The sequence below is a fragment of the Carassius gibelio genome, chromosome A3 (assembly GCF_023724105.1).
Source record: "Carassius gibelio isolate Cgi1373 ecotype wild population from Czech Republic chromosome A3, carGib1.2-hapl.c, whole genome shotgun sequence".
NCBI lineage: Eukaryota > Metazoa > Chordata > Actinopteri > Cypriniformes > Cyprinidae > Carassius > Carassius gibelio.
This window is the reverse complement of record NC_068373.1, coordinates 10306838-10378926: the sequence shown is the minus strand read 5'-3', so window position 1 is coordinate 10378926 and position 72089 is coordinate 10306838. Positions and strand designations below refer to the sequence as shown.

At 37.3% G+C, this 72089-nt stretch overlaps 4 protein-coding genes and 1 long non-coding RNA gene across 12 annotated transcripts in view; all 5 read left to right on the top strand.

The window, feature by feature from the left end:
* The window catches only part of LOC127946246 (uncharacterized), an 18151-nt gene extending 9462 nt beyond the window's left edge, over positions 1-8689 (top strand). Inside the window, exons 6-13 of one of the 8 annotated variants that reach the window (XR_008151043.1) lie at positions 725-1615; positions 2674-2795; positions 3147-3205; positions 3460-3565; positions 3830-4085; positions 5282-5468; positions 5606-5727; positions 7009-8689. This is a non-coding gene — a long non-coding RNA (uncharacterized LOC127946246). Of the gene's footprint in view, positions 1-724; positions 1616-2673; positions 2796-3146; positions 3206-3459; positions 3566-3829; positions 4092-4239; positions 4348-5281; positions 5506-5605; positions 6053-7008 lie in introns of those variants that run through there. The other 7 variants (XR_008151038.1, XR_008151037.1, XR_008151040.1 and 4 more) reach the window with 7 other exon arrangements.
* Positions 8690-29948: 21259 nt separating this feature from the next.
* LOC127946241 (proline-rich protein 15-like protein A) lies at positions 29949-35083 on the top strand. Its single transcript, XM_052542687.1, has 2 exons — positions 29949-30168; positions 33868-35083. Exon 2 carries the CDS (start codon positions 33894-33896, stop codon positions 34224-34226), a length of 333 nt encoding a protein of 110 aa, XP_052398647.1. The 5' UTR covers positions 29949-30168; positions 33868-33893; the 3' UTR covers positions 34227-35083.
* A 635-nt stretch (positions 35084-35718) lies between these two features.
* LOC127946235 (cyclic AMP-dependent transcription factor ATF-4) lies at positions 35719-38653 on the top strand. Its single transcript, XM_052542673.1, has 3 exons — positions 35719-35886; positions 36726-37124; positions 37205-38653. The coding sequence occupies exons 2-3, from the start codon at positions 36824-36826 to the stop codon at positions 38182-38184; spliced, it is 1281 nt and encodes a 426-aa protein (XP_052398633.1). The 5' UTR covers positions 35719-35886; positions 36726-36823; the 3' UTR covers positions 38185-38653.
* A 2921-nt stretch (positions 38654-41574) lies between these two features.
* On the top strand, positions 41575-49880 carry LOC127946227 (adenylosuccinate lyase-like). The gene is made up of 13 exons (XM_052542660.1): positions 41575-41816; positions 43230-43433; positions 43719-43763; positions 44225-44304; positions 44563-44734; positions 45373-45419; positions 45553-45643; positions 45731-45800; positions 45882-46029; positions 47095-47185; positions 49019-49108; positions 49412-49588; positions 49735-49880. The coding sequence occupies exons 1-13, from the start codon at positions 41670-41672 to the stop codon at positions 49819-49821; spliced, it is 1449 nt and encodes a 482-aa protein (XP_052398620.1). The 5' UTR covers positions 41575-41669; the 3' UTR covers positions 49822-49880.
* A 9331-nt stretch (positions 49881-59211) lies between these two features.
* LOC127946222 (modulator of macroautophagy TMEM150B) lies at positions 59212-66933 on the top strand. The gene is made up of 7 exons (XM_052542646.1): positions 59212-59291; positions 62921-63004; positions 63094-63153; positions 63530-63597; positions 63996-64123; positions 64213-64387; positions 64514-66933. Exons 2-7 carry the CDS (start codon positions 62940-62942, stop codon positions 64711-64713), a joined length of 696 nt encoding a protein of 231 aa, XP_052398606.1. The 5' UTR covers positions 59212-59291; positions 62921-62939; the 3' UTR covers positions 64714-66933.
* Positions 66934-72089: the final 5156 nt, after the last annotated feature.

Below are 72089 nucleotides of genomic sequence, written 5' to 3'. Positions count from 1 at the left end.
AAAAATATAAAGTATTTCATGCTCTGTTCTCTGTTCTTTTCTGGTTAAAAGGGGAATTATAATCCACAGTGTTCTTTATTAGTTAAATGATGCAGATTTGTGCACATTAAAGTGTACATATTAATTTATATATTAATATATACTTAATTAAACTTTTTTTTCATTTATTTAATTAACTTTGAGACATTTGCAACCATGTCATGTGGTGATTGTTTAGGGTGCAAATCTTTCCAATTTATATTGCAAAACTTTAAATAGCAGCAAACATTGCCAAATTATTATTTTTTTTTTTCTGGCTGGCGTCATGAACGGCATAATTTGGCTGCAGTATTTCTATTTTTTTTTTTGATCAGGTCCTTTAGAACAAATTCTCATGCAGAGGCAAGTCTGACAGTCACTGCTCTCAGATTAAATAGGGAATGGGAGCCTGTGACCCAGAAAAGAGGCTTTATGCGGTATGTGCAATTGATATGTTAGGAGTAATGTGAAAGGCCTTATGGGTAAAGTAAATAAAAGAATGCATATCAATATATCATCAATACTCCACTTTATGCTGGTTCAGAGCCTCTCAAGAGGCTGCAATGTGCAGGGCCGAGATCAATATTCGTTCTGTGTGAGTGAGAAATGGTGGCTCTGCTGTCACATTTGTAGTCTGGACTGTAATAGCATCTGCTGTGATGTTAGACGTCCTTTAGTCACAGATCTTCATGTTTGGTCCCTGCAGACCAGGAGCGTCACGGTGGATCGAGCAGGTTGAGTGAGTCACTCGGTTACAACAAAGTTCTCAGATGGTCTGAACTGAAATAACTCTGGCCACCAGGATCGTAGCTTTCATGCTTGTTTAATTACCGTCATAAGAGAAGGTGCAAGTTCTCTTTCATCCAGCATGTAAGTGCCTCTTTCTTAATGTCCGCAACAAAGTAATTCTTAAGTCAGTGCTATTTGTGTCTCCTAACACTGAGCCTCTTTGTGTGCATGTAGTCAAAACATCACATTATTGGTACTGAGATCCATTTCGTCAATCCATCCACTGGTGGACAGCACCGAATAGGTCTAAACAGGATCCTAACACTTTGTGAACCTATAAATCTTATTTTAAATGCATGTGATTAAACCACATTTGTAATATTAGCACTTTTTAATGCGCCCAGACTGCAGTGAAGCACCACCTACTCACCTGTCAATCATCATCCACTACTACACAGGTTTTAAAAGAAATTAACCTTAACCTTATTTAATACAGGTAAACTGAGACTAACTGAGATTTAAGCATTTTATTAGCAGGAGAGACATGATCTGTCTTGTCTGAGCACTTGTGATCGGGTCAAACAAGGGGTCATTTAAACTGACCCATATTCACAGTGCATATAACCAGAATACAGATGGTACTGGTGCACATGACACTATTTGATTGACCTTTTGTGATCTCCAGCCTGCTTTAATGAGTTACAGGATCCACTTTGTTCCAGCCCAGAGCCGTTTCCTCTCTTTCACAAGCTCAGGTGCTTCTGGATGCACTTAATGCTCACTGTACGTCACCTGGGAATGCTTGGGGTCAAACCCTGCCTGACCTCACTGGTATCTGTGCTCACACCGCCAAAAAAAGAAAGAACAAGTGGGTAAAAATAAAGAAGAAAGACTCTTTATAATGTAGGGGAAATCATTTGACATCTTCAGATTTTTATAGCATTGTATTTGTTTTATTTTAGACAACATATATTTTTTTAGACAAATGTAAATGTTATCTCTTCATGTATAGGGCTTGTAATTAAGATCCCCCCCCCACACTATTGTATAATAACAATTCCAATAAATTTATAAAATGCATTTGCTTTTTTTTTTGTTTTTCTTACAATAATTTGGTTACCACGGCTGAGCTTGACTTAATGCGGTAAACTCTCCAATATGTGTAAAAATTCAGAAAATAAAATATTTACCTACCCTCCGAATGTGTCCACAGGATTACATTTTGTCACAATTTTAATAATGTCATGTAAAGTTGTTTTTGATAAAAATTAGTTTATAATCAAAAAGGTGTTGCACTAAAACTAATTCAAAATATTTCATTAGATTGTGACAGTTTTGATTTTATTTAATGATGATGATTATGATGATTTTAACATTCAGACAAAATCCATATTTCCAAAGAGAATAAGATATTTTTTTTTAAAGCTAGATACATTTAATGCTTGGTTAATTTTATGTCAGATAATAGTTTATCTAACATGTGTCAACACTAAAAAATATGGTATTTTTATATCTCTAATGTTTTAAAAAGGTCGTGGGAGACTGAAGTGTGCTTAATGGGATGTGCCCTTAAACCAAGGCTGCTAAATAAAATAGTAAAATATACAAAATAGTAGATAGGGATCATTACAAATTGCTAGCTATTAGCTAGTCTATATTTAAACTCACTTTCATGTACAGAATAAACATCAGATGTGAGGTTTACATGATTAAAATGACCATATAGCTAGCTATTATGTCTTTATGACAGATGAGCCATTTATTATGTATTTTTTCGTCAAATTGTTTTAGGTTTAAGACTTCACTGTTAAAACTTTTAGGGTCCCCTTTCCACACATTTTCCTCGTTTTCAATTGTTTCAAGCCGCACTCGTCTTCAGTGTATATAAACTTCAAGCTTTTTTGCGTATGTGTCATTGTTTTGCAGTGCCTGGATTTAATTATGTGACTGTCTTTCAGCAAGAGACGGCGAAGAGGAGAAAATGGAGAGAACTAAATGAAGAGGACATCTCATCTTGCAATGCTGACTATGTTAAGTTCAAAACAAAGGTCTGTTCCATTTTATTACTGAATAAATACTGCAATCAGTTGTGTTTTTATCTGATAGGCATTGCTGAATAGATTAAAACCTCTGTTCCAATAACAAATCTTAACACTGATAGCTTTTATTTTAAGAAAGTTCCTTCAGGAATCCCATCATGAGGGAAAGGATTCGAGGCACTTAAATGATATATTGATCTAATAATATAACAGGATTTCAGATGCATCTTCAGGTGTCTGCTAATGTGAGGAACCTCAAAACGATCATTTTTTACATCGCTAGCCAATGTCATTTTGAAGTTGCAAGCCAAACCAGAGCCACTGGTTAGTTGTATTTTCATTCATATGTATTTTGGGCAGGCTTTTGAGGTTGACAAGCCCCTTGAGATGCAACAAGGGAAGCAGATTTTACTATGGAGGTAATAAGGCACTAAATTCCACTTTTTTAATAATCTAACATTTAACTCACTGCATAAATTAAATTACGCTTCTTACTTCTAAATGCCTTTTAAGAATTTAGAGCCCAAAAGCAATTGCACTTTAACTCATTCAGCTCCAAACACTTGTTTTCCATGCTTAAAATGATCACAGGCAGTTTTAGTAAACTACTGATACAAGTTTGAACCCATGTGTCCACTCAGTTTATAATGTGATGTGGATAATCTTCTTCCAGGTGCTTGGAAGCCTCCAATCACGTTCAAGGGCGGAGCTTATCGCCATGGTGTTGAGTATGCAGATGGAGATTGATTGCCTCCAAGAACAAATCAGAAGCCTTGCAGGTAAAGCAGTGGACTTCTGAAATGTGTTCATTCTGGGTTTGGTTTTTTTATTTCACAGCAATGCATTTCAGTTGCCAGGGAAAGATTTACACCAAGCTGAAAGCAGATCATATCATGTTTCAAGATCATTTCAATTTGAGGAAAAGTTCAGCAAGTTCATGAGGAAACTTCACGTCAAAGAAAGATTAGTGTGGTGTGCCATGGTACACAACCTCTTGTTGTGAGACAATTTCAGTCTGATTTCATACAGTTTTTTTTTAACAGCTTGTGGGAGGCTGGCTCAGACACTTGAAGAGCTGATCGAGAAGAGTGATAGATGGCTGTGTGGCATCCATGAAGCTGCAGCTCCCAGCTCTCTCCAAGGGAGCTCGAGAGAAGCAGGCCACCCAGTCACACTTCTCCTCCAAGGCTGCTTCCTGGAAGAACAGCTGAATGTGCAAGTTCAGAGCAGGAGGGGTGTGGTCAGAATGAGGTCACACAAACAATGCCTCAAAGGAATGGACCGCCTCCCAAACAAAAAGTAAGAGTTACATTTGTGATGCCTCTATAATCAGCTCTAGGATGTCTCATTTAGGTGAAATTGAATATACATTTTTATAAAAGTTATTCATATAATTTAATGTGTTTAGTTGTTTTGAAACAATGAAACAATTTGTGTTGCTTTGATTTGTCAGGTATTGGTAAGGAGGAACTCAAGTGCAGACAGGGAATCACAAAACAAAGGGTTTATTAAATACAAAAAGGGGAAAACAAAACCCACGAGGGGGAAAACACGGAGCAAGGTAAAGACTAAATAACTAAAACAGGACTGGACTAACAAGATAAACAAGGACTCTAAATACTAACTATAAACAAACACTCACGGTAATACAAACACTTCTTTAAGGAACAATCACAGAGTGGAACAATCACAATCACAGGTACAATCACAATGACAATGAACCGACGCAAGACAAAGCACACTAGGAGATCTAAATAGGGGTACTAATCAAGACACGACAGGTGTTACAGATAGGACAATCAAGACACGACTAGGTTAACAAGGGGGGCGGGGCAAGGGAACGAGACAACACAAGCACATGGCCCAAAGACAAGGCCATGCGCTTGTACACAAAACATGGGTCTGTCATGATCCTGCCTCAAGACTAGGAAAAATCAAGGACACGAGGGCAGAATCATGACATGATTAATCTGACTAAATATTATGCTCTCCCAATTGGAAAAGTGAAGTGATGTTAGCATTGGCTCCCAAAATATTTGACAATAGAGAATACAATATGCAATGGTTATAAATAAATAATAGTTTAAAATGTTTTTAAAATAAATAAATAAACACAACATAATAGAAAAAAATTCTTTACAGAATCCTGTATTCAAAAAGGTTTTGTTTTTTTTCCTGGGGCTGAAATTAATGACTATTTTATTAACTGACTGACCTGCTTGTTAAAAAATTGTTGTCTGTTGAAAGCAGCAAACAACCAAAGATAATACAATTATCAAACCAAACTTGAGTATGAACAGTTATCTGGATATATATGAATTATGCATGATTTAAAATCATATTTTTAGGTCGTAGTAATGCATTTTGAACCGTATGAAAGACCTGCCTATGAACATTTATCGTTGATTATTCAATTTTATAAATGTGTCATTCATTGGTTGTTGAATGCATTTTCTTAGCTTATCCACAAAAGCTTTTTTTGTTTCTCCCTCCAGGTTATCCCTGCTGATCTCCTGGAGCGCTGCAACACAGGGAGCACTGCTCAGAAACTCACAGATGAGCTGCTTCGCTGCCTCAATGACAGAGACCGTCTGGCCACTCACTCAATCACAGGCATCGTCAACAGCAAGCGAGGGATGCCTGAGCCAGCTCGTCCTGCACATGAGAGCCAGGCCGTTCTGAGTACGTATAAAGGATGGTTTGTAACAACTACTGCACGGTGGGTGGCTTTTAGTTAGTTTGAGAATGCATTCAGATCCATTTCATTACTTTCATTCTCAAGTTTGCAGTTTGGATTACCAGTGAAACATTCTCCACAGGGACAGTGCAGCAGTTCTTCCCTGGAAAGATCGATTCAGAAATAAAGGGCTACATATGACCGAAGCTTCAGAATGAGGCCAAGAGACTCCGGAAAAGGCCACATCCAGCTGATGATCCATTGGTGGGCTCGTTTGAGAAGTACAGAGCGATGCTTGAGCCATGAGTGTTGACTTCCAGTGAACATAGTTAACTGAAGAATTTAAAATCAAATTTAACGACACAAAATTGTGTTATTGACCTTAAAGGGATAGTTCAGAAAAAGTTCTGTTATCATTTACTTAATTTTCATTTATTGCGGTTCCAAACCCATAGGCATACAGGTTTGAAACTACATGAGGACGAGTAAATTATGACAGAATTTTCATTTTTGAGTAAGGCAGCACAATTAATCTAAATAACACCAAAAAGGCTGCAATTTAATCTAATAAACAGAATTTCAGAGTGAAGCACAGCACTGTGTTCTTTTGTTTCCAGTATCTCAGAGCCGCTCGATTTGCATTAAATCTCTGCTTGTGCTGTGCTTTGGGACTCTTATAACATACATTTGGGAACACAACCATTGTCATGAATTTGTAACGGGATGCCCTGTTAAACAGACTGTTGTCACCAAAAGAGAAGCTTTAAGTGCTCCCTTTGGTTGTCTGCCAAAATAAAAGCGTGGTGGTTTAACATCGTAAGAAGAGGAAAAACACGTTCTTAAATATAATTTAAATACTTTGCATAAAATAAGTAAAAATTGTGCAATTAAAAACGGCAATATTGAGTTATTATAATAGTTTGTTTGATAATAATAACAATAATAATATAATAAAAATTTGGGGCCAAATTGTGCCACCCAACAAACCTGCAACTCTTTTTGTATTTAAAAAAAAATTATATAAATTTTTCCCTCCACAAATCGTGCAGGCCTATTTTTGAGTGAACTATCTTTTTAAGATCATATTTGAAAGGTTTTGTCTAGAGTGCATGACAAACTATGTGTGTGTGATTTTTATCATATTCATTACACAAAACTGCGACGTCTTATTGATTTGAAATTGCAAAACGAACCCCAGAGTCACAGTTAGAAGTCGATTGAAAACAGTAGCTTCGACCTACCTCCAGCATCACTGCCAGACGTCGTCACACACTGTTTGTGGTGTGCTAAAACTTCGAACCAAGTAGACTAAAGCGGTAAACACAGTGGCAGATGGTTAAGCATCTCTCTCCTGTAAAATGACATGGATGTCACATGGTAGGGGGGTTACGTCGTGATTGATGTAGTTCAGACTTGTGGTATTTTAGTTGATCACATGTTGAAAGTGTGTCCCCCGGCTTGTAATGTGAATATATTTTCAGTGTGTAATATGAAACACACGTGCCTCTTTTGCACGAAAACACATACCTTTTTTCACCTTTCCAGACAGATGCGTGCAGGATCCCGAAGGCCAACGGCTGTGTGAGTAAATTAACCCCGCACTCACCAGCTGTATCACCCCTTTCTGGGGAAAAAAACACATCACTGAACACATGGCACAAAGGACGGCGTGGGAACTGCATATGATACATAATCAATAGGCCTTATCGCGCACGCACAACCAGAACTGCAGACACACCAGCATTGGGCTAGACCATTATCAGTGATACATGACCCTAATCCATTTATGTGTCAATGGTACAACAGATTGGGGTTCAGGAAGAACAGCAGCGTCGCACTAGGGACGATATCTTCACCGATCCAGCCATCTTACAGTCTCTGCCTGTACTTCCACTCATCAGATCAGCTAACAGCAAATCAATGGGCGTCTTTTTTTTCTGCAGGTTCAGACATCCTCATTGTGTGTATGTGTAAATCACTTTGACCTTGCCACCAGGATGGAGGTCTCTCCCAGAATGTTTTCTTTCATCCAATGTTTTAACGTTGTGAGGAAGCAAATATTTCAAACGGTGTTACGGCGCAGCCATTTGATCTCTGAAGGCTCCGGTTGATTTACGAATAAGAGAAGTGCTTCAGCTGTATTCGCCAATATTTTTCGCTGCGCAGTCAAAGAAAACTTCAAAGTTGAAAGTTGGAGCGTTAAAGAGTCCTCCGGGCTCGCATCCTTCTCTGAAGAGGCCAAGGCAAACACGGGCCTCGGCCCACCGCGGGGATCTCGCTGAACCTGGGTTAAAGCAGCAGGGAGGACAACCGAAATTAAACGTTTGCAGAACGCAGGAGAAGCGCCTCCTCCTTTAGGCCCATGCATTTCCCGCAGAGCTGTAATATGTCATCCGGGCAGCCACTTCGGTGGAGGACATATCCCACAATGCCCTGCAAGGCAGGGTGCCACGGTACCCGTTGCGGCTCACTAACATGCCTCTTTGTGCCATCTTAACTTTTCATTTGTCTTCCTCTACCTGTCAAGGGGAGAAAAAATTGTTTGGAGGAAACAATCCTCCCGACAGAATCATGATCTATCAGTTGTACCTCTGTGCCGTCACATCACATTGCACTTTTATTCAATGTTCCTCAAGCATTTTAGATGATTAAAAAAGTCAAATTCAGTCATCTTAATCCAGGTCATGAAATATTTATTTTTCTTTCAGAGATTAGACATCCACAAATACTTTAAATGTAGATTTTTTGCTTTGCTTTTTGTTTGGATGTATGTGTATAAGCCCAAACCACTTTTTTATTCTTTTGTTTTCTATGTATTATATAATATGCAGCAACTTTTTTTTTTTTTTGGATCAGATTTGATCAGATTTCGTGTATGTATAATAGCTCAAATTACTTTTTTTTCACATATTTTTTAAAAAAATGTTTTGAATGTATAAGCTCAACCCCCCCCCCCCCTCCCTCCCCCCTTTTTAGTTTCCTTTTGATTTTCTTTGTTTTGTTTGGATCTCTTATTATGTGTTATATAAGCCCAAACCGTTTTTTTTTTCTTACTTGTCTTTGCCAATTTTTTTTAATCTTGCATCTTTGTAATACAATATCAAACAATCATGCCCTTCTGTTTTGACTTTGTATATGTGCAATAAAAGTCTAAACAGACTTTTGTTTTGTTTTAGCTTTTTGTTGCATTGCTATAGTTTTTGTTCTGTTTGAATCTTTGTGTATATAATTTAAGTCCAAACCACTGTTTGTTTGTTTTGTTTTTTTCAGTTTGAACTTGCATTTGTGTAAAATAAAATAAAAAGACACATCCGTAATACTGTTATTTGTTTTGATCTTATATATATATATATATTATATAAGTTCAAACAGCTGTTTTGTTTTTGTTTTTGTTTTGTGTTGCTTTGCTAAACTTGGTTTTGTTTGGATGAATACGAACCCAAACAGCTGCGTTGCATTGTGTTTTGAACACGGACACATTCTCCAATAACCCTCAGTTCGGTTTTAATTTGAAGTCTTTGACTCATCTTGGGAATCTTGTTGTTCTGTCTGTTACAGCAGTAGGACAGGAAAAGACCAGCTGTCATGTTTCCAAATCAACAAAGGCTGTTTTTATATGCATTCTCTTGGGCTGAGTGTGATTTTCCACCAGCAAGACTCTGAGAAATCCACTGGTACAGACGCAATGGTCTGAGCACAGTTGACATTCACAGTCATGCGTGTAGGAAGAACATGTTTTTGTGGCTGTTCCTTTCTCTGCATGTTCTCCCGCTGAGAAGTGCTTGTTCAATTAAAGCGCAGGGGGTGACCATTGGTCCAAACCAAACAGAACACGCATGCAGCAGCCGCTAATGCACAAAGAGTCTCGGGATGGTCAGTAGTCAGGGCAACATGGCCCCTGGAGAGGGACGAGGGTGAAGCAAACACCAGCCCTGCTCTGATCTGTGGGGAATTCCTCCGACTGAGAGCAGATGAGGATCCTTAAAACCGAGAGAGCAAGCGTGAACGAGCCAGGAGGAGGAGGAAAAGCAGGGTGAAAATGTGAGCATCTGCCCAATGAGAAGAGTGGAATTTATTTATTATCAGGAGGAAGAGGTGGTTCCATGGGGTGGTTTGATTAATGTCCAACCCTCCATCTTGTCAGTCCGTTTTTGTCTGCTGAAAGGAAAACAAAGCACGGGAGGTTGAGAGAGAGCGAGAGAGAGAGGGGGGTGGGGGGGTGGGGGGAGTTCGGTTAATGGCTGCTACTGAGGTTTCTTTTCATGACGCTTGGGCATGTCAGCTTTGATTGATGGCTCAGAAAATGATTGGACAGACCCTTAGCTCCTGCTCACCAACCATGGGCATTATGGGAAAAAGAAGAGAAAGTGGGAGAGCGAGAAGGAGAGAGAAAATTCTCATCCAATCAGAGGGCTGAAAAGCAGCTCTGCGGCCAATCAGAGGAAGGGAGAAAACAGAGCAAGAAACCAAGCATATGAGAGACAGAGAGAGAGAGAAACAAAGTGAGAAAATAGTGACAGACAGAATGAATAAAAGAGGTGGAGATTTAGATGAGGCCTGTCTGATCTCACTCGATTATATATGTGGATATAACAGTCAGTATGAGTAACCACTCCATCCAAACCCGTTCACTCTTTATCTGTCTATTTCTCTCTCTGTGTGGTTTTTTTATTGTTGGCATCTCAAACCACATTTGTGTTCCTTGTGGTTGTAAGATATACTGTCAGCAAATCAGAGACTACTGGTCTGTTAACAAGCTGGCGTGGGGTCAGATCACGACATGTGTACCTCAGTGTTTTCTGTCATCTAAAAATAAAAACAATAGCCTAAAATCCCAGAATAATCACAGTTTGAAGCTGCTCAGGTCTGAACATGTCGCTTTGAGGCAGACCGAAACGGACAGAAATGGGAAGCGGCTTTTCTTTTGGGACAACCTCAAAATTGGGAGCTGTCTGTCATAATCTCCCCAGGCCCAAAGAACCACTGTAGCATGATTCTGTCAGCAAAAAGTCCCGCTGAAAATTGAAAACAGAATAAAAACCATAAAAAAGACAAGTCATTTTGAAGAGCATGTTACTCATACCAAGCCAAGATTTTTTTTTTTTTTTTTTGGGTTGCTTATTTAACTTTTAATTTTGCACATAATTTTATATTATTTTTACATAATATTTTAAAGATATGCCGTTATGTTATTTTTAATAATACATTTCTATAATTATTTTTTATAACAATAATTATAATAATAAAAACATTTGCACAACTCATTTGTTTATGAAATATCCATCCTTCTTGTTTGGGAGAGAGAAAAAACTGTTTTGAGTTGTGACTATACTACTCTCATTATTTATGCCATATAACATTTATATAATGTAGATTATATGTTTGTATAGAACAGAATTAGTATTATAAATATGGGCTTAAACACTGTGCCAAATATTGTGCAATGCTCTTCATTTGACTGAGAGAGAGCGAGAGACCATGGTGGTTAGAATGGCAAGCTCAAGAGTTTGATTCCCAGGGAATACATGAGTTAATAAATGCAATGTAAGCTGCTTTGGATAAAAGTGTCTGCCAAATTTCATGAAAGTATGCTGAAAAAAGAAAAAAGGTGTAGAAGCTATTTTTGCTCAGAGATTGCTATAGAAATATGACATTTGTTATGTTATGTATATGTATTTTTTTAACAGCATAAATGCAAGCAGTACACTAATATCCCAGTCATTAAGTAACAGTGTGGAAGACAATTGTATGGTGCAAAAAATATTAACAATGTGTTTGTAAAACAGAATGGAGATACCTGGCTCTGGTTGGAGTGGGTATTATTAGGTTTGGGAAGAGGAACATATGTAGAGGAGCCGCAGGGGCCTGGGGGGAGGTTGATCCCGTGGCGCCGCTTCTCTCTTCTGCCCCCAAATGGAAGCACAAATTGAGTTGGTAGAGCTGCGTAAATTGAATTCACAGAGATAGACCCCCCCTCCACCACCGCCACCACCATTACCAGCCCCACGCTGAGTTTAGGGTCATCTGTTTTAGTTGGCAAATTGATTTTTACATTTTGGCCCTTGTCCTCTGCCATCCTGTCCTGATCCTTCTCTCTCTCTCATTCTAGGGGATGTTTATAGTCATGTATGATGGGAACAGTTTGTATGAACATGGTGGTTTACATCAGTCATGTAGCATGTGTTCGGTCAGCTCATGTGGTTTATATATCTCGGATACATAATTAGTCAGTGTTTTGTTCATAAATTTGCAAATGATTCACAGATGTAAGGATCCGTGTTTATAAAAGCTTGTCTTCTCATCTGTATTGTGAACGAACATGTCCTCAACCTTTATGAGGTTACGGTGTATGACTGTGTGTGTGTGTGTGTGTGTGTGTGTGTTTTGCATACACAGTAGAAGTTGTGCTCTTCACTTGATGATAGCTGCATTGTAGCAATTAATTAAACAAAATTAATTACCCTCCTTATCATCAGAGTACACATTCACGCAAAGCACTCTCTCCATCTTACTCTAGCACACACACACACACGCACACACTTTTACATCGATACACTCATAGGCCTGTTGTTTCTCTCTTTTTCTTTTTCCCAAATACTTTGCGGTAAAATATCCAAAGGAAAATGGCATTGCTCAAAAGTTGCTCTTTCAAAGATCATGGCGTCTCATTTTTTTTTATTCAGGTATCAGATTAGTTCCAGGTGCCCCCCCCCCCCAAATTCCTTTTGAGAAATAGACACAGATGCAAAGAGTGTATAAACTGAACATGTATAGTATAGCTGAAATATTTAAGATGGAAGAGAATTAGATTTTTTTAAATATAATATTTCAGTTAATTTTTTGTGTCTATGTAGTTTATTTATATATATATATATATATATATATATATATATATATATATATATATATATATATATATATATATATATATATATATATATATATACATATATAATTTTTATCCCAGTTAATGTTTATTTTATTTCAAGTAATACGTTTTTATGATTGTAGTTTTTTTTTTTTTTTTTAAACAATAACCCTGTGTATAGCTCTTCTCATTGAGATCTCTTTCTCACTCTCTCTCCTTTTAATCTGGTTGCTGTCTGGGAGAAAGAATTGAAATATAAAAGAGATCCCATTTGCAAAGCTTTTCTCTCTCTCTCTCTCTCTCTCAATTTTTCGACACTCTTTATAATAAAGTTTCAAAAGATGAGCTTTCACCGTGATAAGAAACATTTTTGTTTTCCAAAGAACCTTTCGGTGAACAGTTTTTTCTTAGTGTGAAGAACAATATGATGTAAATAACCTTTTTCCACTATAAAGAACCTTTTGTGCAATGGAAATGTCCTATGGTTGTTTTTAGAGGTTCTTCATGGAACCATCAATGCCATCAGTTTTAAACGTGTCCAGCTTCACTGTTTAATTTCCCATCATTTTTAATCGTTTTAAACTATTTAGTCAAATAATGAAACGTAGTAAATGGTTGTGGCGTGTGGCGTGTCACACAGAAGACAGATTGGACTAGTTTGCTGACAGTAAGTGTCAGACGTGGGTGTGATCCAGTGAAGAGCGGGACGTCTCACTATTAAACTATCTTATTTTGACATCCCACGACAGGTTCTCCCTGTCTGAAGTCATTTCTCGTTCTCAAACTCACACTTAGATGGAGTATTCCCCTTGAAAGAGAACTTAGTTCAGTGTGTGTGTGTTATATCCTCCTGCTGTGTACAATAGTGGGGTCTTTTCCTCGCCCCCGTGTGTATGGTGAACAGGATGGGGGTTTCTGGCCTGCGGGGTTGGGCCCCTCTGGTGTCTTGAAGCGGGTTCTGAGTGAGATTGATGAGGGTCGAGACCCCCACCTCCCCCTCCTGCCCCACCAAGTCCCCCCCGAGGGCAGATAGTGCCTGTTCACCCCCGAACACTCTCGCTTGCCAGAACTCTCCGTGTGCACGGGGCAAACCCAGCTGCGCCCCTCCGGTCCTATTCTTCTTTCTCTCTATTTTTGCTTTAATTATTTTATTGCTTGTTCTATTCATCTGTTTTCTTGCATTTCGCTTTTCTCACTCAGGACTGAGTGTCCTTTGCAGTTCAAGAGCTCAGTGATGATGGGTGGCTTGTGCGTTTCTCCTTTACTCTTTTTCATTGTCTGAAAATAAGAGAGAGAAAGAAAAAGTAAGAGGGAGAAAAAACAAACATTCTCACCTAAATGCAGGTCCTGATTTATTTCGGGAGATCTGATGCAACCGAACAGCTGAAAGATGCAATGAGATGTTTCTGCAGGTACCGCAGTGATAGACATGCTGAGTCATACCTGTGATGGAAAACATGGAGAACATGCTTTCTTTCCTTTTTTTAATGTATCGGTTGACAGTATTTTCTTATTTGTGCAGTAATAAAAAGAGATATGTAGAAAAACCCTTTTGCAAAAACAATAAAATATAAATAAATAAATAAATCTGGCTTTATACAATTTTACGATTTATTTTCTGGGAATGTATGCAAATTTTATGCATATTTTATTAGATAATACCTCATTTGAATATTCAAACATAACATTTCAGAAAATTTGTAATACAAAAAAAACTCTTAATATTCTGTTATCAATCCTTTGGGGAAATATATTATGTATTTATTTAATGAATTTTTTATGTTTCTCCTTATATTTTATTGGAGAAATAGACAAATGAAAAGGTAAAGGTATGTAAAATGAGTGAATAAATATTGTAGCACAAAAATAATTCGTTATAAGAAAATTTGAATGAGAAATAGTTCATTTTGAGATATGCAACTTTTGGATGTGCTAATTTTGAAGTATATTTGAAGTACAGTATATTTTGCGAACTTCTGTGCCAATTCATAAATCTCAGGATGCCACACCATTCACACTAAATATGCAGTTACATATTTGAATAACATATTTTAATAATATTTTAATTTAAAATAAAATAAAACCAGGCGAAATGTTTATTTTTGCATTTTATTTTATAAAACAGTAAAAAAGTACAATATTTTTTACATTTTATGTATAAAATATTAACGTATATATATTTATATTTTATATATATATATATATATATATATATATATATATATATATATATATATATATATATATATGAATATATGATTTTTTTTTTTTTGATCAGATGAAGTGTAAGAAAAATAAAAACTCATTTAATTTAACAATCACTGTATGTATACACACACACACACACACACACACACACACACACACACACACACACATATATATATATATATATATATATATATATATATATATATATATATATATATATATATATATATATATATATATGCATATGAAAATGTTTGAGTTTTTTTCATTTTGTGATAATCTTACTTTTGAATATACTATGAGTGCTGATTCATACTTGCAGTGATTAGATATCAGATGTATGCAGCAGAGCAGAATCATGGGAGCAGTACGAGGTCTGGTTGGAAACGAAGTGAACTTTCCTCACATACTATTTTCAGAAACTCTTTGCCGATTCATAAATCTCAGGTTGTGATTATTTAAAGCATTCCACGGCGCACCATTCACACTAAATGGTGTGAGTTACATTCCTACGCTGCAGAAAAAAGCCCCCAGAAGGCTTCTTCCATTACTTCTCATTAACTACGGGCCCCCGTGGATGTTGATGTTACATTTGGGTTGATTAAACGTTTGTCATTTACACTTTCATCAAGCATCTCTGTCAGTGTGAAGATGTCAGGTGTCGGCGCTTCACGTCCAGTTGTGATGAATGACTTTTATCAAGTGACCGATCCAAACTCTCAGAGCAGCCGGAAGTCAGCCGTGACCATCTCGGTGAAGTGTTATGAGTTGTTGAGACAGTTATCGTGTTGTGGTTGTGATTTTATTGCACGGAGGCAATAAAAGTCAGTAAATATATATATATATATATATTTTTTTTTTTATTTTTTTTTTGATAATAAAATGTAAGAAAAACCGTCAGACTGACACCTAATTTTTTTTTACCTTAGAACTTCAAACAAGAAGCTTTTAATACAGACAGATCATCAGAGACATAAACTTTTCTGGGCTGTTTGAAAGTAAATGTGTGTGAGGCCTTTGTGTAAAGAACCACACATGATCTTTCCCTCCAAAACTTTGCTTTGCATTTCCAAACAAATCCTGATTAGCCAATCAGAGCCAGTTAATTGCCGCTGGATTAATGTCGTGTCTTGCTGCGGACAGTTTCCAGCTTTTCCTGGTGATTCCACACTGCTGGAGATGGAGCAGTCGTGCCTCATCCTAATTTTTCACTGTGTGTCAGCGAGCAAATGAAAGAGGTGCTTGTAATAACCCATAAAGAGGCTTTTTATCTGTCCACGACTCCCAAGTGCTCGCCTAACGTTCTTCCGATCCGTTTTATCTGCTTCTTTTTAGATTTCAGACAGTTTTGCACAGTTTGTCTTGTTGGATGCCATCATGCTCATAAGAACAGCTGTCCCGCCTGGTGATCCTGTTTTCTGACCCCTGTCTGCTTTGAGTGATGACACACACTTGCTCATTCACACTCATACATAACCCCCCCAATCAAAAAAAAAAAAAAAAAAAAAAAAAAAAAAAAAAAACTAAGTAAATTTGGCCACATTTTATGTAAAATTATAGACATTTTATTATACTATTTTCTGTAACTGTACTTTTTTTTCTAACTTATTATTACATTTCTTAAAATTATTCATTATTAAATATTTTAGTCTTGATATTATATTATATGCATTTATTTTAATTTCATATATTAATATATTTTATTTGTTCATTATATAATAATTTTGTCACAACAAATTTGTTTATGCAAAAGAAAAAGTTAATATACTAGTATTTTTGGACAAAGCTACTATTTCTCTCTGGAATACTTAACAATCATAAGATAAACTGAAAACTGCTTTAAAGCGTCTTCTGACTCCGCGAGAGTCGTGTGTGTTCAGCACGTCCTTGAACAATTTGTGCCTTAATTATCTACTTAATGAAACCCAAAGTCAATAGATTTTAAATATTTATCTGATTAAAATAACATGAAGAATTACAAACTCTGGTGAGACTGGAAAGCATCAATGAAGCATCCCTAATACATCAATGGTGGAAATCTTAATGCGATTAAAAAAACATCAATTTATAAAAATAAGGCCATCAATACCTTTTGCAAAATATCAATAGCTTAAAAACAGAGACAGATTACAGGACACCAAATTTTGCCATTGTTACCAGACATTCAAAATATCAATTCTTCAATATTACATTATATTCTGTATAATTATGGGGACGATGCAGAATTAAAAAGAGACACAAGAGTGTTTTTCTCTCATAAAATGAAGTTATCTCCACATAAACGAGTCGATTTTCAGATAATATATTGCTTTCTTTTCAACATGTGTTTGCTGAAGCCATTTAATATCTCTATTGGATAAATTTTGGATAAACAGACAAAATATCGCTCTTTTTTCCCTCTCCTTCACACACAGATAAATTCATGCAGACTCACTGACTCACACACACACGCTTCCCCTAATTCAGTGTTTTTGTGTGTCTCTGCAGGAGGAGAGCAGTGCTGTGTGCTGTAGAGGGGAGATAATGGCCTCTGGCTCCTCAATCTCTCGGCTGTAATGTGTTTCTGACGCCAGCGAGTGCCTGCAGCCCCCTGGGAGGTACAGGGACGACATCATGATGGAGTGTCAGGTGCTTCAGTGTGTGCGTGCGTGAGCATGTCAGCATGCATATCAAACAGCTCCATAATGATATCTGTTTTCCTGCCAGCCGGCCTAGACTGCAGGGACCACCATTGCTTTGGCAATTCCAATCACACACCCGTGTATATGTGCCCATATGTGCACGTACAGTCCGAGCATTTCAAATATGTTCGGCGCTCATATCTCGTCCCTCTTTATGTTACCGGTTCAGGCACCAGTCCAGGTGGCATGGTAATGGAAACCATGGTGTATCATGATGGAACTGACCAGCCATGCCACGACCAATAATCAGCAGCACACTTCCTGACACGAGCCGTATTAAAGGGTTAACGGACCTAGTGATGGTTTTCATGTGACTCTCAGTCGGACTCAGATCAGTGCATGTCGCTTGATGATTTGCCAATGTGGCAGTTTTTAAGTGTTTTTGGATTGGGTGTGTGTGTGTGTGTGTGTGTGTGTGTGTGTGTGTGTGTGTGTGTGTGTGTGTGTGTGTGTGTGTGTGTGTGTGCGTGTGTGTGTGTGTGGAGGGGTGTCATTTCTGGATAGTTGGATATAGAGAGGGATGATTATAGACAGTTAGAAAAGGAATATGATCATAACATTTGCAAGAAAGACATGAACCTGATGGAATTTTTAGCAGACAGCAATTTCAGCATAGAATAGATAATAATAATATATAGATAGATAGATAGATAGATAGGCAGATAGATAGATAGATAGATAGATAGATAGATAGATAGATAGATAGATAGATAGATAGATAGATAGATAGATAGATAGATAGATAGATAGATAGATAGATATTGATATAGATATAATATATATTTATATATAGAAATTAAAAAAACCTGCATCACCCATTATTATTATTATTATTTTATAAATGTAATAAACGTATACGCATTTACAGTACAGTATATATATATATATATATATATATATATATATATATATATATATATATATATATATATATATATATATATATATATATATATATATATAGTTTATTTACATAAAATAGATATTTTATATAGGCTATAAATATTTAAGAAAAAAAAATATATTCAAAATTATTGTTATTATTATTCTCATTATAAAATTGATTAATTATTATTAATTAGTATATTTAAAATTTTAAAGTAAACTGTATGTAATATAAATACATACATATACCTACATATATGTCTCCTATCTCCTATAACACACTTATTATATATTTATATTTAATATGTGTATATTATTTTTAATATATGAAAAAAATGCCATATACAACATGGTGTCTGCAATGTCACAATAAAAAACAACTAGATAGGCCTAGAATATTATATCATGAATAATAAAGTTTTACAAACGAAAACCCCCGAGAATTTCATTTTTCCCTTTTACCTGTAATATCCTGGTTATTTTGGTCACTTTTGACAGCTTTTTTGTCCCATTCCACATGAGTTTAAAGGCTCAATGTTTCAGCAGGCCTGTGCCACTGACACAATCCATGTTTTTAGGGTTTTGTGGATGTTGAAAACAGGAAGGAGTTGGCGTGATGGATACATATACGCAATGTACCATCCCTATGAGTGTGTGTGTGGAGAGAGAGAAAGAGAGTAGTTTGCGGCCACGGGGTCAATCTTTCTGAATAGCGAGGAGAAAGGGAACCCCTCACATACACTCTCACACACATAATTCACAAAGACAGATCATTCACAGAGAGATATTTCACTCTCCTCCTCGTCTGCCGGGCCTACGGCGTCTCGGCGAGGCCGTAACTCAGCGGCGTGATGGACGGCTCTGATGGAGGGCTGAGAAGCAGGCTGGACGCGGCGGATCATCTGACATGTTGGAATGCCAGAGCGTCTCACTATTGTCTGATGTGGACAGTGTCGGCTGTGTGTGCATGTGTCTGAGAGACATTACTGAGACAGACAGATCAGAGAAAGCTAGTGTGAGTGTGTGAGCGTGTGTTATCTGATCGGTCCAGGGCAGGAGCGCTGTTTGTGTAACGCTAGGGTTACAGCAATTACAGGTCGCTGAGTCACATGTAGACCCCCGCACACATACACACACTTTACACCCACACAGGCCTGTCAGATATACATCACTGACAACCCCCTTCCTGAATTTACAACATGGACATCAAACACCCCTTCAGACAGCTGTCTGCCACCCTCACCTTACCTGTCACTTGATATCACACACACACACACACACAATTTAAAATAAAAAATACAGTACAATTGTGAAATATTATCACAATTTGAAATAACTGTTTTTTATTTAAATAAATTTTTAAATGTAATTTATTACTGTGATGCAAAGCTCAATTTTCTCCATTATTACTCCAGTCTTCAGTGTCACATGATCCTTCAGAAATCAGTCTGATATGATGATTTGCTGCTCAAGAAATATTTATTATTGTTATCAATGGTGAAAACAGTTGTGCAACTTAATATATTGTGGAAAATGTGCTATTTTTTTCCCCAGGATACTTCAATGAATAGAACAACAATTATTTGAATATTTTGTCACTTTTGAACAGTTTGATCTTGCATAATTATATATATATATATATATATATATATATATATATATATATATATATGTGTGTGTGTGTGTGTGTGTGTGTGTGTGTGTGTGTACACATAACATTCTATATAATCTGTTTTTTTTGTCATAGCTTATTAGGTACAAACATTTCTCCTAAACTATATTAAATAAATAATATAAGAATAAATAAAAAGTATTGTTATTTGATATGCTAACAAATTTGCATACAGTTCAAAGTCTCTCCCAAAGCACTAGAAGAGACACATCTGAGTAAGGTTGTTTTTTATTTTCATGAAAATTGTAAAAACCAGACGAATAAAGCAGAACTCACTCTTTGCTCTACATTTAATCTCATTCTAATCAAATTCTATCTTCTTTCCTAAGGGCTTGTTTGTTATATTAAGTTTATGTAAATGATCTTTTGCAAAAGATGATTCTGATCTCATTTTAATCAAGAATGTTCCCCAGTAGCAACAAAAACTGCACTAACTGTGGTATTTTGCCAGAAACTTTCATTACCATGGTACATTTTTGTAAAGAATGTTTAGGTCCGTTTGGTTTCCACACAGTTTGGAAGCAATTTATCATAATTCTCGCCTTGCGCTCATGAGAAACATCTCTCAAACTGTGTTTTTACATCGTGACTTTCAGCAGAATGAAACGGGAGAAGCCACCCAGAAAGCGATGACCCCTGACCTTGTCGTAATGCCAGCCTCCAGGCGTGCTGACTTCACAGAAGCAGATGCACACAGCTCATTCTGTTCTGCTCTTCAGCTGCCCAGGCTCTGGAGAAGAGCTCAAGGACAGGGAGAGAGGAGCCCGAGACCGAGACCGAAACCGAGCCCTCCAGGCCTGCTCTGGACTCCACTGTCAGCTGTTGCCAGGTAACAGGATGAGTGAGTTTATGAGATCATGTGGGTCTGGGTTGTGGTTATATGTGGACACCATACACCACAGTATATAATTAAGTACATAACCAACAATATTATAAACATATAATCAACACAACCTCGAAGACGAGTCCGCTACAATAAAAACACAGATCATAAACCTAATGAGCCATGTGTGTGTGTGTGTGTGTGTGGACGGTTTGACAAGCCGAGGAGATTCCTCTTTGCGGCAACTCTCCAGATGCCATCACCATGGATACACTACACTGGGAACCTGACCTTTGACCTCTCAGAGGGTCACTAAGTGACCCCTGCTGTTTGTACAGAGAAACTTTTAGTGACAAGTGAGAGGGAAAGACATCTGGCGATGTGTGTGTGTCTAGCGAATTACTGGGCATAATGGACGAATCTTAACTCCCCGGGAAAGGTTTTGGACTTTTACAATGATAGAGTGGGGTTTTGAATTTTTGATGCTGTGTGATGTTTATTTATATGTGAGTGTCTAAAATAAGACATATTAAAACAGCACTCGTCTTCATTTCTATACAATCTGACAAACCAGCATGTGTGGGAAAAAAAGTCAATCAACGTGCTATTTCTTTTATACTCTCACTTTTTTTTCTTTTCCATATTCATTTAATATGACATGCACTTGGTTTGTGCTCTCTTTCTCTCTGTCTCTCTCTTTATGTTTATGATACCCACATTTTACATGTATGTCTCTCCACCTCTATTATTCTCTCATGCTATTGGACATTTCTAGCCACGCCCAATTCTCTCTGTCTCTCTCTCTCTCTCTCTCTCTCTCTCTATCTCCGCTTGCGTCTCAATTCATATATATATATATAAGTAATAAATAGCATGCAAGATCATAATTAATGTTTCTCAGATAGAACACAGTTCAGTTTAAAAGGTTAGGGTCAGTTTGATTTTTATCTAATACATGCTGAACTTTATATTCGTCAATGAATCCTGGAAAAAAATAGATCACAGTTTCCACAAAAATATTAAGCAATACAAAATTTTTCAACACTGATAATAGTAAGAAATATTTCTTAAGCAGCAATTCAGCATTTTAGAATGACTGAAGGATCACTGAAGACTGGAGTAATGCTGAAAATACAGCTTTGCATCACAGGAATAAATTGTATTTTAAAGTATATTAAAATAGAAAACAGTAATTTTAAATTGCAAAAAATATATATTTTTTTCATATAAAATCAATGGAGCCTTGGTAAGTGTGACTTTAAAGACTTTAAATCATGTATGCTTTTACCTTCTAACATTGCCCACAATGCCTTGCATTATCGAGGAGTTAATGATAGTTACTTTCAAATCTTTGAGCTGAAAAAAGACATTAATATTTTAATAAAATAGTTCATCAAAATAAATGATTGAGTGATTAATTTTTTAACGTTGAATCTTGTTTTTTGAATATTTATTTTGCTGTTTGTCAGCATGTTTTCAGTGTTATAAATTACTTTTCTATTTGTATGAGTTATATCTATTGTTCAATTAAGTTCAATTTAATGCTGCCTCCCTATTTTATATGTTTTTGTTGCTAAATAAATTTTCTAGCTGTAGAATTAAACAGCTTCGGTGTCCTTAGATACTGTGCGTTTAGTTAATAAGCTTAATAAATAAATGCAAAATGAGTGCATTTAATTTTATCTTCCCCAAATCTGAAAAAAAAAAAAAAAAGTAATATCAACTGCATTTTTTTTAATGACAAGATTGTCCCAATACTCCATCATATAGTCTTACATACTATTGCAAATATTAAGTTTGCATATTAAAATGCAGCCTTTATTCTTAATAAAAACAAAATGAATAAATACAAACAAAAACAAAGGCTTTTAGTAATAATATAATTTTCTCTGAATTTCAGTGTAGTCTGCTGTTAAACTGGTGGAGTTTCAGTCTTGATTGACTGGCATGTTCAGAAGGAGTCCGGGGCCTAGCGGGCCACAGGGCAATAGTGCATGATAATATACAGAACAGAAACACACGGGAGTCAAGCAGAACCCAAACACACATCCTGTCTCCTTCAGGACTCCCAGGTGCTGCACGGTATCACATTTCCATGTTCAGTCCCCAGAACGCTGCCAGTCAACGTGCCGAGAAGTCGGAGCGAAAGAGCCTCTGTATGTTTGAGGGTGATACAGCACATATGGCCCAAATGATCTGGCAACTCTATTTATTACACACGAGAAGTTAAATTGAGCTTTATGAAGAGTGTGTGAACATACAGCTCTGGCAGCGGCCAAGCACCGTGATGTTTCGCAGGCCTGAACCAGTGTGTATGTGTGCCTGGAATTTCTATATAACGTAGTTATGGCCATTTCTCTTCCAAGCTCACTGAATCGAGCTCTGTCAACTGGTAAAAAAAAAATGAAGTTTTCCACATCTTGATTACTGCCATCTTCAATCACATCTCATTGGACAGCCATAAGGGAAGCCGCATTTTAATTAGTCATATTAATTAATACAGATGTTAGAGTCTCGGTCCAGTTCCCCTTACCGTCAAATCATTTCACATGCCCAAACTAGAGTTCACGCAACATTGAGTTGTACTTCTCATTTTAGATTTATTTTTGTTTGTTTTGATCTCACTTTCCAGGTGTAATTGATTCAAATTTGCTCCAAACTCACATGAGAATTGACTTAAATCTTATTATGGTTTGTAGCCAGATGAGTTTCATTAATATATAAGCATCTCTCTAGAGTTTTGGTCCCATGAGCTCTAATGCAATAAAGCATCTTTAACTACCATCTGCCCTGAATTATGCTCTAATTACCTAATAACCTCCAACGTAAATGAACAGAATGTAATTTTGTAATGTTTTAGTGTAGCACCTGCATGATAATGTCAGCTCTGATTGCTATCTAGATACGGACAGCTGTAAATGTCTGAATTTCTGCTAGAAAAAGCGCTGTTGCTTTAGTCGATGACGCCGGTTTGATTGTGAATGAATGATGCTGGGTTTTCATAACCTAGACAGATCTTCAGCATTTACCGCAGATAATTCAGAGCGTACGTTCACCCCGCCGTCACTTTATTACACACTTTATTAAAGCACTCTGACCAGAGACGAGAGGCTGCAAAATCCACACCATTATTTTCCTTAATGCCTGCAATCTATCTCTATGCATTAAAGCACCGCAGAGGATTCCACTGAGTTTGTGTATACAGTAATTGTGCAATGGTAAGCTTGATACATCCAAAAAATAAATACATTAAAATACGTGTGTGTGTGTGTGTGTGTGTGTGTGTGTGTGTGTGTGCCTGCGTGTGTGCGTGTGAGTACTTGTATATATATATATATATATATATATATATATATATATATATATATTAATTACTTTCTTGCTCCAGCTTATTGCACAGATGTTAAAACCATTATTTAATATTTTATTTTACATTTTTGCTGTCCATATTATAAATTTGCCATCACTGACTTGAATGCAAACATGTTACATTCTTTGTCTACTGAGATTTGTTTTTTAGATTGATACACGTCCAGAACATCATCTACATGTCCAGCTGTGCAGATCCGGACTGTGTGTGTGTATGTGTGTGTGTGTGTGTGTGTGTGTGTGTGTGCTAGCAGCTGAGCGAGGTGATGTGTGTAAATCGGCTTTGCTGATGTATGTTTGGCATTCTTATGGTAATGGTGTCAGATAGCATGTAATGAATTCATTATACTGCCTTATTGCACCCTCATCTGCAAACAGATAGCCCACTCAGGGACGTACTGTACGTGTGTGTGTGTGTGTGTGTGTGTGTGTGTGTGTGTGTGAGTGTGAGTGCACGAGGTTAGATGAAAAATATTATATGGCATTATCATTCCTAATAAGATAACTGGGAAATGTTTCAATTTATTTAACATCAGAGCATTTTAATACTTGACTGTGATATTTTTAGCCAGTTCATTCAGTTTGATGTTTCTATCACTTGGTGTAAAAGGTGATTGTGCATTGATTTTATGGTTGAAACATGACAACAACAGCATGGCTCCAGAAACGTTTAAAAAAAACATTTGATTTCAGAGGTTCAGTCTCAGGCCTTGAATGTGTTCTTTTATGTCTGTACAGATTAGTATCCTTCTAATCACTAGTAGTATATATTATTAATTAGATAATGATGATGAGGACAATGGAGGGAAAATAAATGAGTGGAGTATTTGGTATGTTTGGAATTGAATACAAGCACACTGCATAGTATTTAGCATATACTGCAGGGCAACAACCATCCAAAAACCACCAAATATTCACATAGTAGTCAATTTGGATGAGTTTTTATAAATTGTTACTTTTGGTCCACCTCAGACCTGAATATATGCATGGTTACATGCATGATACTGCCTGTTATTTTTTTAGATAACACACAAAATGAAGCTATTTCAAACAGCATATGCTTTTTTTTTTTATAAAATTTAATCAGCATGGAAACTTAGGACAAAGGTGGAAAAGGGAATAATGGATAAAATAGGGGGAAAAGGTCCATTAGATCTTTCAAATGTTTGTTACACTTAGAAAAAAGGTTCCTTTGAGAGCTGGTTAATGAAACGTTCTTTGGGGAACCCACAATCCCAGGTAACAAATTCAGATTATAAAAAGGGAACATTGTTTTGAAATGTTCCTAAAATGTTCAAAATGTCCAGCTTTCTTGTCACGGTTGTACTGTTATTTGAGGGTTAAAAAAAAATTTTCTTAGTGCATTCGATTAACTTTATTTTAACCCGAGGTGTTTATTTGAAATGTACTAAGAACATTTTCTTTCAATCAAATAAGAACTTTCATCATGAACAAATAACATCTTGAAGAAATTCCGAGAATTCTTTTCAAATAACGTTTTCTCTGAGAAAATCATGTTGAAAGAACGTTCCATTTTAGAACGTTTTGTTTGAACATTTCTATAGCTGACCGACCAGACTTGAAAAATCCAGCACTTCATGTTCAAATAGGCCTCTACACAAACTCTTGACTCACAAACACCCACTCTTATTCTCTCTTGCTTTGCTTCATATTTCTCCATTACGCAGGGTTTTAAACACCTCTTGTACTCCTATTAGAAAAAAAAAAAGAAGCCAAAGAAGAAGTTCTGCACTATTTATCCCGTCAGGCTATCAATCACTGTCCCTCTCGCTGCCCCGTCTTGGGCGCAAAGACAGCGCTACGCGGCCAGCCATTTGTCAAAGCGGTCCCGGAGGCTACGCATGGCTGTGTCCGGGGAGGACGGCCTGTCGTCGGGCGACGTGGATGAACGAAAGCGCTATGCAAATTAGCGGCTAATCTGTGGCGGAACACAGGCGCGCTCGGCTCGCAGGTTCCATTACTCCTCTTTAGCTCGGTTGATTATGATTAAACTGATGCCTGCCGATCGGTTTTAACCCTTCTGCCCGCCAAAAAAGCAGCCCGGTGCGGATGTTTAGCTTTGGCTGGAGGCGCGTGGAAGATGAACTGTCTGTTTATATAAATAAACACGCTAAGTTTGAGACTCGATGTTCTTCACAGAATCAGCAGTTTCGAGTGAAACTTCCCTCTTCCACACACAGGCAGGCCTATGTTAATGAAGCAACCTTATTAAAATGAGGAAAAGGGTGAAATGAAGGCTGGGGTTTTGTGTTGACCCACTTCACTACACCTGACAGAGCTGAGTAGTGTTTTATTGCCTCATCTTACAGGGGAAAACGTCTAAAAGATGCCATTTAAATGTTTTTCACTGCAAAGTCTGAACAGAGAATCTTATCTTTGATGCTTATTCTATCCAAGAGACATTATATGTGTCTTCAGCAGGAAGATACGGTGCATAAAAAAAGAGAGAGGTGTTTTGATTGATGGTTTCCATCATTCAGCACCCCGTCTCCATATAGTCAAAAACCAGTGTCTTTGTGTTTGTGGGTGTGAAGTTAAGACAAAGTCTGGTAACCGTGGACTAAGACCTCTGCGAGGCTCCAAGCAAGATTTTGGGAAATCACAAGAGCAAAAGCCTTGATCATGTTTGGTTATTTCTTTGTAGGCTAAATTTTAAATTTTACTTAAGACACTGGTTTTGTTTGCACTCCTGGTACATTTTCCAACCACATAATCTTGATCTGTTCTTCCTCCCTATACTTGTCTTAGGTTTTCTTTTATTCAGGAACAGTCTAATCTATATATGGATTACCATAGACTACTCAGCACAGTTTGCTCTGTTATTTTCCTAATGCATCCATTGTTTATGGCATAATATGGAACGGAAAACAGGGAACAAGGGAATGGAAATGTAAAAGAAAGGGAGGATTTCATTCAGTAGAATGAAACAAATAAAAACAACTGTCATCCTTTTGTTCTGCTCCTTTAAAACAGCTCAATCTGCACCCGTAGCCCATCTGTCCGTTCCTTTCCCCCTGTGGACTGTGATATGACATAACTTTATTCTCTCGATAGATTGACAGTAATTAAATTTCCAATGTGTTGTTGTTCAGGGCAGTAATGAAGTCTGGCGGGTGCTTCTGCCCCCTGGTGGACAAACACGCTTTAACCTCACGACTGCTCTTTCCACAGAAGACCCTGTTGTTCGTGAATCTCTCCACGAGGAGGCGCACTAACACAACACAGACCAATCGACACGAGCTAAATGAAAACTGTAATGCGTGTGATTGGTCTGAGAGTACTGATATGTCAAATTTAAATGGTATCTGAATAATTTAATGAAAAAAAAAAAAACCCTTTTTATGTTATTCAGAATTGAATTGAGACTAAGCAAATTCATTGAATTTCAACTGAGAAGGTAAAATATGTCGTATTTTAATTCTAGTTTGAGGAAGACGTTTTAAAAATACAATAGAAATAACTATAACTTATAATATCTATATAACACAGGTTTGTAGTTTATAGGGCACTTAATTTATCAGTTTGAAAACTCCATGATTTTTCATAGACAGCATGAGGAGTATTTGCAGAAAAAAATAGGCTAACCAATATGTAAAATGCAATCTATTGACATTTGCATTTATTTAAGTATGATGGGATGTAAAAAACGTAAAATATAAATAAAAAATAAATATATCAATAAATATATACATTTAAATGGCATCAAAATCGTTTAAAGTAAAAATACTTTTTTATGTTATTTAGAATTAAATGAAGATTTATTGAAATTTTTTCAACTGAGGTAGTAAAATATGTATTTTCATTCTTATTCGAAAAAGAAGCAGATTCATAAAACATCTGTTTGTAGTTTATAAAAGAACCCAACTGATCAGTTTGTCAGCCCTATGATTTTTCATAGACAGCATGTGGTGTTGTATTGTATTTATAACCAATTTGTAAAATGCAAGCTGTATATATTTGCATTTAAGTATGCCATTAAAATATAAATACAAAATTATTATATTTAATACAATATATATAATATGGTGGAAGAACACACTTCCAAACATGCTCTAATTTATTTACAAGTCATTTTGTCTATTTTGTTATTGAGTTGGCCTAGTGACATTTGTCTCTTTTTTTTTTTTTTGTGATTGTTTTGGATTTATTTCAATTGCAATTCAGTAACATCAGTAGCCATTTAAATTCACATTCTGCTGAATGTTCAAACCAAACGTCAGATATCAGAAAGAGGCCCAGTGCTTTACATGCACAAACTGTTTCTCTTAAAAATGACTCTTGTCGGGCCGAACAAAGTTTCCCATCAGAAGCTATAAGATAATGATTAATGGACTGTGTGTTCTGCAGACTGTGAAGCATCAGATCTTGGCTGCCATGAGCAAACTACCAGCTTCAAAGCCCAGCTGGTGTTGAACAGCCACATGCTTTTCGAGTGGGCCATGAAATGTGGCTTGTTCTTATTTAATCCCTGTGTGTATAAAGGCCATGCGCTGTCTGCCAGTGCACCACTTGAACCAAGCAGCCCCTAGACAGAGGGCAAGTCCTCCTTTACACACCCAGCTAGGACAGAAGTCAGCCATTAGTGTCCCTCGACCAGCCGAATCGCACCAGTGGACATCCTGGCACCAGTTCCTGTTCAAAGTGCTGCCAGAACCAGGACTGAGGAGTAGTACTTCTCAAATTAACACGACTGAGAGTCTGCCCTCTACTGGTAGGATGTGGAAGTTCTCTTTCTTTCTTTCTTTCTTTCTTTCTTTCTTTCTTTCTTTCTTGAGATTTTATTATATATAGCTTGGAGGTAAATACATATGTATAAAGGTAAATCTATATATAATTAAAATATAATTTCATAATTGTCTAGAATCTAGAGAATAGGTGATAAAAGTATTTGTTGAATTAAAGTGTTTGTCGAAATGTAAAAAATAAAAAAAGGGGGAAATGAACGATATTTGATATTTTCTTTTTGAGGTGTATGTATGATTTTGCGTGCTTTTGTTTGAAGAATGTAACTTTCAGGGGGGTTTGCTCTGCATTATTTTGCTAAAACATTCCCTGTCTGATAGCAGAATGTCACTAGGATGTTTTCTAGACGGTTTTATTTTCGTATGTGCATCTTGTGAAATTTCAAGGTCATTGAGGTGTGAATCTAAGTTCAGCAGTTTTTATTTAAATAAGTAATCTAAAAAGACTATTATGATGATGATAATAGGGGAAACCCCAGCAATAAAACAGCTTTGGCACAACAAAGGCAATAACTCACAATAAACCCCAAACATCAATAGCTGCCGTATACAAAGAATAAAGAACTAAACTAGAAACCGCTGAAGAACACAATCAGTGACAAATGAGAACATACGAGAAGCCAAGGGATCAGGAACTAAACACACGAAACAAGGGGACAACAGAACCGAACGAATATCAAAACAAGAGTTTACAACAGAAATAATAACTGGACTATGACGCTTTCCGAAATGTGTGCTCTCAAGATATGTACATGTTTATATATTGAATTAGTCTAAAATTATCAAAAAATGTTGTCACACCTCCAAGAATGTGGAACGGTTTAACATTAATGATTAAATCCGTTGAATCTCTTGATGTTTTTAAAAGCAGACTTAAGACTCCATTGGCATTTGAAAAAGTTTTTTAATTTTGGGAATGATTATTTAGGTTAGTTGCTTTTTTATGTAATGTTATGTAATTGTGAAAAAGTGGCAAAAAGCATTGAATGAATCATACATGACAGTATTGAAAAGAAAGAAAAAAAGTGAATCCCTGCTGATTACATTCCCAACGTCCTTTGTATAGCCTCTTAACCATTAACTACTGTAATATCAATAGCTGACCAACACCCAATCCAGCTATATATTAGCTATTGTCCTGTGATGCTGATGTCACATCACCCTGTTTATTCAGGCAGCCGAGGGAGGAGTGTGTGTGTGTCTGCGGGAGGGAGGAGTCACGCACCTGTGAATCCACACCTGAGAACCAGAAGGACAGCCAAGCCGGAGAAGAGGCAGAAAAGAAGAGATAGACAGAAACTCATTGAAATCGGGCCTGTAGGGCGATGACCTTACCTGCTGGACTCAACGGGACAGAGAACTGAACAGACAGGATAGTGACGGCTCTTACACAGATAACAGCTGTCCCAACAGACGCACATTCACCTGCACAGGTGAGAGCGGCTTTTTACTGGAAAACTCCAGTCACAGTTCGTTCATATTAATGAGCTGACAGATGCAATTACTGTGAAACATAGAGATCAAATGGGAATTAATATTGAGTTCTAGAGAATGAAATTAATTGATCAAATGGGAACTTTTAGTAGGTTCTAGAGAAAAAGCGTACTTAAAGCTATGAATTTTAATGACCTTTGGACACAGAGACACATTTGATTACACACTCATAGCAAACAGAGAACATATAACTGACTAATCTTTCACAATGAGGAGCCTGAGTGTGTGTGTGTGTGTGTGTTATTGCAATCAAGTGAACACTTTGAAATGCAAAAAATGTATTTCAGTTGTGTCAACAGTACAAGTTCAGCAGCAGGCACTATGAATGTCTTTTGAATTGACTTATCCTGACAAAAACATTACATTGGGAAGAAATGCAGTCAAGAAACTACTGAACTCACTGAATTACAGTAAATCGAAGAGATCCCAACCCTATAAAGAAGAGATAATTGCTTTTAAAAATGATTCTGTCAGTCCGAAATAAGTGGTATATTCATAGTATAATATTAGTGTTGTAATTCAAGTGAACGAGAAGAAACGAACATCGTTATAAGATTAAATGCAAACGTTATGGAGTCTAGTCTGCGTTATTTGTTTACCCTCTGCTTGAGTATTTGTATTCACACACAAAAGTTCCCTTTGACCCGTTAATAAAAAACTTTCAGTTTTGTTTCAGATAATCACACGTCTTTCTCTTCTGCAGTTTCAGAAGAGATTTTAGCAATGTCTCAAACTGTGCTTAAGTCTAAAACTGCAATCAAAAGTCATAGAATTCAATATGAATTCAAACATTTCTCATCCCATTCTCTCAAAAGCAAATTGTTTGTGCTATACTATCCACATTGAATTTATACAGTAGCTGTATACTGTTACTATCCCAGAGGGCAATTGGTGTTGAAAATATATCAGTTTGGCATAAAACAACAACAACAACAACAAAACTGGTCAAAAATGCTAAAGAAGATGATGTCAAAAACTTCTGATTAAGTTCCTACTTTCACTCAAACTGAATTTAAAATGATATTACAGCATCTTGAGCAAGTTTTGACTAATATTTGACATTAAAAATTGATATCAAGGCGCACACTGGGATAGATCAGCAACTGTATGAGTTTATGAGTATGTTTTTAAATTCTCGATTAATTTTTGAAGAAAGATCGGTGATCACTTTGATAATTAAAATCAACAAATGTTCTCCCAAACTTCTTAAAAGTGCAACTTCCGAGCAGCGAAATGTTCTTCTTGGGAAAATTGGGACCAATTTCCTCCTTTTTGTGTGTTGGTGGGTGCTTATTTCTAAAGAGTGTGAGTGTCAAACAACAGATCTGTAGGCACCAATGCCACAAGAAGAGTCAAACACGAGAAGATTCTTCCTGCAGTTCTTCTGATCACCACAGTTCCTCTCATTTGCTCATCTTTTACTCATTATGTAACTCTCACAGAGTGTTACTGTTCCCCGAGTGAAGCTCTCCGAGGACCTTAACACCTGATGCTTTTTCCAACCAACCGACAGGAATAATTAATTAAGCAAGATGTCTACAGAGATTTCGATTTCTTGTGGGAGCTTCTGTTGAAACTAAATGTACTTGTGGTTATTATTGTGATGCCTGTATTGAAACGCGTGACAAGACAAATCCTAAATTTGATTTTCCAAAGTAATTGTTTTCTCTATTATCATGATCTGTCAGTCTTATCAAATCCTCAGCACACAGAGCGTTCCCGATGAACACTGACATGTTCCCGGAAAGCACCGGCTTTTCTTTCTGAACAATGATGTCCTTAACCCTTATCATTATTTTTATCTTAATATGAAAAACGCATGCATAACAGCATGAAGTGCGTAAGACCATGTGCTTTGCCTAAAATTTCCCCTGGCAAAAGAAAATCTTCCTTATCCAATGCAAAGAGAAATCTTCCTTATCCAAATCCTGACCATAATATTCCCCACAGTAAATCTGGCCTGGTATTAGTGCATTGGGGTGAGTTTGTATTACAGAACGCCTCAAAATCTATGTTTGTATTATAAATCACAATTTAAACTACAGTTAAAAAAGAAAGACATCGCTTTTTTAACAATGAACAATGAAACCAAATAGTTTTACAAGCATGCATACTTGTAGTTTTCAAAAACAGATATTTTTTTCCAATTCTTTGTTACATTTATTAGCAATTTCTGACTGAGAATTGTTTCAAAGCCTATCCTAAACCATTTTTTCTTGTCCAGCCAGGGTAATGAAATATGATTGTTAAAACTCTTTGAATAAAAGGCCCTCCTTTTATAAAAGGAGCTGAGCAGCACCACCTGATCTTTGTTTGCTCTCGTAAACATAAAAGCACGAGCAAACAGTCAAAGCCCTGAGAGAGTGAACAGAAATTAGCATACTGTATGAAAATGACCACTGTGTTTCTAAGCAACAGAGCCAAGCCTTTCCCATGAATGGACATTGCCTCACGCTACAGCAGTTTTTAGTGAATCTGAGTGTGGGAGTTGATTTCCACATTTCACTGAAGCCTGTTTCTGTTCGAGATATGAAAATGAACAGGGAAGCAATAACTATTTTCCCAGGAAATCAAGAAGTTGCCCCATGTATTTTTTTTATTTTTTTATTATTGTGCATGTGTAAGTGAGTGGCAAACCTCAAAATATGATACAAAGTTTCATTTGGACAGTGTTCTGTCATGTGCACTGGATGCGTGCAATGGTTTATTTCAAAGCAGCCTTTCTAGCTGGTGTATGAACCTTAAACACACTCTGGACTGTGAACTCTTCACATCTGAATGGGCCGTGTAAAATCACGTGAATGAATCATGTAAAATCCATTTGTAGTGTGAGCAAAGCTACAACACTCTGGGCATCATGGCTAAAATCACACCAGCAGCAGCATCATTCACTCCTGAGAAGTGAAGTCCAAGAGGTCAGAGGTCATACTGAATTCAGTTTGTGGCCTGCATGGAGACTGTGGTCAAAAAAAGCTTTACAAATGTCTGTAGAATTAGGCTCATACACGTTTGTTTATGAAATATGTTGGCTAATACGAATGTTCTCACAGCTCAAATATATATATATATATATATATATATATATATATATATATATATATATATATATATATATATATATATATATATATATATATATATATATATATTTCCACAATTGATGTGTTTACTGTATTTCTGAGTGAGCATAAATACATTTACAACCCCAGACTTTTGAACCATGGTGTAAATCATCAATATTATCAACTCATAAACCAATACATGAAAATAAAATAAGCTATACATTCTTTCGTTTAACATTAGCATGGTCTACATTTAGCATTTCCATCCTCCTGAAATTTGAGGCTTGTAACCGAAGCTCCACAGATTAAAACTTTGCATAGCTCTACCATATGGTGCTTACTGGATTACACTAAAAAATTCATTAGCGGCTGTCCCTTATAATGTATGACACAGATCTTACCTTAGCGTTATCTCACACCCTCAGGGCTCAGCTTACACGTTATGACTATTCCTATTACTCGTGTTCAAATGTTTCAATAAAAAAAGAGTATGTTTAATGTTCATTTTCTAATTTAGGCCTACTGCTTGGTGTTCACTCATGAATGTAGCCCTTTCTCATTCTGTCCCCCTTGCAGAGCTACCCAAGTCTGTTTTCATCTAAATGGCGACCGCAGAACCAGCACCAGCCTGGTGGAAACTGACTTTCCTGCGTAAGAAGAAATCAGAGCCCAAAGTGTTGTACGAAATCCCTGGAGACCATGGCAGCAACGCTGGGGAGACGCCCGGGACGCCCGACACAGCTGTGGACAGCCAGTTTAACGCCCGCTTGGAACGCATCGTGGACAAAACGGCAACAAAGGGACGCCATGTGAAGGTCTCACATTCGGGCCGGTTTAAAGAGAAGAAGCGAATCCGCTCTACGCTGGCAGAAAACCCTGAGCTGTTCCCCGAGGCAGAAACAACGACTAGTGAGAATAATAAAAGTGGGAAATAGAGTCACTGTGTAAACATATAGAGTCACTGTGCGTGAAGCAGCTCAAGAGGGCCTTGGTCTATGCACTCTTTCATTGACGCAGTTTACAATCGCCTGCGGTTGAGCCTGAAGCTGGAAAAGGATCGCTGAATTAGAGACAGATCTATACTAATGTTTGAGAACAAAGACAGGCACAAACCCACAGATCAGGTTTCTTCTCAGATACCAGCTACACACAGCAGGACTGCATTGTGGTCGTCTGATGAAAGGCTGACAGTTAGCAAATGTTTAGCCAAGAGAAACCCACTGAGAGAGAATCAGATCAATCATATATCGGCACAAGATATCAATAATGTTTTGATTATTCTCGTTTCCTGTATTTTATATGGCGAAAACTACAATTGCAGCTACAGCACTTTCAATTCAATAGGAATATTACCAGCAATAATATGATAAAAGATCGTAGAGAGACGTTTACCCAATTCAAAATGTATAATATATTGTAGTTATATAAAAAATATTGTTGTTATCATTATTTTAAGAAAAGTAGTTCAGTGTTTGAATGTTACACCATAGCTTTCGACGACCGACTAGACCAAAATATCTGTTTTTAAATCGATGTGCCTGTGTTGTTTGTTTGATATTTATTGTTTATAAAATTTAATCTGAACATGGTGGGGCTTTTTCCATTTTAATAATTGTGTTTTGTTAAAATAAATTGTCAAATATTTGTACACTGCCTAATGTAATTGTTTGCTTAGCCGGGATTTGAAACAGAATTTTGTACAAAATTACATGCTGTTTTTAAATATAGGTTTTTAGAAAATAAATTAACGCATTCTAGATGGCAGCTGTAATTTATTGTCTTTCTCTGTTCCTCAAATGCATCAGTGAAACAGGATCACTAAACAAACTACACACTTAATGAATGGCTGTTTCAATTCTCTTTTGTTTCTACCCGAGCTTAATACAGCCTGTTTAGTCCTTTTATTCGGGTTTTTCACCAAGAGCAAATTAACAACAATTCCCGTGAACACAACTGAGACAAAACTAATTTAATTTTCGTCCAGCGGAGGGTGATAGAGACAACACTACATACGGGGACTGTGTACAACCTTTCCCTGAAATGACCTAAATGACTCATGCGTTCTTGTTTTTAATAAACGTTGTGCTCACGACACATTTGTATGTCGATCTATCGACCGATAGACAACTACAATGTTGATAACCATTTGATATCAGTCGGGCTCTGATTATATCTTTACAATACTCTGCTCAATGCCAATATCATTCTTTTTCCTCATTGGACATTATCATAAAGGCTCCTAAATAATCACAAAATATATCTGAATAGATATGAGAAGTTTTAATTGTTATTTATGACGCTCATCGTGATACAAATTGACTAAAACGATGGGTCTATATGCTGTCTGCGCCCAGTAACACAAAACAATGCGCTCTGGCGGAAGGATACGTCTAAGCTGTACTGAGGTCATATATAAACGTGAACTCGACGTCATCAACCGCAGTTCTGTTCTTCTTTCATCTCATATTTTGTTGATATCCGAGCGATTCTGCTCTTCGCCGAAATGGCCGTGTGATCTGCAGCCTGTAGAAAGCGCGCAAACTCCTCAGTGCATCAACATAGTGCACTGCCTCCGTTCATTTATTGCAAAATGGCGTAAGTATACTTTTAATTGTTTTTGTCTAATGTCGTTTATACGGCCGGCGAAGCGGAAGTATACTATTTAAGTTATCATCCTTATTACCATAAATGTTGTAGACTATTTTTTTGTGTTCCTTGGATATACATTGGGGATTTGTTATTTTTAATAGATTTAGGAAAATGTTTTCCGTGGCGAATAAGGTCATGACAACCGTCTCGAGCTTAGTGCGCGCCATGTGTCTGACGCCCGGAAGAGACAACATCAGTCTATGGATTTGTAGTCATACATGTTTTAAATTCTACCACAACGTCTCTATTTTCTATAGAGGTTCAATTTCCAATAAACCTGATAACGTTTTATTCAAATTTACACGAGTTGAGAGAGTTTATTATACTTTTCTTTGTCGTCTAGTCTTCTCTATAAAATGGCGCACGTTCCTGAAAAGGGAGCGGTGAGCCCTGAAATGGCGGTGTCTTTTTTTTTTGGCTTTTAGTAACGCTGCAACAGTAGTTGCATTACATTTGTCTTTTATCAAAAATGGAAATCTGAGCTAATTTTAATATTTATGAAAACCAGTGAGCTTTTGCCTGTGATAAATTGGCGTTGAGCATTTATAAATAGAGCCAAGTCTGTAAGTGATTAAAGAGTCACGTGGTAGAAGTCCATAGAAGGGTTGGGGTGTAGGGTGTGAGCAGATGATGTCATTGTGCGTCAGAAATAACTTGAGTTTTTTTTTGTTTCGTTTTTTTTTTTCCTTGCATAATAGCTTTCACATGTTATGGTTAACAATAATTATTTAAATGTGCTTTTATTGTTATAAAAGAGATTAACTACTTTTCATCTCTTTTTGCAGGTCCCTTGTGGCAACTCTGACCTTTGCTGTACCCGACAGCACGAAATTATTCGAATTCTCCTTAGAAGACTCTCTGATTCCACTTGAAATAGACAGCCATGTCTTTGATGAGCTCACGGTTTGGCCCGGACGATATGGAGGTCCTTCTTTGGGACCCTTCCTCACCGATGGCTGACCCTCTTGGGTCCTTCCTAGATAAAGATGAGGAGGTTCTTCCTCTCGGAGGCGCTAAATCGCCCCTTTCATCTTTCTCTTCCTCTCCACTTTCCTCTCTCTCCCCACCCTGCACTCCTCCCTTCCCTCAGAGAGGGGAGAAGGCTGGGCAAAATCAGATGTCCCTGTCGTGGTTCCCATCAGATGAGCTGTGCCTAGATAAAGTTGGCACAGACAGTGGTAATGGTAAGGTATAGCAATGCATTCAGAATATACCTGGAGTTCTCAAATTTATGCATTCAGTCGTTTAATGTTTTCTGTTTCAGATCATTCATTCAGTGAAATGGATTGGATGACAGAACGGATTGATTTGAGTGAGTTTGATCTGGAGTCTTTGATTGGCTCCTATGATTCTGAGGATCCGCCCAGTTCTCCTGAGGAACTCATTGCCTCTCTGGAGTCACAGATAGACCTGGAGTCCCAGCCTGTAGCTTCTGACCATACCCCTTCACCCTCTCCCCCAGTGACTGTCCCTGAAATTGATCAACTTTCCAGTCTTCCACTCACTTTGAATTCTCCAGTTTCTATTCCATTCGTTCCCTCAACACCCTGTGAAGTGTCAGATGCCTCTTCTGTAGTCCCTGAGCCCCAGGCCGAGCTTGATATCAAGTCCGAACCGGCCTCCCCAGTCCCATCACCTTCCATCCTTCCACCCGAGTCCCCTACAGACACTCTTGAGCTTGGTTGTGAGGTGGACATAGCTGAAGTGCAGAGTCCAACCCCCGTTGAGATGCGGGTGCCCAAAATTGTCCTGTCCCTTTCCCCAACCCGCATAGTTCTTGTCCTTGCTCCCAAAGAGGAGGCTAATGTGAGGGCGTCCCATCCAGGCAAGGTGGTTGTGAATAATTCTCCAAGCCCAGTCTCCCCCGACCAACAAACCCCAGCCTCTCCTCAGTCTCGATCTTACAGGGTGAAGCCATACCCTACACCTGAGTCTAAGCCCACCCAAAGTCAGCAGTCAGAGTCACCTCCCCTCACAGGTAGAGTGAAGTCAACCGGTGGCTCAAAGGTTGTGGTTGAGAAGAAAAAGCTAAAGAAAATGGAGCAGAACAAGACTGCGGCGACCCGGTACCGACAGAAGAAGCGTGCAGAGCAAGAATCCCTCCAGTCAGAGTGTGCGGTTCTAGAGGAGCGTAATCAAGAGCTGGCGGAGAAAGCAGAATCACTCACTAAAGAGATTAATTATCTGAAGGAGCTAATGGATGAAGTCAGGAGGGCAAGAGAGAGTAGGAGTATGAGGTCATAGAAAGAAATGGACAAAGAGGCTTAGAGCTGAGAGAAATGGACAGTTTTAGCATAGCCTGGAGTGCAGAAAACTAGGGATGTTGGTCCTAAAAGTATTTCTTGAAGGGTTGAATAAATAACCGTTTTGATTGTTCCCCGGTGTCTTAGTAGAAACAGTTTCCTTTTAGCATGACCGCTATTAGTAAAGCCTGATATACTTTTGCAAGTGTATTTTTTTTCTTTTAACCTTGTGTGTCTTTATTGTATGCACAATATTATATATAGCAGTGCATTGTGTAATGTTTTTGTCTGTCTTGACATTTCTTAATATAAATTGTGCTGTATAAATACAATTGAAAATTTCCTACTGTCTTTATTCATAGAAATGGTATGGTGTGCTCTTATTAGATTATGTATGGACCTTCTACGGGCATTTTGCCGCTTATCAACTATCTTGAACCTTATTTGTGTAATAAACATTTAAAAAGACATTTGTATGTGTTTCATGTGTCCTTTCATGATAAATCCGGAGCAAATATTAGCTATTTATAAGGCTGTTGTAGACAGCTATTAACCGTCTCTGTAGGTCATGTGAAATAGATTTTTTGGGAACGTAGGTATATTTAATCCCAGACTATTTCCACTATACTAATAGCATTAATCATAGCTACTCATAAATAACCTATTTGTTACATAATCAGCGCAGAGCGAGACGTTCAAACTAATATGTAATTTACGCTCTGTCTGATGATTGGTTGATATACCAGAAGGAAGGCTAGCCTCGCCTCTTTTAAGTAGTATTAAAATATTAAATGCAATAAAAATAATATTAATAAAATACCAAATAGATTTATATTTATTCTGAAGTTATATATGTTTTATGAGATACATATTTAACCATAATAATAAGACAACATTAAGTGTATATATATGCTTGGTGTGTGCTGGTCAGAGAACCAATCCCAGCCTGGTGTGTCAACTACCGTGATTTCCTGCAGAGCTCGTCTTCTCTTTCATTTTCAGTGTCTTCATCCCCAAATCCAAGGTTTGACCGCACCATTTCAAAGAACTGCCCTTGATTCTCATGTACCATCTCCTCCACTTTCTGCAACCGGAGCACTTTTGTCCAAGCTGGTGTTATCCAAGGCATGATACCTACAGCCGCACCTCTCCACCAGTCTCTGCAGTGCTGTCCCGGCATCCACAATAAATTCCTCCACACCCATGTCCTGTTTCAACTGGTCCGCACAGGTGAACAAAACCATTGTGTGCCTCCATATCCCTGCTCCCAGTGCCCAAAGACCTTGCCAGTGGTGTTCAGTGAATGGTACTCCAATAGGAACCACCAGCAGTATGGCTTGAGGACCAGACTGTTGATTATCTGAGTCTGACTCATCACTTGTACCTTCAGTTTCCCAGTTTCCAGCTGCCATCCAGAGGTGTCAATGATTAGTAGCCGCCAGATGAGTATGTCTACCCATAGTTGTTGGTCTGTTTGGGACTTGTTGTCTGTGCTCAAAACATGTCTTTCTGCTCTCTCATCTGCCTCCTACTCTCTTTCCCTCCCTCTTCAACTATTTATTATTAGTATTATTGCACTACACCCTTGCAACCTTTCCCTCTGCTTCTTTTTCACTCCCTTTCTTTCATGAAATGATGCAAGCAGGCACAAGCATGAGGGAGCTGCGAGAAAGAGGCAAGTATACAGATAAGAGGGATGCAAGGATGGTGATTGTAATCTTATGAAAGTGAGTGGGCTGAGTATATTTTACAGTAAACAGCCTCCCACAATTCTAATAGTAATTCTGGGGGTGAAAGTCTGTCATTAGACCAATGAAAACATAGAAGTATCAAGTTTGGCCCCACCTACACGAGTCTAAACCCAGCAGCACTTAAACTCTAGAGCAAGGGACACCAAAACAAAACTATAAAGTGTCATAAATTACAACAGAAGAAGCATTCTAATATTATACAGCAGTCTGCTGAGTATGAAATATGGTAAAGTAAATATGATAAATAAAGCAAAATGAAAGGTAGAAAGTCTAGGGTTTGAAAGGGTTTCAATACACATTAAGATCTGTGTGACAAAAGTAGTGCACAAAGGTAGCTCTTGCTTTGCCTGTATAATTTAGCCCAAAATTGTTTGAACATGAAAAACTCTGGATGTTTTTGTCAAGCATTGAATCTGTTAAATTACTTAGGCTGATGAAACTATACAAAGGAGATTTCAGAGTGAACTGTTTCAAGCCAGAGAGAAAACGTCTCTTTGAATAAGGCATTAACAAAGAGTCTTGTTTGAGATGCTATATCCAATCTCATTTAAACTTTGCTTTAGAAATCTCTGAGGAAGGATAAAAACAAAATGCCAAACCTACACTGTGCCTAGATGTGGTGCAGCTCTGGTAATGTGGTTAAGCTTCCTCCCGGATCCAGCCATCTGTCCTCAAGAGAACATCTACTAAAAGAGATTTATATCTAATTATGGCATATAAAGAGGAAATGAGTTATAATAGGATTCTGATTTCTGACTATCTGCTCATGTAGGGATACATGGAAATGAAATAGATGATGATTAGGCTAAAAATTCAAAGAAAAATAAGAAGAAAAATGAAAGCAGATCTCTTAGAATTTTTTGTGGAAAGGATGTATAGAATGTTTTGCTTTTTTTTCTCTCGAATATATGTATGTTAATTTTTTCTGGATTAATGTTAATTATTTATTTACTATGTTGATTGAGTGTATCTAAACTTAATATAAGAAAAAGAGATAGAAAAGAGAGAGTTCTATTCTATTTAGATTTTTTTTTATTTTTTAAGTATGAGTGTGCCACATTTTTATGCTAAATCTTCTAATATTATTAGGTAAGTTTTACATACACAAATGTAAATGGTCAGAAAGGAAGCCCGGTATCTCCCACTTCAAAGCTGATTTGAGGACTTATTTTGAAACTCTTCAAGGTCTTCCAAATCAGAAAGCAACCAGAACTGGACACGCTCAAAGAACTAAACCCTTTTGGGATTATTGTTGTATATCCTCCAAGTTATTTATTTATTTTTCTTCCTCATTCCCTTTTTCTCCAGAAAACATGAACACCATGTTTGTAACATATTGTTATATTTTAGAACTTTAATTGTTCAGCATATACAATTATTTATTTATCTTTTAAATAAAAAAAGCTACAGAAGATAGCGGTAATGCAACAGCAAGGATGCAAGCTGCAGGTAAACCCCAAAGAAGAAGAAGAAGAAGAAGGAAACAGCGCCAGCTGATACAAGATACCTATGATGGATTAGATTTGCGGTAAACGTTTTTAATGAGAAGCCAGACCCTCCTGTATTAAATCGTAGTTTTACGAGACATTAAACGGAACAGTAGGTGGCAGCATGTGCTTTTGTCACCATCCCGCCATTAAACAAGAAAAAGAAGAAGAAGAACTTGTGCTCAGACTTGCAGCCCGCGTGTGGTTTGTTTTGGCGGTGCAGCGCGCTTCATTGATCCGCTGCTGGTATGGAGGGGTCCGGGGAAGAGTTCCTCAAATACCGCTCACCGCTGGTGTCCCGGTACGCCAGCAAAGAGATGGCTTACAACTTCAGTGACAGAAACAAATTCACCACATGGAGAAGACTGTGGCTTTACCTCGCTAAGGCCGAAAAGGTGCGTTTATTTATTTTGCATTCATTTTTATAGACCACCTGTAGATTAATGTAGTGGGTATTGTGATCCTCTCAATGCCACGTGCGACCCTGTCTGAAGTTTCTGACCTTGAGTGAGTGGAAGTCTCAAGTTGCCAGATCTCTTAGTCTAAATATAGTTGGTGGAGGTGAGTTGTGCTGTAATATTGAATGTTTTACAAGTGGACTAGACTTCCCATACAAGTACTGTGGTGCTATGATCGTATTTGGTGGTAGCATTGTAGTACTTCATTTACCTTCACAGAAATATCTGGCCATGCTATAAAGGTTTTCTGAGAATACCACAGTGACAATACTATACATGAATAAACAACAGCAGCAGTACCCTGAGACTCTTTGCAGGTTATGGCTATATCATGTTTTGTTATGATTATTTACATGCTATTTGTATTTGTGTTGATCTCTTTCTATTTTACCATTAGAAACTGCAGTCTCAATATGTATTGTGAATGTAGCTCTGTATGTGTCCGGTTAAATGTCACTTAATTTCAATTAAGCCATTTAGAAGATAACGTAGGGACTAGTTTTAGAAGAAAACACACACATTCAGATATCTCAGATTCATTTGCTGAGGCTAGCAATAGTTGGCTTGATTCGAAATAGATATTGTTGACTGGAGTCTGTGGGATTTGCTGGTTTAACGTTAGCTGACTTGATGGGTAGACTTGCATGTTGTTTGTTTGATTTGTGCAAAGAAATCATGAACTAAGTTTCTGTGATCACCCAATAATCTATAAATAACAGGCACAGTGTGTCTGATTGGCACTTAATTGAACACAGTCATGTGGTCACATGCTGGTCTTCCTCTGACCTCTGGAGACAGACGGGATACTGTTAGATGCTCTTGAAATGAAGTCACGACACAGCACTTGACTAATCTAGTACTTGAGACATACTAAGGCACGAACCATAGTTGAAGAAGCCCTGGGAAGTGTGTGTGTGTGTGTGTGTGCGTTTCCAAAATAACGAATGCAAATGTCAGTGTAACAGGAGAGTGTCTTATGCGGGTTGACCTTTACTCTCTCTCTGTGTTGCTAAAGATAAAGCGAAAATGCTTATATTTTAGTTTACTGTAACACATTTGTAATACTGCAAATTTGGCCAATATGATAAGAAAATAATTATTTTACAGTTTATATATATATATATATATATATATATATATATATATATATATAAACTTAATATTTTAAGATTCGCTACCAATTACATTATTATTAAATTGAGCTTTTAAAGATAGACTTTTACGTGAGGATTAGACGATGTTAAATGTGATGTAAATGTAATATAAATGAGAATGCACAGTTGAATATTAATCATACTAAAAAAGATCTTGTGATACTTCTGTGTCATCTCTGTGATGTGTCCTCTGCAGGAGCTGGGTCTCCCCATAACTGACGCCCAGGTGAGCGAGATGGAGTCTCACCTGGAGGACATTGATTTCGTCATGGCTGCAGAGGAGGAGAGCAAGCTGAGGCATGATGTCATGGCTCACGTGCACACGTTTGCTCACTGCTGTCCCACCGCTGCTCCCATCATCCACTTGGGCGCCACTTCCTGTTATGTGGGAGACAATACGGTGAGGCCAAAATATTACCATGTCCGTGTCTTACTGGTGTTACTATTGATTGAGCTCCATTGACTTCTGGGTTTCTTTTATGGACTTCTGGAATTTTCTGAGCAGTATGGCTATAGAAGGGTACATGTATTAAATACATTTTTTATTTTAATGTTGATTTTAAAAGTGGGGTGTGTATATTAGGCACCATGAAAAATCTTCACAAGAACAGAATGTTGCTTTAAAGTCCAAATTTTAATTTAAAATATTGATAATGGTCTTATTAAATGTGTGTTTAATCTGTAGGATCTGATCATGCTGCGTGGTGGATTTGACATCCTGCTCCCCAAGGTATCCTGCTACTTTCTATTATTTACCATTTCATTCAGAACAACTGATGCTTAGAAGTGCCATTTAAAAATAAAATGCATTTGACTGTATTCAGGAGAGATTTAAATAATCACAGGCTCAGATTTGACAAATAAATAGATGTTAAAGTGTTAATTTGTTCTAAATGTAACAAATATTAAAAATATAACTTTTCAAATGCACAAATAAATATTTTTAAAATATAAAATATAATTTATTTACTTCAAGTTTAAAATGATAATTAAATCCAATAATAAAAAAATGCATTAATCATTATGTCTTAAGTGCAAATTTTACATTCAGTAAAACATTTGATAATTCTAGCCTTTTGTTTTAATCTATATTTTTTTTGTATTACAGTTTAGGTTTCAGTTATTTTTAATTCAGTTTTATTTCCAGTGTTTAATTCCCATTCACTGCATTAAATGCTCTCTCTCTTACAGCTGGCTCGTGTCATAGACAGGCTGGCTCACTTTGCAGAGAAATACGCAGACCTGCCCACTTTAGGCTTCACACATTATCAGTGAGTGAGCATGTATCAGACTTCACAAACAAATAGTTAGATGCAATGTAGTTTAGAGTTTGCTTTTCTACTTTTGTTTTCTTTCTCCTATTCTTTTCATCTCTGACACGTCCCAATCACTCTTAAACATTGACTCTTAATGTTGTTATCTGCACAACATTATGATTTTCATGTTATTTTAATTTTTTTTCATTCAGAACAACAACAGTAGGCTGGTTTTGGGTTTTATTGTCCCTCTCATCTCCATCTTTTTCTCAGACCAGCTCAGCTGACTACAGTCGGGAAGCGTGCTTGTCTGTGGCTGCAGGATCTGGTCATGGACATGCGCAATCTTGAGCGTGCAAGAGAGGACCTGCGCTTTCGGGGCGTCAAAGGAACCACAGGCACTCAGGCCAGCTTCCTGCAGCTCTTCCAGGGAGATCATGAGAAGGTGAATGCAGCAGCATGAACATTTTATGCATACTTGTCTCCAGCATACATACTATATACACAACCATTTCATAGCTTATGGTAAGTATTCATTTAAAATAAGTTAATCCTTTAATTCAAGGTTGCATTAAATTGATTAAAAGTGACAGTAAACACTTTTATATTGTTAATATTTCAAATTAATGCTATTTATTTGAACTTTGTTTATTAAACATCCTGAAAAAAAGCATATCAAGGTTTTCACAAAAATATCAAGCCTGCATAAAAAAATTGAGTAAAAACACCAATATTATGAAATATTATTACAATGTAAAAGAATGGTTTTCTATTAGAATTTATTGTAAAATGTAATTTATTATAATCATCTACATTAAAAACTGCTTTACTATTAAATATTCCACTGCATAATGAGTATTAGACTTCTGACCTTAACCTATTTTTCTTTGTTGTTGTGAATACAATTTTAACTCTTATTGCTATTATTACCACATTATTACATCAGCATTGGCAGTATTTGGGTTTTATGGGTAGATTGTGCAGGTTTGTAGCCTGAAGAGTAAAATGGCAATAGCATCATATCATTGTGTTTTACTCTGTGGTTGAACTGACGTTGTTAGTTTGGACTCTTTTCTTTGAAAGGTGGAGGAGTTGGATAGGAAGGTCACCGAGATGGCTGGTTTTAAAAAGTATGCTTGTTATTGACTTTTTCTGCATTCTTTATTTACTAAATGCTTTTAATTCAGTAGTTTGTTGTTGGCTTCATAGTGTATGATTTTATGTGCACATGGTTAATCAATTCGTCCTAACTTTTGTGTTTAGATCATACCTGGTGACGGGTCAGACGTACAGTCGTAAGGTGGATATCGACACACTCTGTGTGCTGGCAAGCCTCGGAGCCACAGTACACAAGGTCAGACATGAACAATGAACACAGCCTGATGCATTTAACAGTAATAAATCATTCCACAATCATGATTTATTTATTGTTTTGCTGTAGATTTGCACTGATATCCGTCTGTTGGCTAATCTGAAAGAGATCGAGGAGCCGTTTGAGAAAGAGCAGATTGGTGAGTTTGTTTGTGAGACAGAATTTTGATCGTATAATAACTCAGCCTCTTTGATCTGACATGTTTTTTTGCTGTCTGCAGGTTCCAGTGCCATGCCGTACAAGAGGAACCCCATGCGTGCCGAGCGCTGCTGTAGTCTTGCTCGTCACCTGATGGTGCTGGTGTCGGACCCTCTGCAGACAGCAGCAGTGCAGTGGTTGGAAAGGACCCTGGACGACAGCGCTAACAGGCACTGTTAACAAATCCGTTGTCTCACCATACAGTGGGGCTCGAAAGTTTGGGCACCCCTTGCAGAGTCTGTGAAAATGTGAATAATTTTCATAAAATAAGAGAGATCATACTAAATGCATGTTATTTTTTATTCAGTACTGTCCTGAGTAAGATATTGTACATAAAATATGTTTACATTTAGTCCACAACACAAAAAAATTGCTGAAATTATTAAAATAACCGCATTCAAAAGTCTGCTCCAGAAGGAAACAAGATGCATTAAGAGCTGGGGGTGAAAACTTTTGGCATTTGAAGATCAAGGTAAATTGTACTTAGTTTGTGTTCCGGGAAACATACAAGTATCTTCTGTTGCTTACGAAGGGCAGAACTAAATGGAAAAAATTTATTTAAAAAAATAAAATTTGGACATAGTATTCCAAGGTTTTCACCCCCCAGCTCTTAATGCATCTTGTTTCCTTCTGGAGCATCAGTGAATGTTTGAATCTTTTTAAATAGTTGTGTTTGAGTGCCTCAAATGTCCTCAGTGTGATGAGATGTATCTCAAAATCATACAGTCACTGCTGGAAAGGGTTCAAATGTGCAAAGATGCTGGAAAACTGAAGAATCTGCAGGACCTTAAAGATTTTTCTGAAGAGCGCTGCTCAGTTTAACTGTTCAGAACAAACAAGGGACTCATGCACAACCATCACAAAACAGAAAGACAGTCAAGGATCATCAGGTAACAGAACACAGTATTAAGAATCAAGGGTTCCCAAACTTTTGAGTAGGGTTATTTTAATAATTTCAGCAATTTTTTTGTGTTGTGGACTAAACGTAAACATCTTTTATGTACAATATCTTACTCAGGACAGTACTAAATAAAAAATAAAACATGCATTTAGTATGACCTCTCTTATTTTTTTTTAATTATTCACATTTTCACAGATTCTGCAAGGGGTGCCCAAACTCTCGATCCCCACTGTATGAAATGCCCCGGCACTGTTTTGACTGTTTGAAGATGTAACTTTTGGACTCATTCTGTCACCAGCTTACTGTGTCAGATTTTCTCTGTGTGTGTATTCAGGAGGATCTCATTGCCCGAGTCCTTCCTCACAGCGGACATCATCCTCAGCACTCTGCAGAACATCACTGAAGGGCTGGTGGTGTATCCTAAGGTGTGTGTGTGTGTGTGTGTGTGCGCGCCAGGGTTGGGCGATGTCAACAAAATTGAATCTACAGTGAAACATTGTGATGGAAGATGACATCAGCGGGGGGTTAGGGGGTGTGCCCTTAGCATGAATCCTTATAAGGCACAGAAAAGAAATAAAGAATCCTAACACCGTTTGTGAACCGGACGCGAGCGGTGCAGCAAAATACTATAGAATCACATGACAAATGTCTCATCCGATGTAGACATGGCATAACGCTTGCCTGTTACATTACAGTACATAAAATTTTACTTGCCACATAAAGAGTTAGGAGAGATGACTGAGGACGATGGCAAATGATTCGTAGATTCTGAGCACCAGTGGCAAACATCTAATCTTGTAAAATGTGTGGTGTGCATTGCCACTCCATAGCATAAACAGAGTACATGCTATCGCAAATCTCGAAAGTAAAACAAAAAATTGATAGTGCATTCAAAAGCAGTTTCAATGCTAGGCATAATAGGGACTCCCTGATGCCCGAAGTAAATCTGTAGTATATTTACCAAATATCAACAAATATCAACTGTTGGCGCACACACCAATATCAACAAATATTAAAAAGTTTTCTTAGGACTTGCAATAATTTGGTATATTCTATTCAAATGAACTACATGGTATGCTGGTCACATATGGGAAGTCGTGGCCTAGTGGTTTGAGAGTTTGACTCCTAACCCTAGGGTTGTGGGTTCGAGTCTCGGGCGGGCAATAACACGACTGAGGTGCCCTTGAGCAAGGCAACTGCTCCCCGGGCGCCGCAGCATAAATGGCTGCCCAATGCTCCGGGTGTGTGTGTGTGTGTGTGTGTGTGCGTGTTCACTGCTGTGTGTGTGCACTTTGAAAGGGTTTAATGCAGAGCACGAATTCTGAGCATGGGTCACCATACTTGGCTGAATGTCACGTCACATTTATTTTATAATTCACAATTAATTGCATAAACACTACTGTTCAGATGTTTGGGGTTGGTTTTTCTTTTAAGATTTTATTTATTTATTTATTATTCTTTTTTTTTCTTTTTTTTCAAAAAGGCTGCATTTATTTCAGGGGTGGCCAACATCAGGCCTGGAGAGGTACTCCAACTCTATTTAAACACACCTGAACAAGAGTTTTTATAAAGGTTGGAGCGAAACACTGCAGGACTGTGGCTCTCCAGGACCGATGATTTATTAGATCAAAATACAGTAAAAACTGTGACCGTTTTACATTTTAATATAGTCTAAATGTAATTTATTCCTGTGATGGCAAAGCTCAATTTTCAGCAGAAATAATTATATTTGGTGCTCAAGAAACATTCATATTAATATTAATATTTAAATAGTATTTTTGTGGAAAAGGTGGTACTTTTTTCAGGATTCTTTAATGAATAGAACATTTGAAATTTAAATATTTTGTATAATTATACATTTATTTACTGGCTCTTTTAATCATTATAATGCATTTGCAGAGTAAAAGTATTATTAAAAAATAAATAAATAAATAGAAAATACACTAAATCACACTAACCTCAGATGTGTGAATGATAATGTTGGTCATAAGTGTACACCACAAGTTTACATAATAAATATATAAGATGCTGTTTTGACCCATGCATATGTTTTTAATTGATCTAATGGTATAAATGTATTTATTTATTAGTTGTATTTAAACTGTATAACAGTGTTTGCGTAGAAACTTTACATTAGACAATTTATTCTATATCTTTTATTACTTTTATATTTAATCACATGAAAGCTTTAATTATTAATCACATTAACAACAAAGACAGCTTTATTTTTTTATGATTCTCTCCCTCTCTCTTTATAGGTGATTGAGAGACATATCCGTCATGAGCTGCCTTTCATGGCTACTGAAAACATCATCATGGCCATGGTGAAGGCTGGAGGAAACAGACAGGTCAGAACTATCCTTGATTAATGGATAAGAAATCTTAATATAAATGTATAAGAATCTTGTCTTGTAATTGCGATTAATTGTTGCAAAGATATTTGAATAAATTACTTGCAATGTAAAAAAATTCTGTCAGTGCAGCAGATGTTGTTGCAGACAATTTCACGATTTAGTTCATGCAGGACAGACATCAGCACATGAAGCTGTACGTCACTGCAGTGGCATTTTTGGTCTGCTAGGAAACCGATGGTTATTGTGCTTATGTTTAACACTGACTGACATTTTTGTCTGTACTGAAACCATACTCAGGACTGCCACGAGAAGATTCGGGTGCTGTCCCAGCAAGCCGCGACCGTAGTCAAACAGGAAGGGGGGGATAATGACCTACTGAATCGCGTTCAGGCTGATCCATATTTCACCCCCATACTCGGACAGCTGGACGCCTTACTGGACCCCAAAACCTTTGTTGGCCGAGCCCCACAACAGGTACACACATGCAACCTGGAAATACCCAGTGGTTGGCCATCAGGGTCAGCAGGGCCTTCTCTGCTGGCCCTATAAAAAATAAAACTGTGTGGAAAATGTTTTATTATTATTTAGGTATCATTTTTAACTCTTTCTCTTTGTCTTAGGTTACCAGGTTTTTGTCTGAGGAGGTCAGGCCTGTTCTAGAGCCATACAGAAGTAATCTGGATGTCAAGATTGAACTAGAGCTCTGAGACAAACATATGTGACACATCAGAACAGTATAACAGTAAATAAATGTCAAGGTGTTCAACCTTTTGTGTGCTCTTCTATGTGACATTTTGACATATTTAATTCTCCTATGTCAGATGTTATTTTTGACCTCTCACACACACATGTAAAAATCTAAATATTACATATTTGGATTCAACTATGTAGAGTAACTGAATATGGGTGTGTTAATTTTAGGTTAAATCTGATTTAAGTTTACTATGTAACTTTTAACATTAAAAAATGTTTCTGTAATGTCAGACATAATATATTTGAGAGGCTGGGATGAAAGGAAGGGGTAATGGGCCTAATTACCCCTAAAGGGGTCATATGCTTTTTTTAAAGATCATTATTTGGTGTAACAAAATATGTTGTCATGCTTTAATGTTCAATTATTTTTCAAATACTGTACATTATTGTAGGTCCTCTATGCCCCTCCTCTCTCAAACATGTAGTTTTTTTTTCTCAAGTCCCTTCTTCCACAAGCGCAGTCTGCTCTAATTGGCCAAAAGACCCAGTGCATTGTGATTGGCCGAACACCTAAATCATTAATTGGAAATGTAATACCCATTTTTCATAATCGCAAGCTTCAGTTTTGCCAGACGTACGATAATTATCGTATTTGTACAATAATTTTGACCTCTGTACGATCACTATGTACGTTCAATAATAATGAAAAAAATCCCATAATGTACGATAATTTCAAAATTTCAGAATGTGTTTTGAAAGTCAACCTCATCAAACAAAGCCATAAAATCGGCTCATTACAGACACTCTTAATGGGTTGGTGCACACCCAACATCTGGCAACATGCCTTCTCACATGAACAACATCCCCAGAACTGCTCCGAGAGTCAAAAATATATAGTTTCTGCCAGAAATGTATCAGTATTGTTCAATAGAATGTACGTGAATGTACAAAACTACTACTAAAGTTAAGGAATAATGACAATATTTCTTAAATTTTTACATTTTGATTGTAAATCCCCTTTGTTTGCCAAAAAATTAATTATATATGTAAATAATGAAAATAATGAAAATAAATTAATCCGTTTAATTTTTATAAAAGATAAATTAATGTTTTATACCTTCATTCAATAGCCAGAAATATTAAAATACACAAAAAAAGAGTAGTTTTTGTGCCTTCAAATAGTTAAAACACAGAATTTGGTAATGATAAACAAGCTAAAAAACATTTCATAAGACCCTTAACATAATTTTTGTTAAACTTTTTAATAGAATTGATGTTGAATTGTATACGTTTCATGATTTAATTAGACCTGCTTTTGCTTTAATTAGACCAATTAACTATTTAAAAAGGAGTCCAGAAACATTTGTTGAAAGTGAAAAGGGTTTGTGGTGCAAAATCCATGCATGAGGGCGAAACAGAAAAAGCCTGTAAATCCCCAACTCTCTTGAGGCAGGATAAAGCCACAAGAAGAACTGTCTTTAAAGAACCAGTAAGATGAAAATTCTAAGCTTCCTATCACTGTTTATAAGTCCTGTAAAACAGGTTTAAATCCATCCAAGGTTAAAAAACATTGTCATTTGGTCAAAATATCATTTTAAAATTACCTAAATTCTCAGAGATCCCCAAACGGTTCGCGCGAAGCTGTTCAAAAAGTTCAGTTTCCTTAAGCCCCACCTTTCGGTAGCATACTGTGTTCTGATTGGTCAACTGACATAGTCAGTTTTGATTGGTTGTTCCGCACACAACTTCACGGTAAACAATGCGTTAGCATCTTTTTGGGGTGAATTATGTCTTATTCCTCATCGTGAAGCAAACAGTAAAATAAAAAACTTGAAAAGTCTCGCTGCTTTTTCTTCTGTGTGGGTGTATTCAAGCCGCGCACTTCAGTTTGAATCTGAATAGCGCGTTCAGCGCGGGGGCGTGGTAACATTAGACATAATGAAGGGAGACTTGAAAAATGGACATCGCGTTGTTTTCATATGGATTACTTTATCACAGAATATCTGTTTTCAGCACTTGTTTAGTTTTAAAGTAGACATGTCAAGCTTTCTATAGATATCTCTCTCATGTCTCTTCATTGAGTATTCACGGAGTTACACTTCATTTTAATGACGTGTTTGTAAATGAAGATCAGCGCAGACAGGCTGCAGACAGTCTTGTTTGTTATCTTTATTTTATAAGTGCACAAAGTTATGTCTTTATTCAAAAAAAGAAGACCCTTTACAGATTCGATTGATGTATTGCTCTTATCTGTACGATTAAAACTGAAAGTGTAATTTAAGTTCTTTTTGGGGTTATCAGGGGAAAATGGCTCCTAAGGCGTATCTGCGTTAATCGCCTCCAGAGGGTTAACATATAGTGCTAGCGCGACATACTGATAAGACGCTTGGGAGAAAACAGACACATAACATCATAATCATACTTACAGGTTGTGATTCGGAGATGCTTGTTGGTCCAAATAAAGTTGGTAATGAACCCTCTTTTATGGCCAAAAGCTTTGAAAACACCGCCTTAAATTCACCGTTTAACCGATTAGAAAAGCAGTCATTAGTGAAATGTTGTGAACACACAACAAAAGGGATTTGTTGTACTGCTCTGGTATTGTGTTAAAAATTTATTTTAGCCATTGGTTCTTCTGATCGTCATTCTTTGGCAGTGAAAATAAAACAAACTTGCCTTTACAATAAAAAAAAAAACTGTCTCCTCGACATGATGCTATCACACCAACTAACCAGAGCCTCTCACATACGTGGTTAGCTATATATATATATAAATATATTACGCATACATTTTGTATCTCATAAGTGTTTCGTCCACACGGATCTGGCATTTTGGTAAAGTTAAACTGATATTTTTTGAAACCGGGTCCCAGAGCGGATACATTTAAAAATGTGCCCTTGTGTATTCATGTGGACAGCGAATCCGTATATTTTTGGAAAGTTTTAGCTATTTATTGTATGAGTATTTTGCTTCTCTTCTAGAGAGAGCAGTTCTTAGCGCCATCAAACTGATGCATTCGTCTGTAAAATACAGGTTTGTATACATTTTATTTGATCAATAAAATCGTTACTGTGCTGTATATCATTCAATTTTATGCAGAGCAACATACATGAGCGTGGTATGAATCACCTTTAATGAGTTTCGGCTGTCTTTTGCATGATGGAAAAGCCTGATGCGTTGCACAAAATAAACTATTTAAAGCGTTAGTGATGGAAAACTTGCAGGTCTATGGGCATCGATTTTTAGGCTTGTAAACACTTGTACACGTACATATATTATACAACCCTTCTGACATTGGCATGTGTTATTTGGGTTACTCAAAGACAGAACCAGATGGATGCTGGACAGGCAAAGCCAACAAAACGTGCAACATTTATCAAACATTGTGGTGTCGATACTCAATAAGTTACAACACAAATCAGAAACCTTTACAGGTCATTCTGAAATGTCAAAATTTGCCCACAATTGTTAACCACCTCAATCTGTATTACATTTTAGGGTTTTAAAAAATGTAAAATGTAAAAATTATGTCAAAAAGCGTTTCTTCACATAATCTATGCACTATAATTCTTCATATAATGTTATGTATGTTTAACTGTAGATTGTGGATCTGATATTTTTTTTTTTTTACATTAACATTTTTAAAAGAGAACTCAAGACATTTGCAAAATACTGAATTATCTTTCCTGTTCACACATTTTGTCATGGCTGTTAGAATGCTAATGTGTACTAATGTTTGTTTTTAGAGTCAACTCATCTAATATGGTAATGACTTCCCGTATGTCTGATGAATCACCCTTTTCAACATTGTACTGCTGCATTTATGTTTGCATGGTATACACAATGTACCTTAATGAGCCTTCATTAAGTTTGTTTTACATAAATGTAGTGTTGCATAAAGATGTCTTTACTTTTGATACAAGATGTCCGATGAACTATATTTTTTTAGCTTAATGTACTATTATTAAATGATAATTAATGTTAGCTTATGTACTAGTTACTGAACAGAATGGTAATTTGGCCTCAGAGTTATATTCTTTAAAGGTTGCTCAAATTTTTTGTAGTGCTTTACAATAAAGTTTCATTTGTTAACTTTACGTATTAACTACTTAAGTTAACATGAATTAACAATGAACAATACTTCTGCACCACTTACTAATATAAATTAATTTAATAGTAAACATTTACTAATTCATTTGTAAAATCAAAAGATGTGTTTGTTGAAATGAGATACTGAACTAGCACCAACAAATGACTGTATATTAATTCACAAATTATAAAGATTATTATATACGGTAACAAATGTTTTGTTTATTCTTTAGTTAATATATTAACTAATGTTACCTAATTAAACGTATTTGCAAAGTGTTAGCATTCATAAATATAATAAATGACATTGAAAGCCCTCAGGCCAGTAAGTGGACAAATTATGTTTGTAAAATGTTATAAACTTGTTACAAGTAAGTAGACACAATTACAGTCTAAACAGTCACACACAGTTTTACAAACAATCAAAACGTTTTATATTACTCAAGGGGAGGGGGTAAGAAAACAGTATAGTTTTCAGTTTAGTCTGGGAACTGCACAGTAGGGTATCACCACTCGGATGTGTCTACCCAGGTACCCCCAGCACCATCTGACAAAATTTCTTTGTGCCAGGTGTCTGAAAGTACTGCGAAATACATTTAAGTGAGTTTGCATTCATATACTGATTAGTATTGTGAATACTGAAAATTCCATTGTTTATAGTCAATACACTGTAGAATCATACCCTGTTAAAAGTCATGCATTTTGATAACCTACAGACATGTAACAATGCAGTTATTTTTAATAGTGTTTAACAAAACTGACCTGATGAGGACAGGGTGTCTCATCTCCCCAAACAACTGGCGATACATGCCATACACTGCAGGATGTATGGGTTAAGAGCGACAGGCTCAAAACCTGGGCGATCTGTTATACAGCCAATGCCATCCACCTGTCCACATCTGTACATCGCCTGTTTGAAAGAAAGGACAGATTAGTACTTACAGGCTACAACATAAATTCTCCCAAGAGCTGAGTCTGGAGCAGTTACCATACAAACACCTGTTATAAAATTACAACATAAGCATTTGTAATAATACTTTGCAATGGAAGATTTAGATCTTAGCCATTATTCACAAATGGTAAAAACACGGAAGTGGAGAACCTTCCTAGGTGTGGCCATCTGACCAAAATTACCCCAAGAGCACAGTGATGACTCATCCAAGAGGTCACAAAAGACCCCACAACAACACCCAAAGAACTGCGGGCTTCACTTGCCTCAGTTAAGGTTCATGACTCCACCATTAGAAAGAAACTGGGCAAAAATGGTCTGCATGGCAGAGTTCCAAGACGAAAACCACTGCTGAGCAAAAGGAGCATAAAGACTTGTCTCAGTTTTGACAGAAAACATCTCGATGGTCCCCAAGACTTTTGGGAAAATTCTCTGTGGACTGACGAGACAAAAGTCTATATTTTTGGAAGGTGTGTGCCCCATTATGTCTGGTGTAAAAGTAACACTGCATTAAAAAAAAACGAACATCATACCAGCAGTAAAATATGGTGGTGGTAGTGTGATGGTCTGGGGCTGTTTTGCTGCTTCCGGATCTGGAAGACTTGCGGTAATAAATGGAACCATGAATTCTCCTGAAAGAGATTGTCTCGGACGGAGAGGCAGCAAGGCGCTAAGGCGCTAGGACCCCAACCACATGAGGGTTGTCCCCACTAAAAGTATGATTAAAAACCATGCTATGTATTGTAAGTAATAATGTTTTACACTTTAAATATTTGTGTAATGCTGGGTACACACCAAAAGATAATGAGGCTGATTTTGGGCTGATTTCCCCCCTTCCAACAATCCTAGCTATGTCCCGATTATCTTGATGGTTCTAAAGATTATCTTATCAGATTTTCCCTTGGTGTGAGGTGTGTTAAGAGTGTCTGAACCTGATTGGAAGAACGTCGGAGCTGCCCCGATCGCAAATCGTAAATATTCAACATGTTTAATATTTGCGATCAGAAATCCTGGTGTGTGGGGGGAACCCCGAAAGACAAGCGTGTGCACGCTCTGGAAATTATCACGTGAAACTAAACAATATCCAATCAAAAAATTTAATTATCACATTCTTAAAGAGTGATGTAAGATCTGATAACAATTATTTTAAGTTTATTTAATAAGGCAATTTAAAAAATAATAATATCTCTTTTCCAAGAGATAACTGATAACTACAATTATATTAAAAAAAAACATATCTGTGTGATTTTGTGACCACTGCTCACCTCTAGCTCACTCTGAAACATGTACAGACCATGTCCACCTCCATCTCCACGACTTCACCTAAACTTTCTTTTTTTTACCGTGAATTTACTGTGAAAATCATTCCAAACACTATCATTGCAATTTATTCCTGCATATTGTCCACCATGCTTATTCTGAAGTCTCGCAATATTTTGTGTGTTGTCGTTGTCACATCATGGCACACCACACACTATTGGACCAGAACGGTTAAATCTAGGATTTTTTATCCTCAAGTTTGTGGGTCGATCACATTTTGAAAATCTTATAAGATGTAAAAAAAATCTTTTGGTTTGTACCCAGCATAAGTAGTAAAACAACACAAATGGGGTAAAAATGCATTTTAAGTTTAGAAAGATTTTTAGTCTCCTCCTCCATTACAAATGACCTGCTTCTTGCATCAGATCAAGGCTGCATCTCATTATTAGTTTTACTTGATCTTAGTGCTGCGTTTGAAACCATAGATCATGACATACTCATATCGATTACAAAACTATACAGGTAATTAAGGGCAGGCTCTAAGATGTTTTAGATCCTACCTGTCCGATCGCTACCATTTTGTTTATTTAAATGGTGAGGCATCTCATTTATCACCAGTAAAATATGGAGTGCCACAAGGATCCGTCCTAGGTCCCCTTCTATTTTCAATATACATGTTGCCCCTTGGTAATATTATTATCAAATACTGAATTAGCTTCCACTGTTATGCTGATGACACTCAGCTATATATCTCAACGAGACCAGATGCAACTTCTCAATTATCTAAGCTAACAGAGTGTGTTAAAAATGTAAAAGATTGGATGACCAATCATTTTCTCCTATTAAATTCTGGATAAGACAGAGATATTAATTATTGGACCAAAAAACACTACACAGAATCTTGTAGATTACAATTTGCAACTAGACGGATGTACTGTTACTTCCTCTACCGTCAAAAATATGGGTGTTATATTAGACAGCAACTTGTCTTTTGAAAATAATATTTCCCATGTTACAAAAACTGTGTTCTTCCATCTTAGAAACATTGCCAACATACAAAACATGTTATCTGTTTCTGATGCAGAAAAGCTAGTTCATGCATTTATGACCTCTAGACTGGACTATTGTAATGCACTTCTAGGTGATTGTCCTGCTTCATCAATAAACAAGCTACAGGTAGTCCAAAATGCAGCCTGCGTACCTAACTAACCTTCTACCACGCTACAACCCATCACGCTCCCTAAAGTCACAAAACGCTGGACTTTTGGTAGTTCCTAGGATAGCAAAGTCCACTAAAGGAGGTAGCTTTCTCACATTTGGCTCCCAAACTCTGGAATAGGCTTCCTGATAATGTTTGGGGTTCAGACACACTCTCTCTGTTTAAATCTAGATTAAAAACGCATCTTTTTCACCAAGCATTCGAATAATGTATCTCTTAAATTGTGGGTGTAGTTGCATCTGATCAAATGTGCATTCGTATTCTTTAGCTTGGGTTAAACTAATTAATTTTACTTTGTTGGAACAGCAGCTATGCTAATGATGTCTCTATTTGTTTCTATGTTTTTCCACGGCTAGGATTTACTCAAGCTCCAGTCTGGATCTAGAACACCTGAGAAGAGATGATGCTGACCCCTAAAAGGACCTTTGATGATGCTGACCCTGAATCAATAAACAGAACTAACAAATATTGCTACAAGTGTGACTGCATCATATAATAATTGCTGTTAAATGTTCATCGTCTGGCTGACTACGTCTTGTATTAATTTTTCTGAAAAATCCTGTCATACGTACACAAACTGACAGTCACCACCATAAGCTACTACTAAATATTGTAGAAACGTAATTTTCTGTAAAGTTGCTTTGTAACGATTTGTATTGTAAAAAGCGCTATACAAATAAATAAACTTGAAACTTGAACTTGAACTTGCCTCACGGTGCTTTGGTCCAAATGCCTGCTTTGCTCTTTTACATCACCTACACACACACACACACAGAGACAAGTCTGGTGAGAGAGACGGCAATACTTGAGGAACTCTAGTCAGTTGGCCTGCCAATCGCAGTTTTATTCACTTAAACATTGGATGAAGTGATTATTTTATCTTTAATACATGATGCCAATGTAATTTTTGATTAATCCGCTATGTTAGTAATAATAATGTTAGCTGCCTGATGGAAAGGGTTGCCAGGTGTTCACAACAAAACTAGCCCAAACTAACCGTGTTTTGGAGAGGGGTCCCCAGTAAAAATTGAATTCCGGATGCTAAAATAACATTATTGCTGTCGATTCCACCCGCGGCAAAGACATGAAAAAGTAGCCCAATTCCACTGGAAAACCGCAGACTTGGACTTGGCAACACTACTGGGAAGTCGTGGCCTAATGGTTAGAGATTCTGACTCGTAATCCAAAGGTTGTGAGTTTGAGTCTCGTGTCGGTAGGGATTGTAGTTGGGGAAAGTGACTGTACAGCGCTCTCAACTGACTTTTGAGCAAGGCACCAAACCCCCAACTGCTCCCTGGGCGCCGTAGCATAAATGGCTGCCCACTGCTCCGGGTGTGTGTGTGTGCACTTTGGATGGGTTAAATGCAGAGCATGAATTCCAAGTATGGGTCACCATACTTGGCTATATGTCACATCACTTTCACTTTCACTTTACTGTGACCGATAGTAATGTCTACAACGGACACAGAGCACTGTCAGCTTGAAGTTGTCTAATGTGGCACAGTCTCTTGCTGCACTAATAGTAGTACGGCTTTCCTCTGTGTATAAGTATACTTACAAGTACATTTTTTGCTGGATTATCTGTGTCCCTTTCAAAAATTGCTCTTGAGAAATTTTGTTTATTGTCCCTCCCAAATGTTAGACAAAATTTACGCCCCTGTCACCTGCTGTCTGCTGGTATGCAAATTAGCTGTCTTTATGCAGTGAAACGCCCTCTTTACAGACTCTACCCTCCCATCTTTTCACAGTTGACCACGTCCCTTTTTGGAACCCTCTTCATATCGGAGGTGTGAAAAAACACTGCTGCAGCAAGGGGGTTGGTTTATGACGCTTTAAAGTGTGAGAATTAACATCCGCTAGTCTAAGACCGCTACGACCACTGCACATATTAGGCACTTTTGGCCAGTCAATTCAAAGTAGGCAGGGTTTACTGTTCACAGAAGCAGAGAGCGAAGCATCAGAGCGAGGTAAGATGATTATTTCCAACAGCTGTATCAAGTAATGCAAACTACTCTTTTTGAGAGAGAGAGAGAGAGAGAGAGAGGTCATTACATGAACTTTTTAAAAAACTTTTGTTACATTTATGGTAGGCTACAACAAATAACTGTGAGTTGCTAAGCACGTGTGACAGATATGGCACTTAAAAAAAGAGCCTGTATCTATCTAAAACACCTTTAGCCAGCAAGCATATAAAACACTGTTGCTTTAAAGCCAAATAAATTGTTGAATTATTATTATATGTATTTTTTTCTACTGATGTCTGTACGTAAGCACTATTATCTCTGATGAAATCGCCCATGTTTTTTTTCTCTGCATTATTTTGAATGCATTCAAAGGTACTGTTCGAATGCATTTGCTAACTGGATCCTCAAACTTTTCAGGAGTTTACCAGTTGATCTGATCACAAAAAAACAATCTGCTTTTTTATTTTCGTAATATATTGTTGACGTGTGAAGCAGATACATTAAAGTGCCCCTATTTTGCCTTTTTGATTATTACCTTTCATGCAATGTATCATGTGACTGATTCTTTGAACTGCTTCACACGAGTCGTTCAATCATTTAGAAATTAATTCAAATTAAATCTATTTTCCGAGAAAACTAACATGTTTTTTTGACCTAGCATGCATGTAAACCTGTTTAAGAAGACACAAAAAACAATATTAGCAACCCTAAAAATGGCATAATAGGGACACTTTAAGACTACTACTTTTATTTATGTACATACATGTTTAGTTGGCAAATGCCCCAGGTTTTTATGTATGTTTTTGCCAGTGGATGCCCACACTCCAGGTTGCACTTATTAAACTCGGGAAAGAATATAATTTTTGAGCACACGCATATTGTCTGATTTCTGTGAGAGTGAATGAATGGGAATCTACCTGCAAGCAGAAATATTAGCGATAGTGCATTTGACACGCTCTCACATAGGCAATATTCGATCTGGACATTTGTCATTAAAATAACTCAAAAGAAACCAACTCATATTAACTTTTAAAACAAGAAGAAAGTCTTGTCTGAAAGCTGCAGTCGATTTTTTATTCATTAAATTGAGTGGAGGATATTGTGTTTTTCAATTTCCGTTGGTGGGGCACTGGCACTGAGGTCCGCACTTATTCCTCTGAGCCATCCACGCAGTCATCATTAACAGAAAACCTCTAACCTCTAATCCTAACCATGGCATATTGTTTCCCGTTATCTGACCGTATTTCAGATGATGGACCTCTCCTAGCAATGATTTGCTGGAATGATTTGACAAAGGAACCAGTATCTAGGTTGTGTGTGACTTTGAGATGAATAGCTCTCGTAGTGAGACATGTAAACAAACATCCGTACCTCTTTTGTTCATGAATGGAGGCTCACATGGTGTCACTCTAGAGTCAGGTGAGTCTGCCATTTGCTGGACTTGCGGCTGAGCTCTTAACTTGCGACACTGTAGGCCAGACTCGAGAGTTTGGGTAATGACACCATGTCCAATAGCCTAAATTGAAGAGAATTAGGCTACTGAACATTAATAAAATATCAAAGCAGACAGTCAAAACGTTAATCAAGAAATTAACCGATACACTTGAAACAACGATAATCCAATTTAAATGGAAAAAAGTGGCCAATTTTAGTGATAGGAAAAAGCAACATAATTAGCAGGTATTTTACACTCGATCATGCACACACCATGACACTCAAAACTTTGTCATTCATTGAAACATACTGAATTATAATCCGACAATCTAAATTTTTTTAATAAATAACAACAACAAGCGTGCTCAGCGTTACCTTCTGTGTCGCTCTTTTCACACACAACTCAAGGAAGCCTCCTGTTGAGTTCATACTGTAGAACATAATAAAAATTTTAACAGTCAAACCTAGTAAAGTCTAGCAGTTTTCAAGGATTTATCTATCTGGACCGTTTTTTTTTAGGAAATGCCCCCTCAAGTTTGTCTAATTTCATTCGCGAAATGCCCAAAAACACCTTGACAGGTGCTAGGCCCCACAGGTTGAAACCCCCTGCTCATTTGTGTAGTTTCTTCCCCTTTGGTGTCTAGTCTTAGTCAAAAACCCTTTGCATTTGTGTGCTGAATTTAAATGATTTTATAATAACTATCATGAAAACAGTTTTACAGGATTTAAAACATCTGTCCTTAAGTGGTATGAACATTTCCACAAGAGTAATGGAATGAATAGTGTCATTCTATTCTGCTGGCCTGAGAAAATAATACATGGGAAATGGACAGTAATATTATTTCCCAGTGAAGCAGTAAACCGTAGTCTCAATATCTGCATACCAATCTGAAGGAAAACTGGCAGATGTACAGCTTGTAGAACACTGAAAGGGAATTTGGTTTTAAAAGACAGAAAAGTAAGAATCTTTATTAAAGAATAAGATACATGCTGATTTTCAACACCATTGTAAGAAACCCTGGTCGAAGGTCAAAGGAATTGCACTCGGCCAGTAGTGAACCCACGGACACAAACTCATCAGTTCTGAACTTACTCAGAGGATGCAGAGTGGTTATAAAACCTTGAGCTACACCCTACATGCTCATAATAAAAACTGCATTTTTCTCTAACCATGAGAGCTACATCGTGTTAAGCCAGTGACAGTCAGAAATCAGAAGATCCCTAATGGTGTCCGCATGATACATCCATTGATGCGCTTCAGTATGATCTGTCCTGAATGCACATTTGCGGAAATACCACTACCACATTAATCTGCTTGAAAAAAGGTTTCAGAAGAGATCAGAATAATGAGTCAAATGTAACAATTTATTAACTGTCAGGTAAATATGTATTATGCCAGTTACATAGTCAATTCAAAGATATCAAATCAATAAAAGACATCAAATTCGCAAAGATAAATCTAAGAGTAAAGGATGCATACCTGATCTCAGGGAAATGCATAGTATAGAGTGTGTGGGCATCCCCCCCCCCCCCCCCCCCCCAGCAGAACACAATTCTACAAAAGTTACAACCTTTCTTATAAGACAAGTGACTACTGAAAATGAAAAAGAGGCCAATTTACTAATCGCTCAAAGACTAAGAGATCAAAGCGCAGTGTTTTGTGCCATGGCCTTTTTCATTGCGAGAGTTTTGGCTTTATGAGGAGTTAATTTCATAAGTGAATAATTTCACTCCTTGCAGTTACAACCAGGACAGGTGTGTGGAGAAAAATGAGACACTCCCTCAAACACAATGGGTCTATGATTACTTATGTTGGTGGGGTTGTAAAAATCTGAGCAGATACATGCTAACTCTGTTTATCTAGACTTGAGTTCTGATTCATTTAGGTTCCCTATTTATAATGCATAATATACTATTGCTTCATAAATAAATGTATACAATATGTAATTTAAAAAAATCTAAAAAGTGTTTATTGAAGTATTAATTATTATTAATTTTTATATGTCTTAAGCTCTGTGTCTTGACACTTTTCTATGCCTTATTACATTTCAAACTGACTCACTTAAGATAGTTGAATATCCTGTGAAGACTTTATAGGGTAATGTTCGGTCACTGACATGTTTGTTAGGTAACAGCCAAATTTATACATGTTAATAAATGTGCGTTTATATGTAAAGAGACACTAGGTCTTTCTGCAGGTGATCTGATTGGTCCATCATGTGGGCGTGGGCATTACTTCCTGTCACAATGGCAGTGATTGGGATTATTGGGATGTGGGCTGTGTGAGTATTACTTCACGTTTCTCTTACTCTTTTTCATATATTATTTGGTTTTTATTTAGTTAACTCTTTCTGCATTTGTTTGTGTGCAGGTTTGCCATAGCAGTGTTCAATAACACTGTTAATATAAAGGAAGAATTCCCTTTCATCAGGTATTTATGCATTACATAATTCTGTCCTATCCATAATCATGAACCAAAACTGAATCAAACTGAATCTCATTTTTATACAGAATGAATTGTTCTCAATTAAAAAAAAATAAAAATAACTTTCTATCCAGAGATTCACATCCCTAGATGCCTCCCAACAGAGCACATCATAATTGGACACTATCTAAAATCCCCTGATTAAAATTGTTTAACTAAAAGCTTGCTGATATCAGTGGATCTAAGCTTCCTCAAGAAGTGTTTACTCATGATTTTAACAAAAGCACCAGTGTGTTTTAAGACATTCCAGAGCCAGAAATGCATAAATGGATGTGAATTTGAAAACATGACATTGAAAGTCCATGAATATTGTTTCCTCCAGCACATGTGGCTCATACAACCCCCAGAGCTGCCTGTTTTCTCAGATCTGCAACATATGCAGTGTGTTGGGTGAGTCCTCTTATCTTAAGTCTGAAGTCAAGGGGAAGTCGTGTCCTAATGGTTAGAGATTCGGATTTGTAATCCAAAGGTTGTGAGTTTGAGTCTCAGGCCGGCAGGAATTGTAGGTGGGGTGAGTGAATGTACAGCGCTCTCAACACCCTCAATACCACGACTGAGGTGCCCTTGAGCAAGGCACCAAACCCCCAACTGCTCCCCGGGTGCTGCAGCATAAAGAAATGGCTGCCCACTGCTCCGGGTGTGTGTGTGTGTGTGTGTGTGTGTTCACTGCTGTATGTGTTAAATACAGAGCACAAATTCCAAGTATGGGTCACCATACTTGGCTGTATGTCATGTCACTTTCACTTAATATCTTAACTCGGTCCCCTGTACTGTACCTCTTTCCGTAGCTATGTGGATTGTCACAATTCGATTTCAGCAGGTCCGTGATTTGGGTTCTGGGTCCCGTTTAAACACAGCCAGTTTTGTGCTTGGCTTCATCTCTAGCATTGGGATTTCTATTATAGGAAACTTCCAGGTACAGTATATAGACTACAAACAAATGGAAGTGACTTGTTTACTTGCAAATCGTGATGTTCCTAATTTTGGTTGCTTTTGTATTATTAGCAATCCATAGTGATGGGGGCTCATCTGCTCGGAGTGCTCTTAACCTTCTTCCTGGGATTGGCTTATTTCTGGGTCCAGGTGTGGCTTTCGTACTACAGACCGCTCTCACATCGCAAGTGGGTGGTGTCAGTGCGCATCATCCTCTGTTGCCAGTGTACTTTTTTGGTCATCTGCAGTATCCTTCAGCTCCAAGAGATGATACAATTTCATAATAACGGATATGAGTTATATGACGTTAATGCATTTTCACTTCCTATTATTATGTGGTAATTTTGTTGTCCTTAACCTTCTGTCTTCTCAGTTTTTGTTCTCTATACCACAGGGTTTCGCTCTGAAGCTGCCGTATGTGAGTGGATTCTAGTCATGTGTTTTTTTGCACTCTTTGCGATTTTTGCAGCAGAGTTCAGGCACATTGACTGCCACAAGCTCACCGTACAGTGCAAGGAAAGGAAAAGTGCCCGTGATGATTATTGCGTGTGGACGATACAGGAGATTCACTGAGGAGCAGCTGGCAAGTTGTGGCTGTGTGGTACTCGGACAGATACATACAAGTTGAACGAACTCGCCATTTAGTGTGGACAAAATGACCTATAACCTGCACAACTCAGCTAAATGCACAAAAACACACATAAGATAAACCACTGTTAAAATCCACATTTTACCATATAAATGGTATGTTGCTGAAATGCTAGCCTGAATTCAAGAGCATGGTGTTAAAATGACGTTTTCACAATGTTAAATTGTAATTTATAATTAAAAAGATGTTTTATCAGTTTAGTTTTCCAGCAGAATATTTTCATGAACAAACAACTATACCTCAGCCTGGATCGCTTTGGTCTGATTTGTAGTGTTAAAAACTTTGTTTGCATAGTGTAATGAAATATGTTAAGTTATAAATATTTAATTTTATCTGACTATTATAAAAAAAAAAAACTTATGATTATTAATAAATTTGACTTAACAATTGCCGAGTAACAGTCTACAAAGTGAACGTTAAAGTAAATAAATACGATGGTATAATTGGTCTTTAACATTCAGTAATTTGAATGTAGTAGGCCTTCAGTTTTGCTAGATGTTTGCATCACCAGCCCTAACGTAACTTGCTGCTAAGAATTGTGAATCATTTTGACAGATTGACGCCTTTTCTGATTCATTTTAGTGTATTGCTATGTGATTGAGGTGGTTGTTCCAGAGAAACAAGTGTGCAACCATCTTTAGAAATGTGTCTATAGCAGGGGAGTCCACACTAATACGTTTACGTCTGAAAACGCATCTTTTTCTCTCCGTTTTGGCCTTCCGTCCACACTGAAACTGTGTTTTTAGTCAAGGAAAACTGAGCTTTTTGAAAATGGATGCTTTTGAAAGCGATGACGCAATTTTGGTTATGTGGCGCATATTATACCAATAGATATCCATGTTTATACTGGTATTGTGCATGCTATGTGCTATGCAGTTTCTCACTATTGCTATAGATGTACACTCTTCATATCACAGTCCTGCAAAGGTGGAAGCAAATTTACTCATGAGACAAAACATGAGAGCAGTTGCATTTTAGATCAGACAGACAATTGTGAGTGTGTGCGACCTGGACACGTCAGTGAATGATGGGTTCTTTTCATAAAAAAAAAAAAATCCTGTCAGAAGAACTGCATAAAATCTTATCCTATTTGTTCTGTGTGTATCATCTGCAGTGACCTTTTTTTGAAGCAAATTTAACATTTTCTTATGTTTCAGTCTGGATGAGACAAGGTATGCAAAACAAAAAATGCTAGTGTGGACAGAGAGCGTTTTAAAATGAAAACACAGTTTTCAAATGCATCTGGATTAATGTAGATGTAGCTTCAATTCCTGGAGGGCCAGAGCCCTGCAGAGTTTAGATTCAACTCTAATTAAACACACCTGGATTTACTTCTTGTGGAGTTAACGAAAGTTATCACGTGCATTCTAAAGTTTGAAGTGAATTGTCATGAGTCCAGGATGCTTTTAAAACCAACGGTTCATTCATAAATTTGTACGACCTTACCTTATGCTGTGGAAATACAAACCGGAAGACAAAAGACAATCAGCACAATGTTAAAAAGGGACAGGTCTACATTTAGGTCTACTGTACACATGACTCACATTTACAAATGGAATAACTCTCCTCAGCTGAACGTCTGAGGTTTGTTTGTAGCAAGAGATTGCATATATACAAATGCTTATGTGATATATTGAATACAAGTTATGTTTATGTGGTGCATTTTTCTTTGAATCAATTTGATAAAATTGTTATTTTTATTATTTGCTAAAAAGTGTTTAAATTCTTATTTGAGCTTAAAAGGTGTCATTCGCATTTATTGAATTATTTTCGCTTGGCATACCTGCGTCATGACGTCATCGCACGCCCCTGATGTGTGCATTCTGAATATCAGTTGACACATGCCTTTTTTTGAGACTATGAGCAGGTGAACTGTATAGAGTTTGTGAAATAACCTGTTGATTGTATTTTCTTATTTTTTTTATTGTAATGGAAAGTGTTTGAAATCACTCATGTTTACATTCAGTCATTACTGGGAAAGAGTAATTCATGTGTTGAGACTGTAATGTGCTGAGCTTCTGTTATATGCTTTCATTATTCATTCAGAGTAAATACGCCATCATTGAAGCCGTCACTGCAGCGCTCTCTTTTTAATTTTTCTTTATTTATGTTTATTATACTTCTTTTCAGAAGTACTACACCTAATTCAATTTGCAATTTGCAAAAGTAATAAACAAAAAAATTTCTACAAAGCAATTAAGCGTGACAGAAACGCCTAATGAAAGTGCTTTTACGTGAAACGAACACTAGAGGGAGCACTGGGTCGGAGGTTATCTTATTGGCTTGACTTGTGTGCAAAAAAAAGTTCATCTCGCAGGTAAATGTAAATTTTGATTTAGAACGTCTTTATAAAGCCACATTAAAATAATGTTTAAGTAATTTAGTTTAAATGTGAAAATGAGAAGTACTTCTTACTCATAGACTTACATATGACAACTGCCCAGCTTGTGCCATTCAGCAAATCAGTCCAGTAAGCCTGTGAATTTGGACACAACACAGTCGGACATGATTTTCAGATGGGAAACGGCAGTAGAGAGCAGTCTGTGTGTCTCAAGATGACATTCTTTCACATACACATTGCTCTCAATTGGAGGGGAAAAAACAACAAAAGAGAGAGAGAGAGGGACATGAGGGGGCAAATGAAGGGAACTTAAAGGCACGTTGTCCTGAGAATCTGTTTCTTTTTATTTTCTATTTTAAAATCCTTTCATGATCAGTGTTTTTCTCAAATCTGAGCATCCTTCTTTGGATATCTTTTTATTTTGGTTTTGGTATTTTTTTTAGGGAACAGGGTCAAATGTAGTAATGCTGTCATCTAAACACTGACATACTCTATATCTATCTATCTATCTATCTATCTATCTATCTATCTATCTATCTATCTATCTATCTATCTATCTATCTATCTATCTATCTATCTATCTATCTATCTATCTTTTTGGTACTAATAATTCAAGTTTGGTGAAGCAAATCTAAATGTTGAAAAGACAATAGATAAGAAGTTAAACTCAAAGACTATTGCGAGCGCTCCTTTACCCCTCTAGCCATCCTTATCCACCATGAAATTCACACATGGCATATGTGACCTTTTAACAGACTTGAACAGCTATTTAATAACAGAAGTAAAGTCAAAGGGCTCTGGTGTTAGATATGTGGAAAGCGTGTGTTTGGCTAAAGTGCATCAAGTCTGGCTGGCTCTTATGTAATGCCACCTTGTGTCTGTATCAAGCGTGCGTTTCTTCTATCTTTGTTTTAAAAGTGCAGCAGGCCTCAGCTCCACCGGGCCTTTCACCTCAACCGTAATCTCCTTTCACGCCTGCATTATTCCAGATTATTCTTATCCCTTGCACAGCTCCTGCTGGGCAACAATAGCACTACCGTACTATCTGCAAAGCAAACGGCCGGCCTGCCACCTCATACACACACGGCTTATCAGAAAACAGCCAAATCCTGCCTCGGGAGAGAAAGCAAGCGTGCAGAAGAAAGAAAGCGAGTCGGTTCGTGGAGTTTAAAATGTTCCAGCTATGAGGACGCGAGCACAACAGAGGCATAAAATCTGATTTAGGCCTAAAAACCTTAATCCCCTCGATCCATAAACTAACAGGTCTGGAATTCCCCCAGCTGTTGGGAAAGAGGGAGTAAGGGGGCAGAAGTCGAGCCGCTGTTTCCAGCGAGTGGGCATCTCCAGTCATGATCTCATCCCGCAGCGCTGGCACTCTCAAGCAGAGAGCTGCCCTTTCACTCAAAAATGCCAAGCGCACCACATTCCTACACTCTGAAAAGTCCCTAATTGCTGAGATACACATTCAAATGGCCCATTTGCCCTCTTATAGACAACAATCAGACAAGACTTAATTATATAATTATATGCCACCGGACCCCCACACAGACGACACACTTTGGGACGTTTGTGAGCGTGCACAAGGTTTATTTGAGGAGAGGAGAGTGTTGCTCTCATCTGCAACAAAATGATTTTTATCAGAGATCATTAAATGTCTCTGTTTGATCCTCTGTATCTGTGTGATATCACTCTGTACATGTTGCACTATAGCGTGCTGCTGGGATGGCATCATTTTGTAGGCCGATCTAAAAGTTAGCATGACAAAAACCCAATAGGAGATTGCATCGGTTTTTGGATTACTCCAGAAAATACGCTCTGTGACCAAACAAAATTTGGTGAATCTTACATGTTTTTTTTTTTTACATCATAACAATACTCACAAATGAACACGTTTTATTAATTTGGAAGCCTTAATACAATCGCCAGTAGGCTACAAATGAACTACACCACTCTCATCTGACTCCACTAAACTTTGACAACTCTTTTAATGCTTATATAAAATCCACAAGTTGAAAAGTTTGAGTTAGACTTGGTGTAATTGTGAGTATAAATATTGGGCTGTAAAATAGGACTAGATGAGTTTTCTTGTTTGGTGTGGTGTTTAATGTCCCTGACAAATAAAGCCTGATAAATAAAGTCCCTGATAAAGCCGAGTTGTGTATTGCTGATGTAGTTTATGTCATAGAATATAAAGCAAAAATGTCTTGACCTAATTTCACGCATTTAATTAAAAACACATTAAAAACCTAAATTGATGGATCTGGGACTGCTAACATGCTACCATTTTCAGGTTTTGTTTCATTCCTAGAGTGCATTATTCATTCCTCTCTGTCTTCACCCTCTCCACTAAATTTTCTTGTGTTTTTTTCCTCTCCTTTCTCTAGGCCCCAAAGCTTGTGCCGCTACTTGACCCATAAAAAAATGCCCACTTCCCAGTCTAACACAATACCTCTCCTCCCTGAGGACTTCAGTTGAGTTTCTCAGCTCAGCAGATTTGAACTTCTGTTTAGCTGTGCCCAGCTCACCTCAACTGAGCGATGTACATCTGCAGCCCAAGTCAACTAAAACGATCTCACCTGAAGTCATATCATATTGTCAAATCAACTCAAGTCCACTCAGATCACCTGAAGTCAAGTCATCTTGTCTCATTCTCAAGCCTCATTTGTCTCGTTCTTGTCATCTCATCTTGTCAACTCAAATGAAGTGTTCTCAAATACAGTTACTTCATGTGAAATGAGTGGATTTTTGTGGAGTGGGTGAAAAGAGAGTTAGGATGAAATGCACAGAATGACATTATAATTATGATCATTGGCGTATGGGTAAAGATAATCACATATAGGCATGTATGACCTCTGTCACTGATAAAGATCCTTTCTGTTCCCTCACACGCAGATGAGACTGGCACATGCCACTGTTGACTGTTGGCTTGTGTCATATCTCCCAGTGTGAAGCTGGATGGATGTGCCGTTATAGGGCTATTAACAGGACACAACAAGCTTTTATCATCACTTTTGGACTTCAGAGGAGAGTTGAAAGATTCAGTTCAAACTCAGCTCAAACAAGAGTCTCTTTCTGCTTTTTCTGGTGTTGTTGGCGCGATAAACAATAATTAACCAGAATATGGGAGTATCTGAAAAAGATATTCCTTTTTTAACATCTAAAGATCCATGCTTCTCTGGCTTGGGTGAAGCAGTCATGTGGTTGATCAAAGTCCTCTGGGCTCTTGTTTAGTGGTAGACACAGGGTGCATGTGTGCTTTGAAACATCTGGGCCTCAGGCTCTTTGCGTTGATGTTTGATGTGCGGCATGGTGGTGGTCTCACATGGATCTTAGGGGCTTTGAATGAGCACATCTCACTCTCTGGGAAAATGGAACAGTTCACAGAAGTTTTACATTTTGTACTGTCCTGTTATTGAGAATGTGGTTGTGTTACTATCAACAGGTGTGCATGTACTGGTATGAAGATGTTGCCATTTGATGCCTTTCTTTTAATCATGTAAAAATACTTTAAGCTCCACACATTGCACACGACAGATGGTTGCGTTGTAAATGGATTTACTCTATAAAATAATACCCACATTGATTAAAAAGGTTACTTAATGAGAACTTTCTATTGGTTAGAATCCAAAACTGTTCATTTGAGTAATTTGTTAAACCTGTACCAGGTTACGCGACTCCAAAAACAGTCCAAATGAATGTTCATCCGTTCTCTCATAACCTTTGCAAGATGCCACGCTGTGGTTGAGACCTTTTTCTTGAATACTGTGACCTTTTCCCCAGACCAGATGCCTTAAGGAACAGTTACTGGAAATCTCAAGCAAGGTGGATATTATAATAAGGAGCTATTCCATTATGTAACCATGATGGCATTTCAAAACCTGCTAGTGGGACATCGGCTTAAAAAATTTGACCTTTGTGTTCTGTCTACACAGTTGGTGTGATTAGGGTTAAGTCAGGTACACTTTTTTGAAAAAAAAAGGGGCCAAAAATCCTTTAGGTTAGTGCTTTTTGGGCCTTTTGGAAACATACAGTAGCAACATGCAGCATTAAAATAGGATGCATTTTTAAGTTAATCCTGTGATGATTCACCCTCAAGACATTCAGTCTGAGAACAAACCCCTGGGATTGTTGGAATACATTGCAGTTCTCCCAGGCCACAAACTGCTCACGTCATGTAAGCTTTCCTCCTTGTCCTAAAAAAGACAAGCTCCACTCTTTTTAGTCGACTGCAGCTCGCTAAAGGATGATGTTGAGAATAATGAAATCTAGAGGTCTGACCTTTCTGAGCTAAACTTGGCCTGCCGGTGTGAATGTGCTCCTAGGGTCTATTGTGTTCACAGCCGTTATCATTGTATTGCAGTTTCCTCTGTTCAAGAGAGAAAGAAATGAAGATAAAGAGAGAGCCAAAGCTGCTGTGGGATCTTAGACATGCTGAGGTTGTTCGAAATCTGGAAACATAATTGATATTAATAAGATTATTGTAGATTCCTGAGGAAGACAGCAGGTTGGCTGATTTGAGCCAGTACTGTCCTATGTAAAGTGACAAACCTATGTGTAAGTAAACGGTTCAGATAATTTATGATCATTTAATGAGAAATCGTTAATTTTTGATTCCAGACTTTCCCATGTATCTTGGCAAACCTGAACCCATTTTTCTTAGACATTACGAGGATCTTTTTTTTAGATTACATATCTGTATTGGATTCAAAGGGACTCCACTTGTGCTCAATTTAACTGAGGACTAGATGAAATAAAGGTAACACTTTACAGTAAGGTTTATAATGTTTCAATTATGAATTCTTATGCAATTAAACAAATTAGTTGTGGAGTTTCTTTGGATTAAAGCATCTGCTAAATGCTTTATTGCTAAATTGTGTGTTATAAACTAACAATGAACCTTTTTTTTTAAAGCATTCATTAATGCAGTTTTAATTTCTAGATACACTACCATTCAAAAGT

Coding starts and splice junctions, on each gene's coding strand:
- LOC127946241 (XM_052542687.1), top strand. CDS start 33,894: ATGGCGACCGCAGAACCAGCACCAGCCTGGTGGAAACTGACTTTCCTG.
- LOC127946235 (XM_052542673.1), top strand. CDS start 36,824: ATGTCTTTGATGAGCTCACGGTTTGGCCCGGACGATATGGAGGTCCTT. Junction 37,125..37,204: donor TGGCACAGACAGTGGTAATG/GTAAGGTATAGC, acceptor TTTCTGTTTCAG/ATCATTCATTCAGTGAAATG.
- LOC127946227 (XM_052542660.1), top strand. CDS start 41,670: ATGGAGGGGTCCGGGGAAGAGTTCCTCAAATACCGCTCACCGCTGGTG. Junction 43,764..44,224: donor TTGACATCCTGCTCCCCAAG/GTATCCTGCTAC, acceptor TCTCTCTTACAG/CTGGCTCGTGTCATAGACAG. Junction 45,644..45,730: donor TCGGAGCCACAGTACACAAG/GTCAGACATGAA, acceptor GTTTTGCTGTAG/ATTTGCACTGATATCCGTCT.
- LOC127946222 (XM_052542646.1), top strand. CDS start 62,940: ATGTGGGCGTGGGCATTACTTCCTGTCACAATGGCAGTGATTGGGATT. Junction 63,005..63,093: donor ATTATTGGGATGTGGGCTGT/GTGAGTATTACT, acceptor GTTTGTGTGCAG/GTTTGCCATAGCAGTGTTCA. Junction 64,388..64,513: donor TACTTTTTTGGTCATCTGCA/GTATCCTTCAGC, acceptor CTGTCTTCTCAG/TTTTTGTTCTCTATACCACA.